The 71,753-nt window shown below is 37.8% G+C and overlaps 5 protein-coding genes across 7 annotated transcripts; 2 read left to right on the top strand and 3 right to left on the bottom strand.

Moving 5' to 3' along the window:
- Window positions 1-30,699: 30,699 nt before the first annotated feature.
- On the bottom strand, window positions 30,700-33,467 carry kctd12.1 (potassium channel tetramerisation domain containing 12.1). The gene has a single exon (XM_015363983.2). It carries the CDS (start codon window positions 33,385-33,387, stop codon window positions 32,512-32,514), a length of 876 nt encoding a protein of 291 aa, XP_015219469.2. The 5' UTR covers window positions 33,388-33,467; the 3' UTR covers window positions 30,700-32,511.
- Window positions 33,468-43,832: 10,365 nt separating this feature from the next.
- Window positions 43,833-50,168, top strand: acod1 (aconitate decarboxylase 1). Of its 2 annotated transcripts, none has more exons than XM_006639078.3 (5): window positions 43,833-44,307; window positions 45,295-45,456; window positions 46,742-46,831; window positions 47,797-47,996; window positions 48,546-50,168. In XM_006639078.3, exons 1-5 carry the CDS (start codon window positions 44,296-44,298, stop codon window positions 49,486-49,488), a joined length of 1,407 nt encoding a protein of 468 aa, XP_006639141.2. In that variant the 5' UTR covers window positions 43,833-44,295; the 3' UTR covers window positions 49,489-50,168. The 2 variants fall into 2 exon arrangements, with proteins under 2 accessions (XP_006639141.2, XP_015219149.2); XM_015363663.2 differs by lacking the exon at window positions 43,833-44,307 and adding an exon at window positions 44,866-44,954.
- A 1,738-nt stretch (window positions 50,169-51,906) lies between these two features.
- Window positions 51,907-57,244, bottom strand: LOC102688877 (glutamine amidotransferase-like class 1 domain-containing protein 3, mitochondrial). Of its 2 annotated transcripts, none has more exons than XM_015363984.2 (4): window positions 57,159-57,244; window positions 54,161-54,332; window positions 53,299-53,503; window positions 51,907-52,198 (listed from the first exon to the last, which is right to left on the bottom strand). In XM_015363984.2, exons 2-4 carry the CDS (start codon window positions 54,324-54,326, stop codon window positions 52,006-52,008), a joined length of 564 nt encoding a protein of 187 aa, XP_015219470.1. In that variant the 5' UTR covers window positions 54,327-54,332; window positions 57,159-57,244; the 3' UTR covers window positions 51,907-52,005. The 2 variants fall into 2 exon arrangements, with proteins under 2 accessions (XP_015219470.1, XP_006639092.1); XM_006639029.3 differs by lacking the exon at window positions 57,159-57,244 and adding an exon at window positions 54,867-55,038.
- Window positions 56,384-60,951, top strand: cln5 (CLN5 intracellular trafficking protein). Its single transcript, XM_006639028.3, has 4 exons — window positions 56,384-56,597; window positions 57,711-57,885; window positions 58,535-58,760; window positions 59,393-60,951. Exons 1-4 carry the CDS (start codon window positions 56,479-56,481, stop codon window positions 59,878-59,880), a joined length of 1,008 nt encoding a protein of 335 aa, XP_006639091.3. The 5' UTR covers window positions 56,384-56,478; the 3' UTR covers window positions 59,881-60,951.
- An 887-nt stretch (window positions 60,952-61,838) lies between these two features.
- fbxl3a (F-box and leucine-rich repeat protein 3a) lies at window positions 61,839-71,464 on the bottom strand. The gene is made up of 5 exons (XM_006639027.3): window positions 71,152-71,464; window positions 69,192-69,552; window positions 68,439-68,561; window positions 68,040-68,211; window positions 61,839-67,066 (listed from the first exon to the last, which is right to left on the bottom strand). Exons 2-5 carry the CDS (start codon window positions 69,549-69,551, stop codon window positions 66,423-66,425), a joined length of 1,299 nt encoding a protein of 432 aa, XP_006639090.1. The 5' UTR covers window position 69,552; window positions 71,152-71,464; the 3' UTR covers window positions 61,839-66,422.
- Between the last annotated feature and the right edge of the window lie 289 nt (window positions 71,465-71,753).

Genomic DNA, 71,753 nt, shown 5'->3' with positions numbered 1-71,753 from the left:
AGTGGATTTTGATTAATCTGACCACTAAGGAGATAATAGTATTCCTAATTAGCCTAACTGTAATATGAACTTGATATATAATTTAAAATCATTCTACAAATGGATTTTTATGAGACATATGAGACATGTTGAAAAAAGCTAAATTTCCAGCTAAATTACTTTTAACTCTGTGGCCATTTTTCGGCTCGTAATTAGCATATCTTTTGGAGTGCTAATTTCAAAGGAACTGCATTTTTTTAATTACATGCAGCTTTGATTTTCACCATTTTAATGTTCTTTCAAGGTGCATTAAAATGATTTTTATTTCAATTACAATGAGTCATAACTTTTATTTATTGAACATTTGGTGACACAACATAATAAGGATAAATAATCAAGCTCTTATAAATCCCTTATTAACTCTTCATAGGTAACAGATACATAACCTTTTAACTTTTAATAGACTAGTTGTAAGTGCACTTAGAATTTTGTCTACTATTGATTCTGCACAAGTTCACTGGATTAACTTTGTCACCACCTTTAAGGATTTTGAGTACCTGAATCAGGTCCCTGTAGTCTTCTGTGTTCAAGACAAAAAATATATTTTTTTTTTAGCCTGTCAGTATAGGACACTGCTTTTAGACAGGGAATACTCCTATTTGCTCTTCTCTGAACTAATTCTAGAGCATTTATATGTATATATAATACATATAATTATATAAGTGAGCAAAATTGTAGACAATAACTTTGTCTACCCATGAAGTCTTATTACTGCATTTCAAAATTTTAAGCTTTTTGTATTTTTACAACATCCTTCAATAAATAAACAATGTTATACTGTACATATATCACATTGGAGGACCAATAAATGTTAAACAATTTATATATCTAAATACATCCATCCATTTTGTAAGCGCTTCATCCAATTCATGGTCACGGGTGAGCTTGAGCCTATCCCAGAAAGAAACGTGCCCAGGGCAGGATACACCCTGGACAGCACACCAGTCCATCCCAGGGCACACGCAGACACAAACACAGACATGTACAGTACACCCTCACAATAGGGTCAGTTTTTCCAGAAGCCAATTTACCTACCAGTATTTGCATCAGAATGTGGGAGAAAACCCACATCTAGTGGAGAGCATACGAACTCCTCGCAGATAGACCCCAGGTCTTGAACTGAACCATAGAACCGCCACGCCACCCCATAAATTCATTTGTACATTATGATATATTAGACTTTGACTTTTGTTGATTCCCGACATTCTCTCGAAGTTGAAGTTTAACTTCCAGGTATCACCTTAAAAATGTTTTATATGTAGCTTCTTCAAGCTCAGTGTTCGCATTTTATATTTGTATTTTCTTTTTCTATCTGCATGTAACACTTTTCTACATTAAATGTCATCTGCCTGGCCTTTGTCTTAGAACAAATAACATTCAGTCTTTATCTGTGTACTATTTTCTATTTTCTATCACTGCTGTTTCTCGTTAAGATAAAAAGATAAAACAAGAGGCACCTTTTTTGAATAAATGCTGACAGTCCCCCAGAATTGTAATTCTATTTTCTTAGTTTCTCAAAAAGTACTGGGACAACAAAGTCAGTCAAAATTATTAGAACGATTACAATGTAATATCTTATTTTATTATTTGGTAACTGTACAGTATGCATACAGTAGATTATATTAAAATATACTAATGACCAGAAGTATAGGGACATTCATTCTAAGTATATTTCAGTGTAAAAGTTAGTATTTAGATGAATATACCTTTCAGGTAAGAACTGCATAACCTCTGTGACCAATGGAGCTTATGAAACTCTTGGTGAAATCATGTTCAAATCCTTTGCCAAGCGTTTGCTGCAGCCATGTAGCATCTTTGTCTTTCAGAGTTTTTATTAATAATTTTATTTTATGAATTCCCACTGAACTGTGTTGTTCTTCATAACATGTAGCATCAGTGATGCTCCCCAAGATTTCAAGTCAATCACTTGACTGGTTCTGAATTTGAAAAAAATACTATACTGTTTATGTTGTAGGCTGCCTATCTATACTATCTACTCTCTATGTTTTCTAGAATAATGCCGGACATGCAATGTACTAGCATCTGAATATGAATTCCCAAGTTTGAAGTGGCTATTCAGGTAAAAACATTGCTTGATCAGGAAACGTTTGACAAAAAAAGAAGGGAAAAGAGAAAAGAAAGAAGGTGAAGAAGAATGAAGAAAAGCCGATCACTTTTCAGTTTATTGGACCACAACTTTCCCGGTTTTCTTGATAGAGTGAGCCCAAGGGTGCCCATCCTTTCAGACAGGACACTGGTCCATCACCAGTGTTTTCCCACAGCAATGCTGGCTGGCAACTGCTGTTCTAGCTGGGTAGATTGGAACAAATGGGGTGACACACTGTACCTCACTCACTCACTCACTCAAGATACAGCAGCAGTGTCTGGTGTTGAATTTACCAGAGTAGTGGTTTGCAAATCCTAATGAACCTTACTGACTAAATGAAGTACTGAATGTTTAATCCCTTATACAACACATATCGAATTCTAAGGCTGTGATGTATTAGGCTATATGCCCTTCTCACACTGAACTATTTTTGATCACCTAATAATATTACAGTTATATATTAGAATTAGTTACATAAATTGCCTTAATTAACATATTTTTTTTCCTAATCCAGGCCTTTTTATAGTCTGGCAAGCCCTCATATCAGATCAAATAATTTTTCTCCAATGGCCCGTGTTTGAAAGTTTCAGTGTGTTAAAATTATTCTGCCAAGTTTATGATGTGGTTATATTACAATTCTGGATTCTATCCACATTTTTTTAATTTCTATGTTAAAACTGGTCTTGCTCTCTGCCTTAAATATGTGTACAATTAGATCATTTTATCCTTTCCTGTTTAACTTGTTCCAGTTACTACCTGCAAGTCTTTATCTGGCCCAAACATTTTGACAGGAAAGCATAAACCAGACAGCACCAATGTTAAAAACTGAAAAAGTACTTTCTTCCTAACACCTTATTGTAGCTCTAAAACTTTAGTATGATATGCTAAAGAAATGTTTTCTTTAATATTTTGTAATTCTGGATGTTTTATAGACAAATTGCCTGTCATCAAACAAAAAGATGGGAACAAATCTTTCTCAGCTTACATGTGATGTATTTTCTGTCTCTGTGATTGAAGTACTGTAGTATAGAAAGGTGGATACATTTTTTAAAAGATTTTGTGGAGATAATGTTGTTTCACTCCACATTCACCAGGCATCACGAGATAATGTGCCAGATTTTCAGGAAACCAACTTCCCATTTCAGTTTGTGCTTAAAGAGCAGCTTATGAAAAGAGGAAAAAAACTCCCTAGGGAAATAATAGTTTCATGCGAATGGTTCTTACATGGTAGACTGCGAATAAACAAAAATAAAGTATTTCCCAAAAGAAATCTAAATGCAAGGAGATCCCCCCCCACCCCACCCCCTTGTGATCAATGCAAGGTCCATCTGTGTTTTTAATTTCTTCTGAGTGTCTCCTTCCTGTCTGGCAACATTTACAGTAACAGAGTTGAGGGAATGTTATCAGGCAAAGATTTCATGCTAGAACAGGGATCCACATAACTGGAAAAACTGCCTTATCATACAACTATGTCTTTCTCATCTTTTTCTTAAGGATAATCTCTAAATTAGTACAATAAAGCTATTTTATCTGTAAAATCTGTTTAAAACCAAAGTGAATTCTGTTGAAATTTAAGGAGGTGCTCTTGCAGCTGCTGCTGTTGCCCCTGGAAGCATAACAATGTACTGTACGTGCTGAGGCTTGGCCTTGACATGTACTGTAGTAATCACAGTCACATGGGAAACTGCCACAGGCATGAGGTGAGATGCAGTTGTTGACCTTTGATTTAAAACAAACCAAACCCATTTTCCTGGATCCTCTGCCCTACTGTCACCAGGATGCAGGGGCAAAAAGTCTTGCATATTGTGCCCAGCTTGGCTTTGAGCTTTGAGCACCAACATTTTCCATTTCCATCACTCGGAAAATAGAAACATCCTTATGATATGACTCTGCTGCCGAGAAGCCAGATTGCAGTGTCTGAAGACCAGTGCAGCAACAGAGGGGGTCACCCCTGAATTCTGACACAATGCATAAACTGAAATACTGCAATGATGAAATACTTTTAAATTGAAAGTCAATTGCTGAAATTAATTTGAAATGAAGTGATGCTGAATGGTTCAATTAAAACAAAAGTGGGTTTGTGCTAAAGTACTGGCACACTTGTGCTTTAATCATTGCATTTTTATCCACAGCAAACCAGCCATTACAAGCTGTCATTCATAATCAAATGTAAATTGTGCAATGCTTTTATAAAAAGTTATTCTCAAGCTTGTTTCCTTATTAATTTGTCAAAGTATTATCTATATGGATTTTGACAGTCCACTGCCAAAACCCAGCCAATCATTCCAATGAAAAGAAAAACAACCTTTACATCTATCCATCAAATTTAAAGTTGGATTTGAGCAGAATTATTTGTATGCTTGATCTCAGTTTTCCTGGAATTTCTGGAAAGTTTTGTTTTACATACAGTATGCATCTTATCCACAATGTAATTTTACAGCTGGTATCAATAAACACATTTTGAATGCATGAATAAATAAGTGTAAGGGGTACATAAAAGCAGCCAAAGTTTACCACACATTTAAAACAAAATGCTATGTGAAATATGATATTAAACTTGCCATTAAGCCGCCTATGAAACAGTTACATTTATCTTCCACATGGCCTGTTTCTTGCACGTTTTTTTCATTTAAACTATAAGCTAAACTGAGCATGCTGAAGAAGATGTTGCTTTAAATTGCAGCTAGGCACTGGCGTGGAGTATCAGTACTTTTCTGTCAAATTGTGATGGAAAGCAATGCATTTATTTATAGCCGACCCTTTGTTCCTTAACAGAATATATTTCACATTGCATGGGTGGAATTAATAATTGACAGCGGAGATGTTTTAGGTGAGTATATTAATTCCACCATGTCACAATCAATTAATAAAACTGCCATAAAGCACATTTTGCATTTATATTGTTTTCATGTAGCCAAATAATTTTAATTTAAAGGCAAATGATGTATTTATTTCCCTGTAGGACCGATTTGAAGGATTCATCTGGGGGGTGTGGTGGCTTTAACACTTCAGTCTGGTTAGAGTCTGTCAAGATGAAGTGTTTCTTCACTGCTAAAAGAGTGAAATCAAGCAGATGTCAAGTTACCAGTCCAGTTTCAAGCACAATAGCACATTTCTTGTGGAATTCAACCTCTAACAGTTTAATAATTTATTAATTCATTATTCTCAAAACTGAGGTTTTCCTTTATCCAGTACAGCAGTCAGAGTTCTCTCAGAGCTTCGATGTGAGCACTTATACTGTACGTGGGGTTAAGTCCTTCTTGCCAAAAGCTTTTATTTTCAATATTAGATTCCAGCTAAAAATATATGTGACCGGTTTCTTTTCATACTTTTTCCTTTTTGAGGTTTTTTATTCAAAACTTTCACATCTAGTTTGTTCAGACTGTGACTTTGCTTAGATCCTTAGGTCAGAGATTGCTCAACTTTGATGGCCCAAAAATATCAACTAACACTCTCTAATTCATTTGGTAAAAACAATAATGAGATGGTCAGGGAAAGTCCATGCTTTAAAGAAAAAAATAACATTTCCCAAAAAGCTTTATTTTATTTAAATAGAACATTAAAGCTGCATTAAAAAAATATTCATATTTTCCCAAAACATTAATGTTCAGCTTATCTCAGGATTGTTTTATACAGAAGACGGACCACACACAGTTTGTATAATATTCCTAAGCTTTTCATGGGTCGCTTAGAAAACATGAGTTCAGATTTGTTTTCTCTTTTTTATCTTAATATATGATTTGGCTTTGAAGGCCTTGTATTTTTAAGTAGCAATTCGCAGCTTTGCTGGCATATTCTTTGATTTTGACCTAAGATTAATAAGTACCTCACAGCAGAGGTGTGGTGGTGTGGAGGTTAGAGCTGGTGCCTCAGAGATCCCCTTTCCTAGGTTAATTCTGGAAAGGGGTGTGGAGTTTGCATGGTTTGGCCATGTTAATGTGGGTTTTTTTGCTGTATGCTCAGATGTGTTCCCAAAGACATGTGGGTAGATTGGATTGGTGTCTCTAAATTATATGTGTTCATATACACAGCATATACCATACCCAGCAGAGTGGCAGTAATTCGAGATTGTCATGCCATCTTGTTCTCTTGCTGGTGGGATAGGCTGTAGATTAAGAACATATCATAAGAAAGGTCACAAACGAGAACAAGTCATTCAACACATCTAGCCCATTTGATAGTTAATGGTTAATTGATCTAAGGTTCCTATCCAGCCATTCCTTAAAAGAAACCAGGTACTGGCTTCAACCACATGACTGGGTAGCCTGTTCCATAATCCCACAACCCTTTCGGTAAAGAACTGCCTCTTATAGTTGGTTTTAAGTGTACTTCCATATAGTTTCCACATGTTTCTTCTGGTGCATCTTTCACTGTTCATTTTGAAGAAATCCACTAGTTTAACTTATAATAGTCTTCTCTGTTCAAGAAAAAAAAGGTTCAGTTCATTCAGCCAGTCAGTAAAGGACATTCTCTTAAGTACCAGGATATACCATAAATAAGTGGCTTTCAGGTTACGGATTGATGTACTGTACATGTTCATATTTGTGGCTGTGGCACATAGGTTTCGGTGTACAAGGTTATTTATGTATAAGAGAACATGAGGAGCCAAACACTCATACAAATGCCTGCAACACTATGACAGGAAACTTCTTGATTTTGGTGGTGACAGAAGGTATAGTTTTACAAAGGAAATTCAAGAATTGTAAACAATCATCTTTTTGGAATGTTTGAAGATAGTCATCACACAATGACAATTAGGTTTTGAAAAGTTTTAAAAATAATTTTGTCCTTGGCAAACTGTAGCTGAGAGTCTCCACTGACAGAGTTAGGAAAGGGTGGGGTAGGTTCAGATGTACAAAACACAAACTGGATAGCTGAGTCTGTCCTCAAGTTTAACAATGGCTGATTGCAAATACGGATATAGAAATGGAGAAATAAATTATTCTAAATGTATACAATAAAACAGAGCAATGCAAGACAAAAATAAAAGATCTCTAATGGTGCCAGGGGATTGTGCTTGTCAAATTTAGTTAGGATTATTAATTGATTGTTGTTTTTTAAATTAGAATCGGATTGGGATTTGCTGAATTTTAATACAAATATTTTAATTGAAATAAGCCTTAACATGGATACTACATTACTGCTGTACTTGAAATATTCTTTATTACTGTACATAAATACTATATTACATGTAAAACAGAATATATGGACCCCTGAGGAAAAAACTAAAAACGTTTTGAGGCCAAAATTGGTTTTGGGGGCACATTTGGAAATGTTGTTTGTTGTTGAAAAGAAGAAAACAAAACTTTTATGGAAAAATTTGGCAAGAGTTCTTACCACATAAAACGATGGGGGCACACCCTGTCATATTTAGTAGGAGATGCTGAATAAGCAAACCATGTATCAAAATAAAAGCCACAAGTAGAGAGCACAAAAGCTACAGTATAAGGAAAGACACCATCTGGATCACTTTAACAAACTGAAAGACAATATTGGAGCTTCAGATACTCTCTAGCCATTTATAAAATGACCTTAACAGCATCAGCTTTGTACAAACAGAAACATGGAGGCTAAATTCAGTATGAAACAATCAGCCATGGACTGACGATTTTTGCAGCACAAAAATAAGGGAAGCTAGTAAAAAAAGCATTCCAAAAAATTTTTATATGAAGTCTGCAGAGAATCAAGCTATCTTTGCAATGATAAACGTACTCACTTATAGACAAATAAAACAGAAAGCAGCCACAGGAAATGCTTGTAACAGGAAAGCAAGGCTCAGCTGCTTGCAAAGAGCCATTGCAAACTGTGTGCACTGATTGTATGTTATTTCTTAAATCGAAAACAAATGTGTTTGGTTGATGAAAGTGCAGTTTGGGAGATGAAAACAGAGTACAGGCTGTTGCGTATAGCATATCATGTGCAATCACATGAGTTGCATAGTTTTTTTGGGTTTGACCACTTTAAATACTTTTGCTCAAGCTCCACACAAAAATGTCCCATCCGGCACTGATACCCTCTAATAAGGTATAGAAGCACTGCATGTCAAAGAAATATGGAAAGTTGATTACAAGAAACACAGCTAAGCGAGAATGAGGTTTGCTGACCTTTCCCAGCCGAGATGAAAGTTCTTAAGGATGTGAAATTAACAGAAACCCTTAGAATGTAGAAGCAAAGCTGAAATGGATATCATCACAGTGTTTAGGTAAACCTTCATCAACAATGAATGGCTTTCTAGTCAGGACAGACTTATAGACATGTATATTATTTTCTTTCAAAGGTGATGGGTTGTGAAAGTCATCTAGAGTTTAACCGCTAAAATTTACATGAAGGAGCCAAACCTTTCTAGCATGAGTAATTTTAATTGAAAAGGAAGGCTTTGCACATTTCATTTTTTTTCCCATGTACTATTCTAATGGACAGGGATGGATTGTTAGTGCTTTCATGTGAGACTAACAAAGCAATACACACTGCAATGGTGATGTATCACATCAAATTATTCAGCAGGTTTTTTTTTTACTTCTAGTTTATATGTTAGCAAAAGAAAAAAACCTCATTTTCAGTTTTCTACTTATCTGTTTGAAAGATGAAAAAAAATTAAATCTCTCATTTGACTAAATAAAAAGGAAAATAAAAACAGAAGACATTTTCCAAATAAGAGGAGACCATTCAGTCCATCTTGCTTATTCGTTTTGAAGTAACTAATTAATCCATGTACAGTATCTCATTTAGCTGCTTCTTGAGAGAAGCCAGGGCAACAGCTAGAACAACATGGCTACGTAACTCGTTACAGACTCCAGGAATCTTTTGTGTAAAAAAGACCATTCTTTTTTTAGTTCTAATGCACAGCCCATTACTATGGGGTTATAGGTATACTGTACATACTGTATATGCCAGCAGCTATATCACCCTGCAACTCACAACTGGAAACCCACTGAAGTTCAGCAGGTGTGAGCCTGGTCAGTACCTGGATGAGAGACCTCCTGGGAAAGACTAAGGTTGCTGCTGGAAAAGGTGGTAGTGGGGCCAGTAGGGGGCGCTCACCCTGCAGTCTGGGTGGATCCTAATTCCTTGGTATAGTGATGTGAGCACTATACTGTAAAAAAAGACTTGTCTTTCAGATGAGAAGTCAAACCAAGGTCCTCACTCTCTGTGGTCATTAAAACTCCCAGGGCATTTCTCAAAAAGAGTAGGGGTGTAACCCTGGTGTCCTGGCCAAATTTCCCCCTGGCCTTTACCAATCATAGCATCCTAATAATCCCCATCTATGAATGAGCTTCATCACTCTGTTCTCCTCCTCACTGAGAGCTTGTGTGTGGTGAATGTACTGGTGCACTATGGCTGCCATCGCATAATCCTGGTTGGTGGAGGGGATTCCCCATTACCTGTAAAGTGTTTAGAGTGGAGTGTCCAGAAGACCGCTAGATAAGCATAAGGATCACAACTATAGTCTTTGTGTTTCACTGTTGATCTTGAAGTTCATTTTGATTTTATTAATGTTTTTAAGGATGTTGAATGCTTGAATCAAGTCTCCTTGAAGTCTTCTGTGTTAAAGACTAAGAAAATGCAAATCAGAAATTAAAAGTAGCTTTTTTAAGCTAAGTATTTCCCATCTAGTTTAGCTTTTTTACTGTTTTCACTTAACACTGTGCATGTGAGTACCTTAAATGTCATTAGCCAAGGATTTACCAAGCCTTGATTTTTTCTATTTTTAATTTCTGTTTCTGTTCCTACACTGTTTGCTAATCCTCCTAGTGTGGTATCATCTGAAAATCTGACTAATTTACTATGACAAAATTTATATCATATCATATGTGATGCTGATAATCATCCTTTTGGTATTCCATTAAACACATCATCCAAATTTAAGTATTCACCCTTTATATGCCTTCTCTGTTCATCCATTCACTAGTTCTCAATCTAAAGACAAGTACAGGCTGGTATGCGTACCATGAAATATGAAAAGTTTGAAAACTAAATTGAACTTTAATAAAAGGAATCTGAAAATATAACATTGCATATGCTGTATTTGAATCCATTTCAGTTGTTACTTGTTCAAAGAACTCTGAATGGTTTAATCATGCAAGATGTTTTTAAGCAAAATGGTGTCATAAAAGGCTTAATATAAAACAAAGGACATCATTATTAAAACCATGGTCACTGTCCTCTGGAATGCCAAACAGACGAGTCTCTAGTTCAGTTAAGTTCTAATCCTCTAATTTCAATAACCTTTCATATGTATCAAACTGAGTACAAGTATGTACCTAATTCTTTTTTGTTACCATTTACGGATCGGAGTGATTTTAGGAACTTTCCAGTCAATGTGAATACCAGTACTGAATGGCTTCTGGGTGTGTTTGTTTACGAACTGTTGAAATATTTTTGTTTCTGTAAGTACAATTGTTTGAATATTGGCAGGCCCTGGAGATTTGTTTATTTTTAGTATTTCTAAACCCGTAATGTTTTTGCCTCTTCTGTGTAATATTTTTAACACAGTATAGATCTTTGTATTTTCAGCCCGAGGCATGTTGCCAGTTTCTGCGTAAACAACTAAGAAGTATTTATTTAAAACATCAAATATTTCACTTTCACCAACTTAGTCCTTCTTATTATTCTTTGTGAAATTTTAGTTTATTTTCACTGTTCTTTTGCACTTGTAACACTAAAAAATATTGCTTCATCTTTTATCACCTGTCCTTGTAATTTAATTTTACTTCATTTCTTTAACCATTCTTTTTCATTTTATGGATTTTTTCCTCCTTATATTTCTCTTAGTTGATTCATTAAACCATTTGGCAACTACTTTCTTGACTTTCCTGGGATGGACCTCCTGTTTCAAGCAAACTAATCTGTGACCAAGCAAATGTGTTTAAGATGCAAAATTCTATCGTTATTCTACAAATAAGAAATGTGTTATTTTTTTATAATTACATTCTTAATAAAGGAGATGGGGTTAAAAGGTATCTCAATACCTTAAAGAAAAGGCACACCATAAAACCATTTTCTAGGATGTTATGTTTTGTTCATAGTCTTAACTCAGCCTAACATTACTGAATATTTCTACAAAATTATTGGCTATGTTATGGCCTGCTGAATCTCAATTTGGAAAGAAAAACATTTAGACAAATATTTTTTCTTCTTTTGTATTAGAACTCACCAACTCTGATCCTGTAGAGCCTGTATCAACCAGGTTTTATTGAGGTCACTGTTAAATCCCCAGTTTCTAAATACTTCTAATTGTTTTGTAATAAACTAAGCTGGTAATCTGTTAATTACTAATACCAATATGGTATTAAGACTAAAAATAAAGTATTATACATAAATGTCAAAACAAAAGTAAACAGCTCACTCAAAATGTATTCTAATTCAGTCCAATTTAATAATCTTTCAATATGTACACAGAGTTGCTTTAAATACATAACATAGCTGTCTTGGCAGAAGAAATGTTTTTACACTGGTAAGTCATTTGAAGCAAATAAAGCAAGCATTGCATGCACATTATCTTCCTACTTTGAGTTGCACAAAATGCTTCATGTAAAGAAACAGCTACTATGATATTTATTAGGAGCCGAGATGAACTGTTACAGAAAATGTCACAGTACTGTTACTTCTGCTGCTAACAAACACTGCAAGACACACATTGAACGCATAAGATATAACATACTGGGTACAGTAATTTCAATTTTTCTTTTGAGGAAAAAGAATAAGAATGCATACCCACATTTTAAATACTGTGGACAACTGTAGTAGATACTGCAAGCCTGAAAATGAAAGGTTTAGTACAATTAGCACAATTACCGTCCTCTGAATTACTTCCATAAATATATAAAAAGAGGAACCACTGTCTGTTTGTTCTTAACCAGAGGATATATGTGACAAGAGCAAAGGTAGCTTCCTGTTTTTAGAGGAGAGTGAAACCATATCTTTAAACATAATGTTGTCACCAGAGTTGCAAGTACAGCTTAATAATAACATTCAGTTTAAATGTGATAATATTTCTATGTCATACAGATCTGCTTGAACTATTCATAGCCTATTCTGTCAGTTCCTTATAAGGGGTATAGAAAGCTATACGAAACCTAATTTGGGTTCAGATGAGCAAGAATGATTGCACGGCAGCTCCTGTTAAGGAAGGGAACGAACACCAGCCTTGTGTTTCTGAAACCACAATTGTTTCATAATATCAAATGAACAGATAACATTGCAAAAAGGGGCATTGGGGTGAGTGTTAATAAGAGTTCTTATTTATCTGAAGAAAAGCATGCCGCTTCCTGTCATGTGACATTGTGTGTATCTAAGGATTGTTTTTGTAAAGTGCATGGGAAACACCGTTTTACAGATCTCTGCTTGTAAAATGACTGTTTGGTTTCTTGAAAATATTAAGTCCTTGTACTTTAGACATTGTTTATGTCTTTAGTGTTTATGTCTAACAATTCTTTGATGGCAGGCATCTCTGTTGTCCATAAGACGTATGCTATGTTGCCAGCCCAAGCCCTCCACTGTGCGTGACATACAGTATGTACTGTAACACGGCCCCAACATCTTCAGGGCGCATTCCCTGTGGGAGTGTCACTGGTCTGGAGCTTGCGCTCTAATTAAAGCTGATAAAAATGGCAGGGCTCTAGGCTGCTGGCGCATACCGTAGAAGGATAGAAGAGAATTATGTGGACTCACAGGACGAGGGAGCCCAGTCCTTGGGGCTAACTGGACCATTGAGGCCCGTACTCACCTTTTGGACTTCAAATGGACTTTGCTTACAAGCCATACAGGGAAGTTTTCAATTCAGGCAGGATTTTCAACAGAAAGCTGAGTGAGAATTTAGGAATGTAGTCTCCCCACCATGAGGAGGAGTTAGAGATAAACAGCAAGTCTGAGGCCATGTAGAAGCAAAAGAAACAAGAACCTTGAGCTTGATGTCCATCATTTTCTCCGGGAGTAGGGTGGTTTGAGAGGCTGACTGCATGTCAGGTGGGGATAGTGTATAGGACACAGACCCTTGAAGATTTACTAGGATTTTGTTTATAGTTTGCTACATTTAGTTCCTTGTTTTCTCTGTTTCTGTGTCCAGAAAAGTGCTATATAAGTGTAAGCACTTATTATTATTATCTATGATGTCCTGGGTGGAGGAAAGCCTAGCTGTTCTTAGAAGCTGCCAGCACGAGTGCCCTGGAGCAGGGGCCCAGTGGCCCCTTGGTGAGTAGAGGGTCTCACCTGCACGTAGGGAGCCTTCTGTCCCCTTTAAGGGAGATAAACAGAAATGGCAATGCCGTCTTCAGGGAATCCAATCGCTGCCAGGATGGAGTGAGAGCAGATGCTGTTTCTTTCTGATCTGTAATATCCTGTTTTGCTCGTCTCTCACCATACAAAAATAGTGGCACACTGTGTGTCGATTTCACTCAGATTCATGTCCGGAGAACCAACTGAACCTATTAGTTAAATATTGTAATGCTTGTGTGTACACAGTAGCTAAATATACCAATGTTGCTGGTTCAAATATAGATTTGTTGCCTCTCAATAAATACTAATATAGTACTAAATTAATATCTGAAAAACTGTAGTATTTTGTGTTGTGCTCAGAAATAATAAAACAAAATAAAATAAAATCTATTAATTCTGTCTGCTTTGTGACCTACAACAATCACATTTTTGTGTAACTTTGAGCCCTCAGTAATCAATATACTGTACTATACAGGGCCCTAATGCAGTAAATGTCTAATAATATTTTGTTTATTAATTTATCTTATTTACAGATTTTAATAGAAATATTCATCCTGACCCACACCTAGATAAAGGTAGCTACTCAATATTTCATAATTAAAGACGGAAGATTTTAAATTAAATTTATTAGTGGTGAATATTGCCTTTTATTGCATTCTTAGACACTGCAAAAGGCAAGATGCATCAATAGAATTCCATTTTCTTTTACAGTTACATTAAACCCTTCTCCAACATGGGCTTCTCCAATGCAGATTTGATTTAATGGAAACAAATGTCTCTTGAACACAAAATAAAATGGACAAAATCCATCATACGCAGTCCACCAAAAGTAGTGTCCATATTAATGCATACTCTAAAATCTAGGAGTAATTAATGCAGCACTGTCAACACCATACATGCTGCCTGTCACGATTATAGTTCCCCCTCCTTAAGGGTGCTCCAGCCCTTTCACTTTAGACTTTATTCTGTGAACTTGATCCCTATTCCCAGCCCACCTTAAAAGCCAGGCGCTGACGCTCATCCGGAGCCCTACATCTGGTTTCCACACCATGCGAGTCCGGGACCTGGAAGCGCCTGGTCCCGTTAAGGTTTTAACCTCTGTTCCTGTTCCTAGTCCGCCGGTTCCGACCTGGTTCATGGTTTTTAATTCCTTGTTTTGATGGATCTCCTGGCTTTGGACTTACTCTTGTGTTATTGGATACCCTCTAAGGATTACTCTCTTGGATTGTTTGCCTCGGCCACACCTCCCCCGTGCACCAGCGCACTTTGGACACGCCCCCCTGTTTTCAGCCCCGTATTCCTGCATGACGTTTTCCCAGTGTTTCCCTACTTCTTTGGATTGTGCCGTCCGCATAGGGTCCGGAAAGAACTGTTCGTTACACTGCCCTCTCCCAGTCTCGAATACCTGTTACTGTGAGAGGTTCAGTGAAGACGTGATTGGCTTGTTTTACAGTTTTTGTAGTTTTGTTTTTGTTAATTACAAAGCAGTATGGCAACATCCTGAAACTGAGAGTGTAGAAAATAAAATGTATAATGTTGATGTTGATAATGACATCAGCGAAAAAAGGAAAGACTGTGGATAAGTGGTGTGGGGATACAAGTGTCCCAGCTTCCACCACTCATGTGTAAGCATTTAATAATATTTACCATTTGTAAATGTCATACTCATGTTTTTATTGTAAATTATTTTTGTACACAGTTCATGTATATAGGTATTAATGAATGACTTTACAGGGCCATGTTCACTTATACTACTTATTAAATAAAGTGTGATATTTCTCTAACATGCTACTTTGGAGGAATGTAACCCACATATCAAGTGTCTTCTGTACTAGCACTTAAATACTTATGTATTAGCATTTATAAAGGCATTTTTGTGGCTCAAAAGGCTACATTGAAAAGGATTGATTTTTAAGATGTTCAGTGTTTCATTATTGAGACATTTGGAATATCTGGTAATGTTTTTTTTATTTTATTTAACACTGGATTTCCTCTTTAATGACTAGAAGAATGGGGTTTTGCAAAAACGAACTACAGTAGCACACTTCTCTAATACTGTAGCTTGATATCAACACCTCAAAAACGAATCAAAACCAGTTTCAAAATTGTTGATCATTGGGAAAATGTCTTTTTTTAAAAAAAGCTTGTCATATTTAAATTCTATAATTAACTTCTTTTGCCTTCTAGAAGGCAGCAAATGTTTATGGACATAATTCTGTTTGTAGTTATCAATATCACACAAGTTATATGTTCTATATGAGTGTTGTAATATGGTAAAGTGAAAAAAATTGAAACAATATCTTCCGTCCATTATAAAAAAAAACACTCATTCCTGGTAAGAGGTAACGTAACCTGAATCCTGAACCTGCTGAAACTATGATCATTAAACTCAACCTGCATGTGGGTGAGTGCCTTTACTAGGAGATTTAATGTAGACAGGCGCAGAGTGTTACATGCAGATATATATGTTGGTTCAATTTGCTAAGTTTCACTTCAGTCTGTATAGCGGTTGCCAAGAAATATTCCGTTGAATTTTCAGGACAAAAAGTAGCCAGGCAGCTATCTTGGTTTACACAGGATCAAGTATTTAATTTGCTTTTTCACTACAAAGAAACGTACAGTACTAGGTTTCTATTATTAACTCAGCAGTTAGGATATTGATGAAATGTGCAAACTTTCAACTCAGTGGGTGCAATTATTCCAAAAGAAGAAGATTTAGAATATGTGAGTGGGAGTAACACTTTGGGTGATGAAGAACCAAAATTTTATATTTCATGTCTTACAGTACCCGTCTCAGGAGACCTGACAAGTATTAAGCCTGGTCATCTCCTCAATCTTCAACCAGGAAATTTAAGAAGAAACAATAACAATTCCCCAAAACCACACCAGTTGGAAACATAAAAATTGTTACACTCAATAGGAGTATTCATGTTTGGAAGTTTAAACAGTTATAGGTTATATTATTATGCTATATAAATGTAACTGGGAAGAATAATAGATATAGTGAAAGGCTGAAGTACTATAATGAATGCTAATAAAAAACATATCTTACCCACCAATTAAAGTTTCAAATATACTGTATCCTATGTACAGTACCCTTTCATTTCAGTACCCGGTTCATTTATTCTGCAGGGCCTCTTTTGATTAACAGGCAAGATACCAACATTACTCAACATTTATTTTATTCATGAAAAACAGTCAACTTAGATGGGTTGCTTCACAGTAGCTTTCTTAAGACAGCCACTAAATTGGATGTGATAAATTACCACTGATAAATCGGGCTTTGAAATGCACTCATCAATGCTGATTCTAATCCCCGGAATATAAAAATAGCATTGCAGTTCCCCTTTAAATAACCCCCCCCTTCATATGATTGAACATTTTATGCACATCGTACACTACTGTTCTTTTCAAAAAGAAAAATTGTATGTATTGATGAAAGATGTGACAGCCACATTTCTAAATTTAAAAAACAAATTGCATATATTCAGGTTTGAAAATGTAACCAAATAATAGTCAAAAACTAAATAAGGATTTTCTTTATACAAAATTATAATTTGCTTGGTTCAGTAAGTTTTCATTAAGGTAAGCCCAGCAGACTCCTGTGAGAAGCAAAAGCTTTCACTGATAATCCTTCAATGACCTTTAAAACGTTTTGACCTGCTTTTTAAGGATAATGTTCAATTTGAACGTTTACAGGACATAAAAGTCTTTATTCCATCAATCCTCGGTTGAACATAGAAAAGCAAGAACATCCCTAGGCTCCCTAAAAGCTGTAAGATGAAACTTTCTTAACGTTTGTAGGCATGTTTTAATTGTTCCCAAGATATTAGCTAAGCAAAGCTGAGTATACAGCAAGGAAAAAGATACAGCACTGTTCCTACCCATTCCATCTACATGTGATGTATTTTCAGTCTGGATGTATGCTTGTGTAGTCCATACTTAACACTGTCAAAGTAATCTGTTACAGCTACAAAGATGCATAGTCTACAGACCATAATCACTCTTGCAGTTTTAGAGCAAGATTAACTCTAGTGCCAAAGGTCCACATTAAATTAGTTTTAAGCTTAAGGGTGCATAATAAAAATCTTTACTGTACTTTTTACATTGAGATTTAGAACAAACTACAGTTTAATGTCTGGGCTGTATCAGTATGAGTATGTATCAGTATGTATCAGTGTTTGAAAGTGAATCCTGGTTGTTAACATTTTCTTAGCTCGATGAAGCACTCAGTTTGTACAGGGTTAACTGGAATGTACCACAGTAGGTGTTTTTTAAATACATTTCGATGTGCAGTGTTTCATCTGCATTTTGACCCTTGCTTTTGCTTAACTGGAATGCAGATTGTTGTTGCGCCTTTCTGTAGAGTCCTAATGAAGGCCTTTTCCTAGAAAAGATTCTGTAATTAACATTTTCAGGGAGGTTTCTGCAGTATTTATTGTTGATGGAGGCAACAGTCATCAAGACATATTGCAGTCTTGTGCTATATAAAATGTTACTAATGTTGGAAGGACATCCAGCACTACTAACTATTATTCAAATAAGTAGACAAAACTGCCAGCACCACCTCATGCTTGTCTTGCTGCTGTATTGATATCAACGTTTATATTACAATAAATCATTTTCAAGGAGGCAGCATAGTACTAAAGATAGGTCTCTGGATTCATCATTTATGGGTTATGGGTTTAGGTCCCTGTTTGCAAACACAACTGTAGTACCTTTTAGATTGGTACTTTACCTTGATTGCTCTAGTCCAATCAAATATGTAAATGAGAACCAGCACTAGTGTCCCATCTAGAAGGGAGTCATGTGCTCTGTGATTGCTTCATGCCTAGAGTGGGCAGAGTTGAAATGGGCCATATTGTGTGGCTCAAAAGAAGTTACCCACCTTCATTTTTAAAGATGGACTATATCTAACATCAGGTGTAGGACTATAAAAGATGTTAAACTGAAATTCTACAATGTACTCGACAAGGCCTTACTCACAATACTGTATGCATATGTGGTCGTCACATTACAAAAAGATATTGCTGTTGCGGAAACCAGTTACATTCCCAGCATTAAAGGACTGAGACGACTATGAGATAACCTGAGGTCAAAGGCATTGACAAAGTTAATCTAATGGACTTTTTCAAAATCAACAGTGAAAATGAACCATTAAAACACATGAAACCTACAGGCAAGTACACATACTGTAAAATTGAGAAGAGGAGGCTTCATTTTCATACAAATGGTTGCAGAAGTGTGAAATACTGTCCAGCCATGTTCTTAAACCTGAAACCCTGGCTTCTTTCATGAAACAGCTAGATGAAATCAGAAATTAATTTTTCACTAGAAATCAACAAGCTAGACAGTCAGAATGGTCTCATTTGTAACTTGTCTTGTATTGTTACTCTGTTACGCATGATATACATTTGATGAACTTCTCCATATAAATGTTTATAGAGTGCAAACCATAAAAAAAAATATTAAAACAGAAAATGTTTTCAGTGAGAAAGTTGTTTAAAATCACATTTTCTAATTTGTCTGATTATTGCATTATGTGTTTTGCCTTTTATTTAAAAAAGTATTTCCTGTAGGTGATATACAGTTTTTTCTCCAGATAACATATGGTGCTGTGCACTTATTGAGGTAGAACATCGATCCCCCATCTTGCCTGCTTCGGAAAAAGATCAAATCTGAGCAGATGTAACAAGGCAATGCAATTGTGCTATGTGTTTGTGGATAAAGTGTACCTATGTCTGTGTGATTTGTATTGATACCCCAGTGAGGTTATTTCCTGCCATCTACGAAACTGTGAATCTTTAAGAGTGATTGCTAAAGAGAAATTAGATTGGGTTACATGCAAAGTGGACCTAATAACAAAAGCAAAGCTCTGTGTGCTGTTATTTAGAGACCTCTTTTCATTTCAAACTTTAAAAAAAACCACAACCCTCCTGTTTACAATTGACAAAAAAAAGTAATAATATTTTTCAATGAAGCCTCCTCCATTTCCCTGTTTTACAACATGGTTTTCCTTCTTGGGCAAATGAAATCACCTGTTTGTAATCCCCAATCTTACCTCAAAGTACTTTTTGGTCAGAACAGTGATCCTGGTACAAATTACTGTAAAATGTGCAAGCACAAATAAACTAATTTCATTCAGTATCAGTGACAAATGCTACCAGACTGCCCTATGTGTGCGCATTGTATTAACTAAAGAGCATACTGCTGTGCTTTTTTGCTGATCTTTTTCACTAACAAGTACCTATATTTACAGTCCTTTCTTTGCAACATTCAAATACAATACAAAAGGTGTAATTGAAATGAATAATACTAGTTTTGCATTGCATATATAGATACATACACCCACACAGATACTGATAAGTAGGAAGAGGGCTTCTTCAGAAAATGAATAGCAGGTACCGTTTCTTGACGGGTGGGGGAAACACAACTGATATCAGTGTAACAGACCTTTAGTTCATATGGTACTAAAATAAAAATAATTTCACAGCCTACTGACAACCGGGTATTGAAGTTAGCAGGATGGTATCACAAGTATAGTCAAAAGTGAAATTGTCAAAATGGATTATTATGTCCATCCATAGGGACTATATTAAAAAGTAAAAAGAACTGCTCACCAATACGAAATTTCTAAAAGGTAAATAGAAAAAATGGAATACAGTACCTTTTTCATTGAAAACAAAAAAATTAAATATTGGCTTTACATTTCTCACACTGACATTCTTAAATATTTTTAAATCTATATAGGAAGGGATATTGATTCACATATCAATGCTTTTGATTAAAGAATTATTTATATATATACTATATTTTATACATATTATTCTGTCTAAAGTATGTTCAGATAAATTTCTATGAACAATGTGCATGCACAGAATTCATTTAATGTTATTGTCTTGGCACAGAGACAGACTGATTCAGTCTAGGATTGTATCTATATGGCAGGTTTAGAATAAATACATCAATACAATTTTGATGTATTGATGTAAGTAATTGGAAATGATTTTTGAAAATACCCACTTACATATATACAGATTTATTTAAACTAGGTAGCTGCATCAGCATGCGTAGGCGGCAAAGGAATATGTAAAGGTTTATTCCATGCTGAAAAGAAACACAATGTTTCAGCTGTGGAGCCTTCTTCGGTATGTCACCAGACACCCAAAGAAGGCTCCACACACCTGAAGAAGGCTCCACAGTCAAAATGTTGTGTTTATTTTCTTCTCTTTTTAACATGGAATAATCCTTTACTTGTTCCTATACATATTTATGTGTGTGTACTTTCTATTTGTGCAACCAACAACAGCATCAGACATTAAATCCCCAATAGATTTACATCCCCTTATCTGTTCCTTTTTTGATGATGTATCAGAGGTTTTTGATATGGATATGTATGCTGAACTTCTGTCTGCATTAAAAGGTTGTTTCTGTTTTTCAGTACTGTGAATGCGCCAGCTTTAGTCAGGTGACCTATTTGTGTTTCTACATGCAAATATACAGCAACTCTCATTTGACTAATTCGTAGGTTTTGGTCTGTGCTTCTCAAGATTAGTTTTCTGGTGTTGTTATGGCTCTTTAAGCTGAATACAGTGCTTTTAAAATTTAACTCAATACCTGAAATGGTAACTAACGCTATTGTTTCCTCTGCATGTTCCTCTTTACAGTTTACTGTTGACATATTTAAATTGTTTATTAGTGATACTTTGTACTATTAAAAACATCTACTTTTAATATAATTCATACACGCATTTCCTTCATTGCAGCACAAATTGTAATATATTGTGTATTTGGAACATTTCATACACAGTATATTTATGAAAGGAATCTCTATATTTGACAAATAATGAATCACTGTAATTAACAAATACCCCCCAATTGTATCCCAAACAATCTAAATCAATATTTTCATGATAGCGTTTTTTTGAGGCAATCAATTTGCCCTCATTTGCAACAAAATAAAAACACTGGATCAAATACAGCTGCTTTATGTAAAGAGCTTCCAAGGAGAACATTTTCTTTCACATTTCAAGATTAGTTTCACAATTAACCTGTTACAGAGTTTTGGGCAAAACATAGTCAGAAAACCTAACAATACATTTTCTATTTTTCTTCAAAAACGCAAAATATTTTAGAGGCCAACATGACATAATATTAAAACATGGTTAACATATCCTTCCCTCTTCCAGCATCCTTTGCAACAGTTATACTCATACACAAATGGTAGCTAGTACAGTGGCACACATTTTCTGTGGTGCAATTCAGTGTATGCATGTGGCAAAAAATACCATCTGAAAACCATCTTTAGATCAAGTATTGATCTGAGCTGAAGTGCTGGACACCTTTCAGCTTTACCCTTTGTGATGCATTGTGACAGCAACAATATTCACATATATCTGACATTTTAAAGATATTAACATTGGAGGAGGCTTTATTTATAATGAGGATACCCATTTATAACACCAGTGGAATACACCATTTTATTTTATTGTCTTTTATTGTCTAAAAATGAGCATTTTAAGACTTCAATGATTAATTGAATCTGTGCCAGGAAAAAAAGAGTTTGTAATTGTGCGGTAAAAAAGTTTTTTTAAATGATATACATTTTCCAATGTAGTTTTTGGAATCTGCTCCAATTACACTGTTAACTTGGTCTGATGCCGTTAACTTGATGCCATCTTTTTTAATTTGATAGAATAAAGGAAATAACAAAAGTGAAGCTAACTACTCAATCTCTGATCTACAGTATATTCTGCCTAAGAAAGATAATTCAACTCTTTGTCTAAATCAGTTAAACTGCTGCAATTAATGGTGAGTTGTCCAAAAAGTGTATTTACATGATGCTATTTTTTTCTTTTTTCCTTATTTGCTTTTTTGTGTTCATGCAACAGCTTCCTAGAGAAATGTTCAGATCACACAGAACAGTATTCATTTAGATATTATGAACCATCTAGCACTTAGGCCAAAATAAAAGTGACATTTACTTTTTAATTTCACCCCTCTTATGGTTAATTTTAATGGTACAACGGGATCCAATTTGCTTATAAGCCCAAAAGAGTTTTTAAAGTGTTTCATGCAAAATTAAATTTAAGTGAACACATTTTATCTCTTAAAATAGTTATTCACAAATACATAATTTATATAAATTGTCACTCCTACAGTAACTAAGGATTCTGGGCTTCTATTGAAAGATAAGAATGGCCTGTAATCAGGAAAAACAAGCAATTTTCATGGACTAGGAATGACTTTTATGAGCCTATAAACAGTTTACAGAGCTTGAATAGTATAGAATATAGTTATATGGGTATTTGGATTATTACAGAAAACAGAAAAGAAAACATCTCTATCTGTCTCCATCATTTGGATCTGAGGTCTATAGAAGACAGACATCTGAGAGAACTGTGAAAAAAACAAGGTTTTTGTCTTTGTCGTTGTTGATGTTGTTTTAAGTGTTGATATTGAAGCACGATCTGCAAAATCAATGCCTCACTGACTGGAGAAACTATGGAAGTGCCGTTGTTCAGTTGAGATGTTAAACTGAGGTCCTGACTACATTTAAGCCCCAGTGTCCTGAAAAAATCCCACTCTGTTCTTGCACAATTTGGCCTACCTAAGGCTCCCACTAAATTCCATTAAGAGAAAAACATTTTGGAATCCTTCATAGTATATGACTTTAATCGTTTAATCTCATTCTCTTTTTTCCTCAATTCATTTTTTATCTGCCCAGATATGATTGTTTGCAACTGTACAGCAAATGGTGTATTGTTAATCCTTAAGTCACTGGCTCTATCCTGAACAGGTCAAAACTCCTGTCAGTTTATTCTGAAAGCATGAGTAAATGTGAAAATGTGCATACAGATAAGGCAAACGTAAAATACATTTTAACATAGGAGGTGCAGAATTAGAAAGTTTACAACAGCAACAAGATTAAGTTGTAGGTAATTCAGTGTTTCCAGGAACTACTCTTTAGACAGAAGCAATAAAAATAATACATAAAAGCCTGGATAGCTAGCAAATATTGTTGAATACAAGTCAGAAGGCTTAATGTGAAGCTTCATCTTTTGAACCATGTCTGGAATATAACATACAGCTAAGGTTCCTCGCAATTATAAAAGAATAGGAGCCTTAGAAGAGATAAGACTCATTCCAGGGCTTTAAGAGATAAGCTACGAGGACAGAATGCAATAACTTAATCTTGGGCTAAGCAGCTATAGAAAATGGTTGGATTTCTTTGAGGTCTTCAAAATGAAGAGACAGACATTGTGATCTTTAAAAAAAAGAGCTGTCACTGATAGAATCAAATAGTGTATGGGAAAGTTGACAATGATGTCTGTCCTCATCATAGCCTTTTCTCATATTCTCATTTAATGTTCAAGTAAAAGCCAGTATTACCTATAAACAAAATGCTGTGCACTATACAGTGCTTATAGAAAGTCTACACCCTTTCAAAGAAATAGTTTTATTAGATAAGTGTCCATCCCCCTTGTAATAAGACTTTTGAATTAACTAACTGCTTTCAAAATCTCACACCAAGTTAATTGATGTTAAAGTGTAGTGATTTCAGGATACATTCAACAGTGTACAGTAGGTTCCCTAGTAGGATAGTGCATTTCAAAGCAAAGACTCATCCATGAGCACCAAGGAGCTTTCAAAAGTACACTGGGACAAAGTTAGGTAAAGGACAGATCAGGAGTTTCAGTATCCTTGAACAGCACAGACGATTACTAAATGGAAGGTATATGGCACCACAAGAATGAAGCTATTACTAGTGAAAGTCAACCTTGAAACTCATTTGAATTATGCAAAAAAGCATTCAGGAAATTCTGTAGCCATGTGGCAAAAAGTTTTGCGGTCTGATGAAGCTGAAATGGAACCTTTTGACATAGATATAAATCATTAAGTTTGAGACATAACTAAAATAGCACATTACCCAAAGAATGCCATCACTACTGTGAAGCATGATGGTAGCATCATCATGTAATTTGGATGTTTCTCATCAGCAGGAAGAGGGGCCCTAATTAGGATAGAAGGGAAAATGTATCGAGAAGAATAGAAAAGTCCTTGAGGAAAACCTGTAGATTTCTGCAAGATAGCTGAAACTGGGATGAAAGTTCACTTTTCAGCATTACAACAAGAACTTATAAATATAGATACATATAGCTAGATATAGTTGCCAGCAGCTATATCGCTCTACAACTCACAACTGGCAACCCACTGAACCTAAGCAGGTGTGAGCCTGGCCCATACCTCCTGGGAAAGCTCAGGTTGCTGCTAGAAGAGGTGTTAGTGCTGCCAGTAAGGGGCACTCACCCTGTCGTCTGTGTGAGACCTAATGCCCCAGTATAGTGACAGGGACACTATATTGTAAAAAGCGCTTTCCTTCGGATGAGACATAAAACAGAGGTCCTCACTGTCTGTAGTCGTTAAAACTCCAAGGGTGTTTCTAGAAAAGAGTAGGGGTGTTACCCCGGCATCCTGGCCAAATTTCCCATTGGCCCTTACTATTCATGGTCTCCTAATAATCCCCATCTATGAATTGGCTTCATCACTGGCTCAGTGTTCTCCTCCCCACTGAGAGCTGGTGTGTGGTGAGTGTTCTGGTGCACTATGGCTGCCGTCACATCATTCAGGTGGGGCTGCACATTGGTGGGGCTAGAAGGGAGCCCCCTTTTCCTGTAAAGCGCTTCGAGTGGAGTGTCCAGAAAAGCACTATATAAGTGTAAGTAATTAAGGAATTAAGAAGCACACAGCCAAAGCCACATTTGAGTGGTTTAAGAATAAAAGTCATTTTTTTCCCTTGAGTGGCGCAGTCAGAATTCCAAACTAAATCCAACTGATAATTTGTGATATGACATGAAGACCGATGTTCATTAATGCTCCTCAAAGAACTTGACAGAGCTTGAAGTGTTTTGTCAAAAATAAAATATTGTCAAATCTAGCTGTGCACATTTGCTAAAGATCTATCCCAAAGGACTCTCAGCTATAACAGAAGCCAAAGATGCTTATGCCAATTATTACCTCCCTGAGATGAAGAGAGTTATCCAATTATGATATTTCAATTTTATATTTTTAAAGTGTATTTTATCCTAATAAAACCTTGTACACCACCACCCCCCTTAAAAGTGTAGAGTGTGGTATGCAGGTAAGAAAAAATATTGTCATTAACAGTACATGGATGAAACTCTTAGGCACTGACACACACAATGTTAAAATAGTTCAAGGGCAAGTAGACTTTCTACAGGCACTGTACTGTAGCATACTGATCTGTCTTTATGGCACTGGTGATGAACCTAAAATGTACCAGTGTGCTATGTCAATAACAATAAAATAGACTACACTGTTATGATTTGGAGTGACCTTACACAAGCACCATTGCATAATTCCCATTAGAATTCCAGGCCATGTTACTACAGTAAATCTCATCATGAAAAGCAACAAAAATTGTACTCTGAGACCTTTGAAAGCAGTCATGTTGGTCATACCTTTCCTTCTCTTTACTTTGTCAAACTATGATTGAAATGAAAACCACAATCAGTACTTCTGTGAAACTCCTCAGAAAGGAAATCTGAATACTTTGGTCGTTAGACAGGAAAGGGAAATGCTGTAGCTATGCTACACATGTAAGCAAATATGAAAATGGCTTGCACACTTAGACTGCTCTTGAATACACCAGAGAAAAATAGATTGCACCAAACAAGTTAAGAAGCCAGCAAATGAAGTTAACGCTTTATTGTATGAGTAACGGTGAAAGTTTTTAAGTAGTTAGCAAGCCACAGGAAGTTTTATCAGAAGGTTCTAGAGATTAGCATGTGACTCACTTCTTGCTTTCTGCAGACCCCATGTTTGGTATGGCATCATCTGCTTGGTTTTCTATATAATGAGTGCTCTAACACACAATTTTTCAGTCCTTAACATATTTTCAACATGCCCTTTGGGGTTTCGTGAAAAGGCTGTTTTACTTTATGGGATTAATATTGAACTTAATAAAGTTGGGGAGGAAGGTTAGATCTTAATCTAGTGCCACTTCTGCTCTCTTACATATATATATATATCTTGCACCTGTGTACTTCCCTTTGTGCACTTCTCTCTTACTCAACCACCCATTTACACCCCCATAGGAGCTTTTCACCTAGAAAGTGAGTGGGTTCAATCTGCCTTGTCTTTATGGTCAGACTGCCATTATGTCAGCTAGGCGAGTTATGCCAAATAACCTATAATACATTCCTCCCTCTCTCGCATTCATTAGGATATAACTGAATTAGTGAACTATACATTACTAGCAAAGATTTCATCTCCTCTCCTCTTCATATGTGCAGATGTTAAATAATTCCCAAAGCTAGACCTAGAATGGCTGTACAATGTTGACTGAATAAGGCCATGTCCCTTCAACATAACTCGATTAAAAAATATAACTGAAATAAAAAAAGATAAGATGTTAAACATTTCTGTTTGGTATGATTCAGATTTAATTTTAAGAGTAAATTCTGTTTAAAAACAATTTCTTAATTGTGCATTTTAAGTAGTTTAAATTTATATTATTGACTGTGGTGCACATCTATTTAGCAAGTTACAGACAGGAATTGAAAGAGGTGTCATTCTGAGATGGAAAGCTGTGAATTCTACCTAGTGAATTACAGTAATTAAAATAATTAGCCTGCTGCCCATTCAAGCTTCCATGGTGGATAATTAAGTTGTGAACTCTTACGACAAAAGTCCAGTGTAAAAGTAGTCACTTCTGACTTACAGAAAACAGAAACTAAAATGTGTTTCTATAATTTGCTCTCATGCTATAGAAAGATACAGTATGTGATAAAAATACAGGTCTGACAGAACTGTGAGAAAAAACAGGTGGCTGTTGCCGTCATTATCATTGTTGATGTATACTTCATATCAAATACCTACGTGATTTAAATAAAAACATGCTTTAAGTTTGATGAAGATATCATTTTAAAATGATCAAAGAATCTTTGCACTTGAAAATCAGAACTGCGGTCACCATTTAGTTTTGAGTTCTGAACCCTTGTCGTGATGTTAGTCAGAAATAGATTGCTGTTGGATTTGAACTATCCTGTAAAGAAACACAGAAACACAGAAAGCTATGAAAATAGCCTACAGAGCATGACATCAGTGCTGTGCTCTCGCTAATTGTTTTTTTACAGGGTAGCTGCTTCCAGCAAAAGAAGGATTCTGTTCCTCTTCTTTGGTCTCACATCTGCTTGCAGTGTCAGGGGATTGAGTAAACTGTTTTCCATTTTGATTTTAAATACCAGCATTACAACTCATGCACATTAAAAACAGTACATGCATTTTAATTTTGATTTTTTTTTCATTCATTGCAGCATGAATGAAACTCCAAAGTTACACTCTAGGAGTACTGCAGATATTGTCCTTCATTTGAAACTGCACTTTTTGACCAAACAGACTTGCTTACTTCCCTAAACAATGGAAGTGTACACCATTAAAAACTAATACACTGTTTGTGAGAGAACACTGTAGAAAACCTCTACTCCCATCTTTTAAATCAGAAAGATGCGGGTCTCCTCTGTTCTAAAAACAAACAGAACAGCTAAAGTATGATCACAGCTAAAGTATTTCGACAGACTCCCCTTTCACTGCAGAAATGGGCTGTCCAATACAAACTCCAGTCTGCTTTAATAGAGGCTGGTTTCCGGACAGCTGCATGTGTTCCTCATTTATAAGTATACACCCATAAAATTCCAGTCTGAACAATTCCGTTTGGGCCCAGTGATTTGTGAAGGACTCTGGCATTAATTTGCCTTGGCCATGAACAGAGGTCTCAAAGTGTTTCATCAGCAAGAAAAAATGAACTGGCAACCTTTCATTCAAAATCAAGGGATCGAGGGAAAATTAAGGGATGTATTTGTTAAAGGAAAAAAGAATAAAGAAAAAGTAAAGTAGAGAGCCTTAATAGGGTAACACTCCTGACTCATCCTGTCAAATGACATATGGATTGCTGAACCATTATCATGTTAGTCAGAAGTAGATTCACCTAAGCATACTCCAATTATTACATTTTTCCATTATGATCTGAAGTCTGAAATCTGTGTCTTACTATTTATAATGTGGAAGGTTTAGTCAATACAAGAACACATCAACGTTGTGGTAGTATCTGCACAATCTGTTTCATGATAGCACTGTAAACAATCAAAGTTGTTAATCGGTTGATAAAGGAAATCATTATATTAAATTTGGCCAAGAAGCTAAAATACTTTCTTAGGCGAACCTTTTGAATCACCTTCTCCACTTGCACAGTAAAATATACTTTACTTATTAAAAAAATAGTATCATTACTAAAACAGAAAGAAACAAATTGATAAGGCCTGTACCAGTGCTCAATGTTCGTTCATTCGTTCACCAAAATTAGTTGCAAGAAATGTAGTCAATTTATTTTTTCATGGTTATATTAGTACAACATTACAGTACAGGTACTTGCAGAAGTGCAGAGCAAGTACAATATACGCATTAAAAACTTGAAACTTATTTTCACTTTGGTGTTTCCTACTAATGTGTGCCCTACATTTATACAATAAATTCAAAAGGTAATTAAAATAAAATTGCCTGAGAACACACTTAATCCCAGCCTTATTCTGTCTCCAACAGAAGAACAACGAGACAGAATAAATTTACTTAAAATAGCAACTCCACTGCAATCCATAATATGTACTTTTCCACCCACACTGAATATCATTAATGATTATATGCTATAAGTATAAGAACTGGGAGGGTATGATAAAGTTTCTCAGGTCAACTTGATTGTCTTTCCAGTCAGCATTTCATTAAAAAAGCTCCCAGGTGCAACCTGACTGCATTTCAGTAAATTAAAACTTTCATCACTGTCTACATCTGCTAAACATTTTACATAAAGAGAAAACTAGAACCACTGTGCTCACGAGCCAGGGGTATCCCAGGGTAGCATGCTAAGAAAAGAAAAAATATTTATATAAGTAAAGACAGGGGAGATTTAGATACTAGAAATGCATTATGAAGTTAAGCATACAGTCTATCTGCAATATGTTTATTTCAAGGAAATGCAAAACAAAAATGCTGAAAAGTAATAAAACCAACATTAATGTGCATCAAAGTGCAGTACTTTAACTACATCTGCTGCTCTGCTACCAATTTACAGAAAAAGAGTAATTAGGCATTACAGCACAACAGGGGGTAGATAAGCTTTGGATTGTTTGTATTCCAATTTAATTATTTAACTACAATTTTCGTTTTGTTTATGCCAAAGTACTGAGACAGTGTGATGTGCAATGGTAAATCATTTTATCACCACGTCATTTGTGATGATGTGATGATATAACGATTTATAGGATTGGAAATTTGGTGGTCTCTGGCTCCTGCGTTCATCTGGAGCATCATTTTGTTTTTCTTAAAACATGAAGTGACAAACAAATATGGTGGAATTAACCTTTACATATCCCTTTGCCATCAAATTAAACTGACTAGATCCAAATTCAAATGTCTGGAGAAAAAAAAATAGTATCGTACTATGCCAGCAGACCAATGCAGTGATCACTTTCTATGTCTATAATAGATATCTAAGGCAGAGACCCTATGCCAGTACTTATCTTGAGGTTTACTGGTTCTCTTCCAGTATTCATAACCTTAAGGGCTAAGAAAAAGGGTTAAAATTCCTCTAAATTGGTCCACTTAATACTAAAATGGTGAACTATTACAATCTTCCTCATCTCTAAATTCTTTGGTAATAAAAACAAATCTATGGACAATAATCTGATCTACTAATCCCCCTGATATTTATTTGCATATTGTATGTATGTGCTTCTGATCAGTTATTTTCTTATTGCAGTTCCAGAAATACTGCTCTGGTGTAATTAATTGCTCAGTAAGACATACACACCATGCATTTAAAAACCTATATGTATTTAGTTTATTTTTAACATATTATTGTGCTCAGGGAATTATACTGTAGTTGTGCAAGACTGAAAAATTGGACTAATGTATGCTTGGAGTTTCCAGATAAAACATAAAATGCTCTTACACCGTGAATGCATTTACAAATTCAGAGAAAAGAACCCACGAATGTGCTGTTAATGAGCAAGGTAGAAAATCAAAAGGTTCCTAGCAGAATGTTAATCTCAAAAGATGTATCTGAGGCTGTTCCAATCACACTTCATTTTTGCTAACCAATGTTCCAGCGATAACAAGAAAAATGTGTGAATCAGAAGAGAGAAGCTAGCAGATGTATTCAAATAAACTCATAGAGAGGTTGTGAAAAATTCCTGCCCAGGCTGGTCTTCCATTATCCTGTCCACTCTTGCTTTGTAATAATACATGTAAAAAAAATGAAATCCTTCACAGAAATGGAAGAGTTTATTGAACTACTTTTACAATTTTAGAAATACAATGCTCAGAGTCATACACGTTATTGCAGAACCAGATGCTTTTAAAACATATAGGCCTATGTAATAAATTTTATAAATGTTTAATTTGGTTGAAAAGGCTTCAGAGCTGTGTAAGATTTAAAACGTTTGGTCACATTTTGAAGATCATTTAATGCAGAGGTGTCAAATCCTGGTCCTGGAAGGTCTGTGTTCTTTCTTTCCAACTTGGCTCTTAATGACTTATGTCAGCTCGTTAATGGCTTAATTGAACCAATTAAGTAACCTTTCCCAGGTATTTAACAGCTGAAAGGACCTAGGAAACCTGAAGACACATACAGCCCTGCAGGACCACAATAGGATAACCCTATTTTTAAGGATCTCCATGATTAAAAAAAATCTACAAATCAAGAAATTTAAAAATGCTGCACCATACCAAACATTTAGCCAATGCTTTATTAATATAACCTATATTAGATTGCCACTAACAAATTAATCTGTATAAAAGTCTTGACAAATCAAATATCAAGAAATGGTATATTCAATGGTAAAGTGAAACTACAGAAATGTTTATTTTACAACAGTTTACAAATTACGGAGAAAAAAATTAGCCGATAGCTAAAAATGTTACGTTCTTAAAACGATATAGATGTTTCATAAACTGGCAGTAAACTTTTTAAACATTTTCTCATAAAATACTTCTCACGTCAGCAATAGAACTTTCAAAATACAGTAAAAGTCATCACAAATGCAAGCCTGTAATATTTAGACAACAAGCTGTCACGTACAGTAATGCTTTTTCCTCTGTGTACAGCAACATTAATTGTTGTATAATGATATTGTGCATCAGTTATAACTGACATTAATCCTAAGGAATTATTACAAAATGACTACTTCCTGTGGAGGAGAAAGTTCTTCTACTCAGTATGATTAAGAGAACAAGGACTAAGAGTTAAGTGTCCTTAGTTCTTCGTTTGCAAATCACTGATACAACACAGCAATGTCGTCATTCTACGGCTGAAAATACATTTAGAAAATACGAAACTGATGGCAGCTACTGGCTTTTACAATTATTTTTACATTTTTAGGTGATACGTTTGGAGACATATCATTGGGAGAGCGTAGTAAAAGTGTTTCTAAACCAACACTCAGACCCCGACTGTTGAAATAATGTATACATTACACGTAATTGTCCAAATTACAGCTGCGCGGCAATCAACCGCCGCCAGAAAAATAGAAAATATTTTCAAAATATACATTTAAAGACAGCCTTTAACCGTTGCCCATTGATTTTACTTTTTTCATTGTATTCAGATCAGAAGGCAACCAACCACACTAACTGATCGCATCCGAAGTAAGGTGCCGAATTAACATATACTGTACAGTACCTGTACTTCAAGCTACTGGACACAACAGAAAACGCCTCAATATTGGGGAACACAGTACAAAACTACAGGAAAAACTATACTTCCTCTCTTGCATGTCAAAACAATTTGAGATAACGTAATAAAATGAGGTCTTGTTATGCAACTCAAAGTAACTACATAAACAAAACAGTAAATGTTCACCGTCACTCGTACATTGTAACAGCTATTTTCACTGTTAAGAAGCAAGACCTTAAATGATTATAAGTAAAAAAGAAGTCCGGGGTGGAGGCTATAAGTGTAAAAAATATATCAATATAAAATAGTACAGAGCGCAGAAGTAAAGAAACTTTATCGACATGTTTTGGTATCATTTAAAGTCCGAAGTTGGTCTTACTTCAGGATCTTGAGCAGGACAAAGTCAGTCTCTGCAGAAAACGTACTCTGTGTAGCTCGTCCAGATTTTGTCCTCGTTGGGGTCGTTACTTGCGTAGGCACAGGTGCCGGTGGAGCTGCAAGCCACCATGTGGAAGCCCGACTCCGTCAGCTTATCAAACGCCTGCTCCAGGAAATTAAATTTCAGGTAGTATCGGGAGGTGTACCTCTCTGGGGGTCGGTCAGGGTCCCTGCTCTCGTTCAGGGTGTCTCCAAACACCTCCTTGGCCAGAGACGTCTTGCCACACACTGTGATCCTGGCTACCCTCCTGAACTTAGCATCGGTTTGAGTATCTCTGCCAATGGTGTAGGAGCCCCGGTATCCGACAGTAATGTAGCCCGACTTTCTCGACTCCAGGGATGGGGAGCGAGGGTTTACGCTGCTCACCGAGGACACAGCTCGGGAGGCTTCCAGGCTGGACCCCCCGACCGCCGCGAACAGCGCTGCTTCCTCGGTGTCGCTCTGGCAGATCTCCTCGCTGATCGAATTCTCTTTGCTCACTTTGGGGCTCAGGCGCTTGGACAAGTCGTGCAGCTGGAAAAACTCGGCTTCCCTCTGCAGCCGGCATTTCTCCGGAAAGTAATCGGGCAGAACCAGGTTCAGATCCCTAAGGTAGTCCAAAATGTAACGGAACAGAAAGCCGTCTCTGTCCAGAAAGTAGCGCCCTTTGCTGTCTCTAGCCAGCTCCTTGGGGGTTCTCTGGCTAAACATGTTCCAGAGAAGAGAGTCCGGGACGGCGATCAAAGTTGTATGTCGAGTCACGTATACCTGCCCCCCAACATTAAGCTCAATGATTTCAGGAAAAAGAGAGCCTGAATTTCCACCATTGGATATTCCACGTGTGGTATCTGCCAAAGCCATTGCTGTGATACTGCAAAGACTGAATTCCAGCGAACTACACGAGCAAGGAAACTCTTGACTGGGGTAGGCAGATTTTGTGGTTTGTTTATGTAGGCTCTGAACAGAGCGGCGTAGGAGGGGAAGAAGGCAGCTGATTCGGCTGATACAAGTTAACTCCTTGCTTACACCACACTAATAATATCAATGGCTTTTCGGTTTGCGCACAGCATCTATGTATACATTGTTTTCTTTAGCATAGTGGACTGAGAGTTTCATTGGCAGATACTGTAGATCGCATGCAGTGGATTTCGTTTATGTGTTATTGGGTACTTCGAAAAGGGCATACACGATAACATGTACACCTCTTGTTTTTTTCTTATGTAAAAAGCATTTCGGAAAATGAAATAACACCCCAGGCTGCCTTTAAATCAAAACAAAACGAACCATCTTCTCCTACACGCATTGTCTGTTTTTACGTAGGGACAAAACCAAGTACAGTACCCTGAAATGTCACTCTATTAATTTTCAAAGAAGTCCATCTAGTGGGGTAATGTGGAATCGCCTTTTACGTGTTTGAAACACTTTGGAGATGCTGTATATACTGTAAGCAAAATAAAATGTATACAGTATTTAAAAATAATCTGACATATTAAAACTGAACTACATTAAAAATACGGATTTTCTTGTTTAAATGAATTCTGGTTATTTTGCCCTGATCAGGGTTTCACGTTAAGTACATATATTTGTTCAAACCATAACGTGACAATGTTCCCCCAATGATTATACAGTAGATCTCGTTTTTCGATAACAGATTCGAGACTGAAAATGTTTTTTTCACATGACGTATATGGATAATCAGAATTTATTCTGTGACGTTTTGTATTTAGAACATGAGGTGCTGTTACTCTGTAAAGCCTTTGTTCAGAATATTTGAATCCAGCAACTTCTGCTATTATGGTACTACTCTTCCTTCAGCTACAGCGGCTATAATGGCAACTACTGCTATTGCTACTACTGCTGTTTTGTTTCTACACAATGGTGCAACTGTAGTCACAACATTCATTACGAACAAAACAATGTAACTGCAATAAGTGTATTCTACTGAAGAATATACTATGACTTGCTAAAGTATTCAGACCTTTGCACTGTTTTCCCATTTTCTTGCTTTAAAGTTTGGCAGTTTAAAGCAATAAATAGCAATAGCTATAAATCTCGGAAATAGCAATAAAGCTTTGTTATACACGAAACCTGCCCCAGACTTTAAAAGCAAAATACAAAAAAAATGTTATTATCATAATAATAATAATAATTGCTTACATTTATATAGTGCTTTTCTGGACACTCCACTCAAAGTGCTTTACAGGTAATGGGGACTCCCCTCCACCACCACCAATGTGCAGCATCCACCTGGATGATGCGACGGCAGCCATAGTGCGCCAGAACGCTCACCACACATCAGCTATCAGTGGGGAGGAGAGCAGAGTAATGAAGCCAATTCATAGATGGGGATTATTAGGAGGCCATAATTGGTAAGGGCCAATGGGAAATTTGGCCAGGACCCCAGGGTTACACTCCTACTCTTTTCGAGAAACGCCCTGGGATTCTTAATGACCACAGAGAGTCAGGACCTGGGTTTTACGTCTCATCCGAAGGACGGCACCTGTTTACAGTATAGTGTCCCTGTAACTATACCAGGGCATTGGGACCCACACAGATCACAGGGTGAGCGCCCCCTGCTGGCCCCACTAACACCTATACAGTAGAACACATACAGTATAACACATAATATGAAGCAAAGTGGGAACTTGTGATTGAATCAAGCTCTTTTCCGTGGCAATCCTAAATATGTGAAATAATAGTGGTTTACATGATTTCAGAATAAATACATAGACATATCTCAGACCTACATGTATCTCTGTAAAGTCCCTCAGACAAGTAGTGAATTTCAAGCAAAGATTCAACTATGAAGACAAAGGAGCTTTCAAAACAAATCAGAAGAAAGCACAAATCAGGGAAAGGGTATAAAACATTTCAAAGATCCTTAATATGTCTTTGAGCATGGTGAGGTTGATAGTTAAGAAGTAGAAGGTTTTCAGACACTGCCTAGATCTGGTTATTCCTTTACACGGAGCAGCTGGGCAAGGAGGTAACTGGTTAAAAATGCCACTGTGAAGCCTAGGGCAACTTTAAAAGAGTTCCAGCGCTCATTGGCTGAAATAGGAGAAAATGTCCTTGAGTCAACAATATTCCTATCACTCCACAAAAGGAGCTTGTGAAAAACATCTCAAATCACGCATAGAGTTTGCAAGACACAATTGGAACACCATCACGGTCTTCAAGCATGGCAGTGACAGCATCATATTACAATTCTTTGCAGCAAGGACCTGGAAGATTGTCAAGACTGACGGGAGCACAGTTGGAGTGATATACTGGCCAAGTGTAGAGAAAAAAAATAGCCTTTCAGCACTGCAGTGATACAAAACTACACTGGGGTGGCCTACGAATACAAAAGTGAATGTGTTTGAGTTTCCCAGTCAAAGTCCTGACTTGAACCCTATTGAGAATCTATGGAAAGACTTGAAAGCTGTTGTCATAAGTGATTCCTGAGCATCTTGAGAAAGCTAGAGCTAATCTGCCAAGAAGAAAGGACAAAAAGTGCACCCAGCCGGTGAGCAAAGTTAGTCGACGCTTCCCCAAAAAAGACTTCTGTCACGGACGTCCAAAGGGACTAGCCGTGGGGAGCAGGAGAGCGGAAAAAGACCCATATGCGTAGCAACGAGACGGGAAAAAGGCCCAGGCTCATTAGTGCAAAGAGTTCAGGAATGCCGTATAGAAACCTGTGCCTTCAGGGAGCGGACGTGGGGCGCCCTGGTGCTAGGCAGGTCTCAGGACATCCGAACATCAATGCTGAGCCAGGACAGAGTGCAAAACCCGGAAATATATAGCCCAAGGGAAAGAGAGGGACCGGAAGGACAGCAGACTGGAAACTAGGGACAGGACAGAGAAGGAGCGCCCTCTGGCTGCAGAGGGCGTGACACTTCTGGCTGAAAAAAGGTGCTTCTACCAAATATTGAGTTCACAGATCTGAACACTTATGTAATCAGCATATTTAATTCTCTTCAGTTTCTTCTGATATTTGCCGGAACCTGTCTAAAAAGTGTCAGATTGTGCTTTCAGTTTTTCAGTGTGTTTATCATTTTGTGATTTCATAAAACCTTCATAGAAGGCGTCCAAATAGCTGTGTACAGCACTGTATAATCAGACAACATGAGACACTAGCGTTCGCCGCAGGTGGAGTCAGTAAACAATCCGGACCACATGATGACAGAGCCCATGTTCCCAAAGCAATATTTTATGGGAGGAATCCTGAAAGATGCTGATAGAGGCAACCCAGAAGTCAGAAAGGTCAACAGAGATACTAGGACACAAGTGGAAAATAAGAAGAAGTACATTCTGGACTGAAATGTTCTTATAGGAAGGGCTATGGAGTTCACCTCAGCCTTCTTGATACTACCAAGTCATGGGGTTGCTTTATTGTTTTTTTATGGCAGCTTTGGTATAAATACAAGAACAATATTATACAGTAAGTATGAAAATATATTTCCATTTGTCTATGTTAGGATTACAGTCCCAGTCAGTTAGCAGTGCAGTCAGTTAAAGAAAATCATAGCAAGCAAATTAGCACGGAGTAAAGAACTAATTTATGCTTATAAATGTGAAGATTTGTACTGTGTTGTGTGATACAGTAGTATGAATCCTACTACCATTGTGACTGGAGACTCCGTTTCTAGATCACCTGGCACTCGTGAGGTATCCACATGTAGTATACTGTACACGTACACATACGCAAACATTTCACTATCCAAACAAAAACGAAACATCTGATTTCAAACGTAAACAAACTTTATCTAGTCTGGAAATTCCGGGGATAGCTTTGCTTGCTCTGTGGGTGCACACACAGAGTAAAGTAAGGTTGTTCACGTCTGGTCAAAATTAAACATTAACTCAAACCAAACACCCGTTTTTCTTTGTTTTAAATAAGTTAAATGAACTTAATTGGTGTTTAAAACTCACGTGTTTCAAATAAATACCTTGTTTTGATTTCTCCCCGGCAAAATGGTTTCTCCCGCATCCTGTAGGACCCAAACCTTGGCATGGCAACAGGGACCAGCTTTTCGGCAGTTATTGGGAATTTATGAAGTATAAAATTAGGGAGTTAGCTATTAAAAGGAGCTAAATCCTAGTTATGTCAAAAAGAAATAAAGAAGATACTCTTATTAAAGATATAATCGAATTAACTCAGATTACTGATTACAGTCAGGAAGAAAAAGAAAAATTGAATCTTTTGCAATTGCAATTAGATCAGATTTATGAAGAAAAAGCTAAAGGTGCATTTAAACGATCAAGAAGAATGTGGATGGAAGAAGGGGAAAAATACTAAATATTTTTATCATTCAGAAAAAAGAAACTATTATACAACTTTATTTGAAAGAATAAACCTCATTATATTAGGAAACACCTTCTGAGTAAAAAACCAAGGTGGCTTGAATGTTATAGACTTTTATATGTCAAATATAACTTTTAAAATAAACTGGATTAGGAAATGTATTAATAATAAAAATAGTATTTGGAATTTTATTCCAAACATATTTTTTTAGAATGTTGGGAATCTTGACTTTTTGTTAAAATGTAACTTTGGTATAAAGAAAATCCCAGTTAAGTTATCTAATTTTCATAAGCAAGTACTATTATACTGGACTTTATTATACAAACACAACTTCTCACCACACACATATTATATTTGGAATAATAAAGACATTAAGTTTAAAAATAAAAGTTTGTTTTTACATAGTTGGTTTAACAACAAAATGTGTTTAGTGGCTCAACTGTTGAATGAAGATGGTAGATTGCTTACTTACCCTGAATTCCTGAAGAGATTTCAGTTCCCTGTTACTCCTAAGGAATATGCAATAGTTTTTGATGCCATTCCGGAAGGTGTAGTGGGCTTATTAAAAGTAAATCAAAGTGTTAATAGGACTGACCTCCTTTTGGGTCCTACAACTGATTTATTCTTGGATGGCGTGGAAATAAAGGATAAGAAATGTAATAATACTCATATTAGAAATCTTTGTAAACCCCATATTATCCTTTCTTGTTTGTCTTTTTGGAATGCAATGTTTGAAAATATAAACTGGAAGTTAGTTTGGACAACTACTGATAGATTTTGTATTACAAATAAAGTTAAAGAGATATCGTTTAAAATTATTCATAAGTTTTATCCAGTGAAATTAGTACTCTTTAAATTTAAGCATGAGCATTTATTTGTTAGGTGTAGGTTTGTGAAGTTGTTTTGGATGGATTTACAGAGTTTTGTTTGCAGGCAGTTAAAGGTGTTTTTTAAATTGAAGGATTTTGATATTTTATTGTACTGTTTAATAGAAATTTTGGAAAAAGAGCATTCATTTATAGTCAATTTATTAGTCATTCTTGGTAAATTTCACATCCATAAATCTAAATGGCCTAATAATCCTCCCCTTTTTAGTTCTTTTGAGGTGGAGCTGAAACACTATTTAAATTCTATTAAAAATTTGAAAAATAATAAAGCAAGGAAAACATATGATATATGTAAGAAATACAATTTAATCACATAATTTACTTAATACCTCTGGCGGTTAATTGTTTGTTTTTCTGATTCTGTTTGTTTTCATGTACCTATATTGATCCTCTGGTTGTACAGTGCCTTGCGAAAGTATTCGGCCCCCTTGAACTTTTCAACCTTTTGCCACATTTCAGGCTTCAAACATAAAGATATAAATTTTTTATTTTATGTGAAGAATCACCAACAAGTGGGACACAATTGTGAAGTGGAACGAAATCTATTGGATTTTTGAAACTTTTTTAACTAATAAAAAAATGAAAAGTGGGGCGTGCAAAATTATTCGGCCCCCTTGCGTTAATACTTTGTAGAGCCACCTTTTGCTGCGATTACAGCTGCAAGTCGCTTGGGGTATGTCTCTTATCAGTTTTGCACATCGAGAGACTGAAATTCTTGCCCATTCTTCCTTGCAAAACAGCTCGAGCTCAGTGAGGTTGGATGGAGAGCGTTTGTGAACAGCAGTTTTCAGCTCTTTCCACAGATTCTCGATCGGATTCAGGTCTGGACTTTGACTTGGCCATTCAAACACCTGGATACGTTTATTTGTGAACCATTCCTTTGTAGATTTTGCTGTATGTTTGGGATCATTGTCTTGTTGGAAGATAAATCTCCGTCCCAGTTTCAGGTCTTTTGCAGACTCCAACAGGTTTTCATCCAGAATGGTCCTGTATTTGGCTGCATCCATCTTCCCCTCAATTTTAACCATCTTCCCTGTCCCTGCTGAAGAAAAGCAGGCCCAAACCATGATGCTGCCACCACCATGTTTGACAGTGGGGATGGTGTGTTGAGGGTGATGAGCTGTGTTGCTTTTACGCCAAACATATCGTTTTGCATTGTGGCCAAAAAGTTCGATTTTGGTTTCATCTGACCAGAGCACCTTCTTCCACATGTTTGGGGTGTCTCCCAGGTGGCTTGTGGCAAACTTTAGACGAGACTTTTTATGGATATCTTTGAGAAATGGCTTTCTTCTTGCCACTCTTCCATAAAGGCCAGATTTGTGCAGTGTAAGACTAATTGTTGTCCTATGGACAGACTCTCCCACCTCAGCTATAGTTCTCTGCAGTTCATCCAGAGTGATCATGGGCCTCTTGGCTGCATCTCTGATCAGTCTTCTCCTTGTCTGAGCTGAAAGTTTAGAGGGACGGCCAGGTCTTGGTAGATTTGCAGTGGTCTGATACTCCTTCCATTTCAAGATGATCGCTTGCACAGTGCTCCTTGGGATGTTTGAAGCTTGGGAAATCTTTTTGTATCCAAATCCGGCTTTAAACTTCTCCACAACAGTATTACGGACCTGCCTGGTGTGTTCCTTGGTCTTCATGATGCTCTCTGCACTTTCAACAGAACCTTGAGACTATCACAGAGCAGGTGCATTTATACAGAGACTTGATTACACACAGGTGGATTCTATTTATCACCATCAGTCATTTAGGACAACATTGGATCATTCAGAGATCCTCGCTGAACTTCTGGAGTGAGTTTGCTGCACTGAAAGTAAAGGGGCCGAATAATTTTGCACGCCCCACTTTTCATTTTTTTATTAGTTAAAAAAGTTTCAAAAATCCAATAGATTTCGTTCCACTTCACAATTGTGTCCCACTTGTTGGTGATTCTTCACATAAAATAAAAAATTTATATCTTTATGTTTGAAGCCTGAAATGTGGCAAAAGGTTGAAAAGTTCAAGGGGGCCGAATACTTTCGCAAGGCACTGTATTTGTATTTGTAAATTCTTCATACATTTAATAAAAATTATTAAAAAAAACAGGGACCAGCTTAGTAGTGCCTGTTCCAGGGTTGTGCATGCGTGGATTGATTTATAAGAAGATACCATTAAGAGGGGGTAGTATTTTCTTTAAAATATTTATGTACATAACAGGACTAATGACATTTTATTTTTGTTAATAATATGTTAATTGTTTAATTGTGTACTCAGTGGAGAAAGGTGTATATTGGAATTCTGATTATTATTTTGTAGAATTCCTTTTTGCTTTGTAGTGGAATGTTCTAGGGGGAGGAGTTTGACCTACAAATGGAACTCCTCATGATAACTGAAGAGAGATAGGAGGAGGTTGGTAGCAGTGTATAGTAGGAGCTGCCTACAACTATCATTTTAAAAAATCAATTAATGTTCATATCTTTGTACTATAATTTTGTGCTTTTCCCCCTTGGTTAGTTTATGTTTTTCACTTTGTTTTTTGGATGTGGACTTTGGAAACAATAAACACCTCTGCACTTCTTTGCAATTGTGGCTGTGCCATCATTATTGCTGCATTCCATCTGCGCCTCTAAACTTTTGAAGGACAAGACTGTGACAACCATACTCTAATTATCCTTAGCAGCAAAGATATATGCTTTCATAAGTGAAAGTTCTGCCCCTGCAACACTCTTTGCTAAATTCACTACATCCTCTTTAATGTCTAGCTAGCCTCTATATTAAAGTCAAAGTCTCTAGATGCTGATAAAGGGACTGTCACGATTGTAGTCCCTCCTCCTTAAGGGCGCTGCGGCTCTTTCTTGTTTGCCTCATTCCCCGCACCTGTCCCCTGTCTCCAGTCCACCTTAAAAGCCAGGCTCTGACGTTAATCCGGGCTCTGCATCTGATCTCCGGATCGTGTGAGTCCGGGACCTGGAAGCGCCTAGTCCCGTTAAGGTTTTATTCTCCGTTCCCGTTCCCGTTCCGCCAGTTCCGACGCGGTTCTAGTTTTTATCTTGTCTGTTTTTGGATGGACCCCCCGGCGTTGGACTTTGCTCATGTTTGGATTCCCCCTTTGGGACACCAGCGCACCAAGGACACGCCTCCCGTTTTGATCCCCGTTTCCTGCATGGCTTTTTCCCCAGTGTTTCCTCACTATTCCGGATTGTGTCGTCCGCATAGGGTCTGGAAAGAACTGTTCGTTACAGGGACCTTCAAGCAGAAGACTGATGAGGAAAGCTGTACAGTGACCTGCAGCCTGAGCCCATGTCCGTGTATTGCTGATGACTTCTTGGAATCTCTGCTGGAGAGTCAGACAGGACCAGCCCATATTCCGTGACCTTGCTTTTTAAAAAGAGTTGATGAATATGGTCCCAGGGGAGAAGGTGAAGAGACAACAGCACCAGTGACTTCCTTTGATGACATCTTCACCAGTAATCTGCCTGGTGCACAGACCAATTTGAGTCAGCTGCTTGAGCCAACTAGTACTGTCAAAGCAACACTTATCTTCCCCATTCCTCCTGCAATTTAAAATCAGCAGAAAACACGTCTGCCTCAGATGATAGATGGGAAAAGAACCCTGCAGCAGGCAGTAGATCTATAGCACTTTCTCCATTGTTTTCACATTTGGAGACACCATCTTCTTTAGCTAAAGACAAATGGCACTCAACTACTTAAGATGAATTTGTCCTCTGCTATATTTGTGCTCTCTGCACATATAATCCATTGCACCCTGTAAGCCTGTGGTGAAAACTGTGGAATAAATTGACTTGTACTCCAGCTATCTAATATGTGATTTCAAAAAACTGTCTGTCAAAGCACCATGCTAAATGTTGTGTCCAACTTAATTACAAAAACTCAAACTTTTCAACTCTGTACACACAAAATAAATAGAAGGTGGCTCAGTAGACCTTTATTAGTGCATTAACATTTGTGGTATATTTTGAGCAGCAATTGTATTCACCTTTTATTCACATTAACTCAAATTGGAGGTTCAGTAAGGGTGGCACTATTAAGCACGTAATTAACACAGGTTGTTAAAATGTAAAGAAATCCATCCCAGTAATGTTTGCTGCTAATGTACTGTAATATACTCTTGGCATTTTTTTAAACAGTAATGTTAAATCTATTGCTTAAGCATATTATGAAACAATTACCCACCCATTATAAACGTGATAAAATACATGTAAAAGTAAAAAAAAATGCACTTCAGGAATGTCTATTGAAATTGAAAGAATTTTAGTTTTTTTTGCTTTATAATCGATGAGATTTATTTTCTTACCGACAGAATGGGTTTTGCAAAACCCAATTTATGAAATTCTTCAAGAGCTTTTTACTGATGTTGACATTCTGGTTTTCAACCCTGTTTCATTTCCCTGTTATTGCAGCAAACCCTGAAAATCCAATTCTTGCAAGACTCTGAGTATAACTCAGAGCAAAAGTTCCTTCATTGCATGATCTGTTCCAGAAATGACAGGGTTGGAGATTCATCATTTTTGGTTTTCTTTCCTTTCCTCAGCAAAGCTGTTAGCACAGTGACACATCCATTGAGCCTGGTTTGTGCTAATGTTTGCCCAAAATGGATAAAACCTTTTAGCTCCTATATTAGCAGAAAGGCTGTTCTGAGTATTTCTAAGGGATCATCAAGATTTGGACAATGCATGTACTGCAATAGTTTTGGGGAGTCTGGATTTTCTTCCTTGAACTCTTAAATTTTCAACAGCATCAGTTTCAGCTTTACAGCACTGAAACGTGAAGTTGGGCTGAAATCTATAAATTGGGATAGCCTTGATTAGCTGACACTTTAATTATTTACACTTGTCATGTGAGATGTCCTTCCCAGGAGTGATACTGATCATCAACAGTAAATAAGGCTCAGCCTTTACTTATTCAAGTCTTGAGGTAGTGTGGCACTTTCTGATGCATTTCATGATAACCGATGACATTGCAGTATGTTAATATATGACAGGATTATGTAATATTTCATTACATGAAAACTGTTAATTTTGCATTTCTAAATAACATCACATACCTACATTTCTATGGTCGTGTCTGATCTGAGCATTATGTGAAGCAATCTGCTCCTAGTATCACTTTCTTTACAGTTCTTTTATTTGTTTTTTGCAAAATAAGATTATGTGCAGTTTGCTTATATCAAAGAGAAGCCTTATTAAAGCATGATTCGTTTTTAAGAAAAAAAAGTGTAAACTTCTTCTTTGCTTCTTGAAAGATTTATTAGAGTTTTATTAGAAATTAATACTTCAAGTTGCTTGGAGTGCATTGAAGCCTGGTATTTGATGGACAATGTCCAAATTATTCTGTACAATTAAAAAGTAAACAATTATAAAGCTCTTCTTGAAAAATATAACAAGCATATTATGAAGATCGAAGATTTTTTAAATTGCCGGTAAGGTTATCATCCGCTTAGAAAATTTCTGATTCTTACTCAGGGAACTTTTTTCTCAAGATAGCAATTTTGGGGGGAAATACGATGTTGAAATCACAGGCATTGTCAGGCATAAATAAGGAAGGAGAATCCGTTGTCCCTTATCTCCAACAACAGAGGAAGCCAGACTCAGCACCATGCTCCGAAAGGTAGGTCTTTTGAATTTGTCAGTTAAATTTTGTCAGTCAATGCTGTCGTTCATCTATACAGTATATATATAAAAAAACTGCGTATAAAAGTGCTTTATTATTTTATCATTGTTAACTAATCTGAACGTATTGTTCGTATTGTACCTGGCTAAGCAGGGTTATATGACATCTAGCTCAAATCATTCTAAGTGTAAAACAAATCTTTTTATTTCAGGTTATTTCAGTCTGAACTATAGTATGCTATACTGAACTTATCATTTTATAGTTTTCCTGTAATTTGTGGCACAAACCAAGAGAAAATATTTTATTGTGGTAACATTTGAGTCTTTTGTTTGTCTAAATATAGTGTTATTATAGTGATAATATTGTTTTAATTTGCGTACTAATTTGAAGTACTGCGCTTAGCATATCTTGTAAATTGCTCTGGTTCCCCGTGAACTTTTGCGTAATTTATTTTAGATTCCCTTCCTCATAAATAAGGCACTGAAAGGTCTAAAACTCTATATTATTTTAAGTTCTTAGTAAATGAGTATAGTCTGGTTTGATTACAGATATAATCTGAGATCTTCTGATTCTGATCCAGAGATCAGAGTCAACACAAAGGGCGACAATTGGGTCCTTCTATTCAGCACCACATCTTCAAATCGGTTAGATTCCGCTATTACCGACATTTTAAAATCTCATAGGAGGCATGTCTGTTAATTTGTGATTCTTATTATTTTTAATGTAACTTTTTCTTTTTTTACTTCTGTGGTGTTTATTGTGTGTGCACTATGCGCTCCAGTTTCTTGAAGAGCGCTTGCGAATAAAAACGTCATTATAATTCAATGAGCCTGTATTAGCTGTGACCCTCCTCAGAAAAAGTGGATGAAAATACATGTAATAGTGAAATAAATTCCAGAATTTTAAAAACTATTTTAAGGAAGATTTTCAACGTTAAGCATATGGCAATGTAAAAATGTCTTATAAATTTTACGTTGTGTCCAGGGCGTCACCGAAAGTTTTGGGGCGGCTATCTCCAGCCTCAATGCTGCACATTTGACTGAGACAGTAGTTCGGAGAAGCAAGAGGATGATTCTGGATACACTGGGAGTGGGTCTCTTGGGCACCACCTCTGGTGTCTTCGGCAAAGTCTTACAGTACAGCAAAGTAAGAATCCCTGATCCCAAAGCCGTTGTTGTCGCATCTCTGTAAACTTTGAGACTTGATTTGCTGTGTTAATCCGGGAGTAGAGAAATTGTGATCATAGTTTTGGATTCATTAGCATACAGTAGCCTTCAGAAAGCACTTCGCTCAGACTGCTTTAGTACGGGTAGAAAGGTACATCGCTTTGTATACATAGTAATTGCAATAGCTTTTATACCTTTTAATGTGTTTAATAATTTTTTTATACATTTTCTGGGTATGCAAACATTATCATTCCAGGTCCTGTCTTCACAAAACATAGATCTATTTTTTTTATTTGTCTCATATGTGTATTCAAACTAGTAGGCACATACTGTAGGGCAAATTCTACAAGCATTTTCAGCCTATTTGCAGGGCCACAACTTGAGAAATTAATCTTTGATGAAAGGACAAAGAATTCCATTTCTTTTTTTATTTGTTTGTTTCCTGGACATTTCTGACTGGAGAGTGGACACAGAAATCTGATTGTTGACGCTTAATGCCCAAAAGGTTAGCTTTAATTAAGCCATGAACCAGGCTTCTACTGTATGAAAATCCAGAGATATTACAAATCAGGCAGAAATTGACTCTTTTTCTAGAGGTGATAAAGTGATCATTTAAGGTGGAACCATTGTCCACCTTAAATTATCCAAAGCGTTGGCATTGTCCTTTGGTTGTTCATATACAGTAAGAATATTTACAAATGAGAGGAGACCATTCCACCCATTGAGTCCTCTTAACAGTTGATAGCTAATTAAAGTAGGCCAGTAAGCCAGGCTTTAACAACTTGGCATGTTCCAGATTCCCTCAACCCCACAATTAATATACTCGTGAAGGAGGACCTGGCATCCTTTGGGTTTTTATTAAGTCAAACAAACCTGTTTTACTTCTTTCTTTGACTTGCTGACATGTATTTTTCACCAGTCTTCTAAAACAGTGATGAACAACCACAGGCCTCAAGTGCAACAGTCATTTCTGCTTTTCTTTACAGATCCGGACTATGCTATTTAACAAACTCCAGAAATTTACCAATATTTCACAATGTGAATATGTCAGTGGTTTAAAGAGACCTACAAAAACATTCAAGATTGTAGTATTCTTTCAGCAGAATTGCCCTAGATTGCTGTGCAATCAGTAAACATAGTAATGAAGACATTTATGTGGATACATCAATCGTAAGTTAATTTGAAAGCATTCCAAGGATGATTTAAGACGTGTCAGAATTTGAGATAAGTTGTGTAATTTACTTTGTGTTTCTTTATGTTTACAGATGTATAATGCATCAAACACCAGTACGGTCTGGGGAAAACCTGATATCTCTCTCCCACCTCAATATGCAGCCTTTGTCAATGGAGTTGCGGTAAATCATTATTAATGTTTCAATATTCATATCTGAAGCAAAAGTGCCAATGACTTAAAAAAATATCAGTGTTCTGTTAATTTATTAATCTAGGCCAGCCTGAGGCCAGAACTATCTGTATAGAAAAACCACATTAAAAATTATGTTTAATGTTTGTTACTATCGTTAATATATAGCAAATGAATACAACTAATGAAGTGGACTAACTAAGAAATATTCATATTTGATGTCACCATTGTTTAGCTGAAGAAATGCAATATATGTGGCATCATTAAACATTTTATATTATTGTAAAATAATAGTGTGGCACAGTGATTAGCACTGCCGCCTCGCAGGACTGGTGCCCTGGGTTTGACTCCTGGGGTCCTATCTGGGTGGAGTTTGTATGTTTTCCCCTGGCATGTGTGGCTTTCGTCCACGTGCTTGTTTTTCCTCCCACAGTCCAAAGACATACTGGTGGGTTAATTAGCTTCTGGGAAATTGTGCCTGGTCTGAGTTTGTGTCTGTTTGTGTCTGTGTGTGCCCTGTGATGGGCTGGTGTACCCTGCCATGTGTTCCTTGCTTGCCAGGATAGGCTCCAGCTACTCTGCAATCCTGTATTGGATAAAGCAGTTAGAAGACAGATAGATGTAAAATACTATACATGAACAGTATAAATATTTCACTTTAAAACCGATGATGTATATTCGTATTCTGCAAAGATACCGGAGGATTATGTTAGCAACGTATTAGGCCAGTTACCTGGATCTGTGACTTGTTACTGTGTGAAACATTTTCTCTCTCCTGTACTCGTTCCATCCATTAAGGACTTAGGATAAGAAAAAAAAACACCACATCAGAGAAATTATGCTCCTCCATCTTGCGTGAAAATACTAGTAATATCAGTACTTTTAATAAACAGGCACAGGCACATATTCCCTGCTCAATCGGAGTCTTCACAGCTGGGATTGGGCTCTGTTTTCTAGGTTCACTCCATGGATTTTGATGACACCTGGCATCCAGCCACACACCCTTCGGGCGCTGTCCTTCCCGCGCTGCTCGCCTTGGCAGAGTCCATGCACACAAGGCCCTCTGGTCTAGAGCTGCTCTTAGCTTTTAACGTGGGCATCGAAGTGCAAGGAAGATTAATGAGATTCTCCAAGGAAGCACACAACATCCCCAAAAGGTTATTTTCTCCTGATTGCTAGTGGTTTTCTAGAATATGACATTTCGTTTGCTCTCTATCATGTAGAAAATGAGTGATTCCTATTTTCCTATAGTTTTAAAACTTAAAAAAAAGGACTAGCTTTTGTGTAATGAAATAGATCTGTCGTGCGCTCTTTTGTTCACTTATTGCTACCAGGATACCGGGAAACCAGGCCGGATTTGTAAATCTCCTACTCTAAATGTTTAAATTTCCATGAGATGTCATAGAGAGGCTCTTTTTATTGATACTGTTGATGAGAGCATCATGGCTTTTGAGACAGGATTTGTAATTTGAGATTCTACTGCTAATTACATTCAGCAGTTCAGCAAAGAAGCTAAAAACAGTTGATAGTACCATGTGGTGCAAGGTGAAGATTTGTTCAGTGAAAACAACAGACCACAAGTGAATGATTGAGAATACCATAGTTCGCTGTTTTATAAGTAATCTAGATTACTTATGTGATGTACTTAAAGGATGCACCCAAAAAACCTGTGTGAGGCGCTCATAGTAAAATGTGTTTTGTTTTAGGTTTCACCCTCCTGCAGTGGTGGGCGTTATGGGAAGCGCCGCGGCAACAGCGAAGCTTCTGGGCCTGGAACGTACCCAGTGTCGAGAGGCACTAGCTATCGCCGCGTCCTACGCGGGAGCCCCCCTGGCGAATGCTGCGACCCAGACCAAGCCCCTTCACATAGGCAACGCCACACGGAGGGGTCTGGAAGCGTCGTACTTAGCCCTGCTGGGGCTGGAAGGCAACAAGCAGGTTCTGGATATCGAGTCGGGCTTTGGGGCCTTCTACACAGACTACTCTCCGGACCCGCTGCCTCCCACCAGCTCCTACAGGTGGGTCCTGGAAGACCAGGACGTGGCCTTCAAGCGTTTCCCAGCTCACCTGGGAATGCACTGGATGGCGGACGCCGCGGCAGCAGTGAGGGGCAGGCTGCTGACGCGAAACGTCGACTTCCAACAGATTGAAAAGATAGTGCTGAGAGTGCCCAATTCCAGATACATCAACTGCCCTTTCCCCGCCTCCGAGCACGAAGCCAGACACTCCTTCCAATTCAACGCCTGCTCAGCCCTGCTGGACGGAAGGGTTTCTGTGGAATCCTTCAGCCGCTGTGAAAGGGACAGGGCAGAGCTAAAAGACCTTCTTGCAAAAGTGCAGGTGGAAAGCCCAGCAGACAACCAGCCCAACTTTGATACTATGTACTGCGACATCAGTGTGGAGTTGCAGAATGGACAGTCTTTCACAGAGCGCTGCAACAGATTTTATGGTCACTGGAAGAAGCCTCTAAGCCAAGAAGACCTCCTTAAAAAGTTCAAAGCCAATGCAACAACAGTGCTGCCACTGGAATCTGTGGAGGGTATTATTGAAGCAGTAGATAACCTTGAGAACATCAGAGACTGCTCAGTGCTCAGCTCATGCCTGCAAGTGAATGAGAAAACATTATTCCTGAACACAACCTCATGTTAAACTCCAGCCTCTGACCTACTGGTATTTCCCAAGTTACAAACCACAGCCTATGACGTGTTCTGACATTCTTCATTGCAAAGTGATTTTCCATTTGTGGCAATCTTGTTCATGTGCTAAACTTTCCACCCTAGTAGGAGTTCGCAACCTTACTTTTAAGCACCTTAAATTCCTCACACTTTTCTCTTAGTCACCCAGGCAATGAGCTTTGGAAGCTGAAATACAAAATCATTGTAAATATTTCACAGTTATCCATAGCTGAAGAAGTGTATATTTAACTTTTGTATTCAGCAATTTGGTTTTCTTTTGTAATGCTTTAGTTTTTGCATAGCTTTATGTGAATGCCAGGAATTCTCTGATGGAAGTAACTTAACTTTTGGCCTGTAAAGGTAAAGAACATATTAACTTTTACAAATATATTTTTTGCTGCCAAATCTTCCCTTTTATACATCCCTCAAACTGCCAAATTTAAAAAACAGAATTATGTTGGGTTAAATTTAGTTTTTAAACAGGGAGATAATCAATTATCTATTCCATAAAACCAATGTCTGAAACGTGCATAACTTGCATCAGGTATAGACTTACCAAGTGATACTGTAAGTGATAAGAGGAAGGTCCCAACTCAGAAAAGGCCACTCACTTCCCCCTAGTCTTTTAATAAAGATTAGTTCTTCAAACACCAACGATCCATTTTATTCTTTAAGGAAATCTGGGTTTCAGCTTCAGCGTGCCTTGGCTGCTCAATCACAATCCAGAATAAGCTTGACACATAAATGCTTTCTTTAAAACATTAAAGAAAGAACATGCAGCACTGAGCATTTTATGTTCAATTTGTGCTGATCATAATCTATTTCCTCTAAAATAAGACTAATGTGCCCAAGCCTACTGTTCATTTCATTGTAATGAAAGTGCTTAAATGCTACATAAATCTAATGTTCCTTAAGTACTTTGACACCTACTTACAACCATCACAGGTACCGCTTAAATTGTTTCTGGAGTCAGTCATCATGATCAAAAAAAATCTCTCTTCACATTTGTACGCAATGGCAGCAAAAATCAATTGTTCACATTGGGTGAAATCAATAGCTTTAACTGGAATAAACAAGTGCTTAATGCATTTGAAGCAACCAGCATTTGTCATACCCATCCACAGTGCACTGCAACCGAGAGAAAACCATGCCTGAGTGGCCCAAATGTCAATTCGCCTATACTCTGGCTATGGAAGCACAGCAGGGAAACCAGGTTTGGTGATCAATGCTGCCCTGGACATGGGTTCATCGCACTGGGAGGCCAGGAAGTTCCTTGTTTTCTGCAGAGTAATAACCAGAGCACACGCATCTCTGCTTCGATAATCAATCCTAGGCCAGCAGGCAACCTCGACTGTCCATTATGCCCCTCGCAGTGCTCAGTAAGCCAATTGCTGACATGCAGTGAAACCTACAGTGAGGGCAGATACCAAGTATTGCAAAATGAAACCGATCATGTGTTTCATCATGATATAGCCTTCCCCTCCAAGTCCCGTAGAGGCAAGAAAATGGAAAATAGTTGATGGTACAAAATAGAATGCTGACTGCACACAGTTTTTTGTTAAGGGAAAAGGGCAACAGATAGAGCTGGATTTGTAAGTGGAGGCAGTTTAAAGAAAATACTAATTATCTATAGTGACCACAAGTGATTAATGATCAAGCCCCACATCTGGTTTTAAATTACACTTTGACTATGCAGTATGTAGTGTAGGTATTGGGACAAAAGACACTGGATATCAAGCTGACTATCAGATACGCCAGCAGCCATATCACCCTGCAACTCACAACTGGCAACCCCACTGAAGCTAAGCAGGTGTGGGCCTGGTCAGTACCTGGATGGGAGACCTTCTGGGAAAAACTAAGGTTGCTGCTGGAAGAGGTGTTGGGCCAGCAGGGGGTGCTCACCCTGGGGTCCATGTGGGTCCTAATGCCCCAGTATAGTGAGGGGGATACTATACTGTAAACAGGCGCCGTCCTTCAGATGAGATGTAAAAACGAGGTCCTGACTGTGGTCATTAATCCCAGGACGTGTCTCGAAAAGAGTAGGGGTGTAACTCCGGCATCCTGGCCAAATTTCCCATTGGCCCTTACTAATCATGGCCTCCTAATAATCCCCATCTATGAATTGGCTACATTACTCTGCTCTCCTCCCCACTGATCGCTGATGTGTGGTGAGCGTTCTGGCGCACTAGGGCTGCCGTTTCATCATCCAGGTGGATGGTGCACATTGATGGTGGTGGAGGGGAGTCCCCATTATCTGTAAAGTGCTTTGAGTTGAGTGTCCAGAAAAGCACTATATAAGTGTAAGCAGTTAATTATATATTCAGTGTACAATGAGGTGTCCAATGCACAGAGTGCTGCTTGAGAAGCATTTAAAAACCATAAAGACGAGAAGTTGCTTTTAGTTTTATTAGATGCTTTTCAATTCCAGTGGGCAAGACAGATCATGTCTGTGTACTTTCCAAAGGCTTCATTCCAACGGCTCCAGGAAACTTTAAGCGAGTTTCAACACTTCCTGTACCATTGCACCAACACCATCAAAGATCTCATGGAGAGGCGCCTTGCACATGAACGCGCAGGTCGTGACGATCTTATTCTTCTCGTCCACGTGAGCTTCCGTCACCTCCTTGCAGATGTGTTTGCAGCCCAGTTTCTCTATCGCACCAGCCGTCTCTGCATCGGGAAACCTGTAAGCAGAAGGAAAACCAGCAGTGAGGCAATGGAAGGGTAGACGAGAGCAGTCAAACTAGACTTACTGGATAATGACAAATAGCCAAAACCTACTGCCCAGGGGAAAAGGGTCACATTAGGTCAATAAAGTAGGGAAACAAGCATTTTTGGGGGAAGGTTATTTCACTCCACTTAAAGTATACTATTCATCTAACCATGGAAATGAAAAGTTAATTTACTTCTAACCTAAAGCCCATCCTAACATTAAATCTAACCCCAACAGCATTAAACCCTGCCTTAAAGTTAAACAACCTCAATGCTTATCCTTAGAAGCAGTTTAGTTGACTTATAATAGGTTTTAAGGCTCAAGTTAATACAGTCTTCCTCATTTCTTTTCCTGTATTGCTTAGTTGCAGCAGTTGGTTTGCACATTTTAAATGTCTGTCACAATCTGCATTTACAAAAAAAAAAGCAGCAAACAGCTTACAGAAATAATTCCCCTGGGAAAATGCAAGAGAGGCTTTCTCCTTTTCAAGTTGACTATGGTCATAAGTACAGTAAGGACTGAGCCTTAACCATCTTCTGCATAATATTACTTCTTAAATCTCACTTTTGAGTTTTTATTCAGTCTTTCACAGTTAAACACTTGCAACTACAGTACCTGTTGACCTTCACAAGTAAAAGAAAAGGCAGATTTTAAAATAAAGATGGAGTACATAGAGGAATTGCCAATTTGACAGTGGGTTATATTTGAGAGTGCATCACAGACTGTGTATGCCTCCTAGTGGTAGCATGGCAGTACTGAACAAACCATTTTCATTAAAGGCATTTCAATGTTAAGATTCAAGTATTACAATTGATCAGTAAACTTCTGTAGAAGAATAAAGGCAAGTGTTTACTTCACTAGTTAAATCTAGGTTACCAAAGTACCATTTTATTCACATGGAAGGAGAAACAGGGTAAACATATAGAGTAACTGTCCCATAAATAATAAATCAGCAATTAAAGAGGTAAACAATACTTTGAGATATTAAGCACTAAGAGTAGAATTCATTCTAAAAGCACTATAATGAAAGGAAGTAAATTAAGAAAGGAACTGGTGTCACAAAGTAGTTACCTGCCATCATCATTGTTATCACATCCCACAGTCACTTCACAGCCAGAGATGACTTTAGCAGCCAATACAGGGGAAATGCAGCACAGGCCAATAGGCTTCTTGGCACTGTGGAAAGCCTGCAAAGCAGACTCCACTTCATTATGGACACTGCAGTCCTTTCCTTTCACTGCCCAGTCACAAAGGTTTTTGGCAACACCAAACCCACCTAAAACCATAATAAAACAAGTTCACTTGTAAATGCAACAAACATCAAAGTCACAAAACATGAGGTATTAGGCCAACATGTATAGCTTGGAATTTTACTGAAGAACAGAGTAAAGCACATTGCTCAAAGGTACACAAGCAGTATACCCCGAGACTTTAATTGACAATTCGCACTTCAGAATCCAGAGTACTAATCAGTACCGGGTACTACCTACAGTACAGCACTCCTCTCACTTGACTAACATGCCTGAAACAGCCAAACAAAACAAAAAACACCTCATGTTCGCATCCGCTATAGTTTTGGCTGAGGACTAGAAAGAAAATGGCAAAATCTTGGTTAAGAGGAAATAGTTTTACTCGCCCAATATATCCAAGTCTCCCAATAAAAAAAAAAACAGATATTTAATGATTAAAAGCGTTCTAGTCATTAGGGAGAAAGAAAGGGCGTTTTAACGTTGCTTGCTTAGCATCAAGCTTAACCAATAATATTTAGATGAACAAAACCGCTGGTCAGTCAAATACACTTTTCATTCCGCACAATAGGGGGATTTCCGCAATTAAATAACGTAGTTACTTGGCTAATTAAGGTTAGATTGATAGAAAATAGGTGGCAACGAAGCTCCATCACTCTTAGACCGGAAAGTATAAAAAATGTGACCTGGAAATATAACGGCGTCGAGTTCGTCAACTTTGAGCTGCGCTAAATCCTGAATATCGCCCCTTGCCAGCCGGGCGCTTTCCACCAGCACATTCCTCTTCTCCTCCGTCGGGTCACCCTTCAGATGGTCAACTACGTGCATCTGGTCGACGTTAGGAGCAAACATTTTCACCTGCAAAACAAGACTTGTTAAATCATCGTTGTTACTTCTTTCCGACCAATTCCATAGTTTAAGGCGAAAAGGGAACTGAAAGGATTTGGACCTTTTAACGCAATCAACTTCTTTGCTAAGAATAAAGGTTTACTCACGAAATTCACATTCCCCAATTTAAGAAGAACGGCTTCTTAATTGACGTTTTTAAAGCAGGAACTTCAGCGGGGATGTGCGGAGTTATTTAGCGAACAACTGCTCAGTAATATTCTGGATGTAAGGCATTTCGTTTTCGTGGGAGTATTTATATTAACAACACGGACTCGGGCACGACCATTTCAAACAACACAGACACACAAGCTAACAATTTTTGCTGATCTAGTTCAAGCAGGTAGCTGCGTCAGCATGCATAGGCTGCAAAGGAGCAAGTAAAGGTTTATTCCATGCTGCAAAGAGAAGAAAAACACGTTACGGCTGTGGAGACTTCTGCGGGGCATTTAAAAACAAATTGCAGGTCGTTGCAATTAAAATATCTCAAAAACTAAAATCACTTACAGTTGCACCGCCTCTACTCAGGTGAACCAACACCGCAGAAGCCTCATGGATCTCACTTCCATCAAAAACTCCGCAACCAGCCAGAACTACAGCCACTCGCTTGCCCATCTTCAATTACTTCAACAATCCTCCACTACTGCAGACCACTTGAACTTGACTGTGGCTCTTATGGGAGAAGGGTGGGGGGCGTGGTGCTGAGCGAACGCTCGTTCAACCCTTCCATTATTCTACAGCGACCTCTCCTGCCCTGGATGTGTCACAGCAGCTCTGAATAAAGGCGGCTTTCCCCCTTCAAAGTGAAGCCTCTTTCATACCCGTGTGACCTGTAATTTAACGCTTATTTCTGCAAAAGAACATGAAGACGTGTAATTTTTCTTAATAAAAATATACTGGCATATGTTCAGGACGTCTTATCATCGTACTGTTAAACACTTTAACTTGTCATGATCCCCAAATAGTTTAAGTTGATTCGGTCGTTTATAAGAAAACTGCGCTCTACAGGGCAATTTTTAAATGCTCAATGACTGATCAATGTAAACCATCATTCTGTTTGATAAAATTTGCGTCTATCATACTGGAGGAGAAACGCACTCGCTCTTGCTGAAAAGGACCCGGATAACTGAGCGTTTGCTTAGTATTAAATTTATTTAAAAGCATTACATCAGAATCGGACTTTAAGTATTGTTTATGAACTGTCTCTAGCACCATCAGTTCCTATTTAGCACAACTGAATCACTTCGCCCTTGAAACAAGTAACTTATAAATCGATCAGTCACACTGGTAGGATGCTCTTATGATTGTTTTTTTTATTATTTCATTCGTTCTAACGGTTGTTTTTTTATTTATTTCAATTGTAGTACGAGAGAAACGAGGACAAGTTCAAAGTTATCATAAAGTTGTCTCAGGGTCTTCAGCACGTGAAATAAATGTAGTCAATTTGTGTGGCTCATTTCGTGAGTTTTTCAAATCAGTGCTGTGCGAACAATTATCTTTTAAAAGGAAATCATCTTTATTGCATCAATGTACGGTACAGAGTTCATACAATAAATACAATTCTAAGGTAATATTTCAACATACGTAAAAACGTTTCGAAAAGGTTTGATCGTCCATTCTCTATCATTACATTTTGCAAGTGGTTGTGCAATACGAGCAGGTTTGTCCTCCTCGTGTACAGGACACACCGTCCTTTTCAGCGCTCTTTCGCTACGCCGCCAATAATTGCCACTATAACAGACTTAATAGTAAGATAAAATGTTAAACTGTGACTTCGGACAAAGAATGAATGCGCCTATTCGTAATAGTACGCTCATGGATACGTAACCATGTGTTTATTTTCTGGAGATATTTGAGTTAACAAAATTAGGAGACCATAATCAAGCACTCTGCTTTTCATAAGCACTCGCCACGCAGATTTTGCTGTCCTTGTGTATCTTTTTAGCAGGAGTAGAAAAATGCAGTCAATTACAATAACTCTGCCCCTATTCTACAGACAAGGAAGACAGTTGTGGTCACATGAACAGTAACAATCATGTGACCATAAAAAACAGGAACTGAGGGGATGCAAAGTAACTGACAGTTTTCTTTCCTAACCAGTCTTGTGTGATAGTTAGAGATGGTAAATGTGGGGATTGTAATATTTGGGACGTTTTTTATGACTGGCTTGGGTCTGCAGGAGTTCGATTTCAGGACCGATTATGGACGAAACCGCCAGGAATGGCCCGTCCCTTACAGGTGAGGAATTCGTACTGAGCGATTTATTGCAAAGTTGACTGCGTTGACACATTTTTCTCAAAAATATGATCAAGACAAAAACAATATCTGGTTTAAGCGGCACTTAGGGTAATACCAGAAATGATGCACATTTGTTAGAATCGTTTGGAAAATGTAGCAAACCATTGCAGTCGTAGGCTGAACTGGCTGCGACGCCAACTTCCTAAATTTAGAGGGCGGGGATCACTTCAGTCACAAGATTTAAGTACAAGAAGTACAGCATACCGGTCAACATAAATCAGATCAAATCAAATCAAAGATTATTTATCAAATGCACAACAATACAGCGTGCAGCAGTAGTTGCTGGCAATGAACTGTCTTTTCCGCGAACTCACACAAAAATCACAAGAATCACAGACATCCTAAATCCAGCAGAACGACTTTTTTCTGAAGAACTGATCATCAGTAAGACTAAGGGGATGATTGTGGAATATAATATAATTGGATTGCGTAATAAAATAATGTATCTTTATTATTTGGGCTACAAAATATGATTTTTTTGGTAAAAAAAATCGACCTTACCTTTAATGCGATTGAAGAAAAGGAAAGGAGCGTTTGTTGGAAGGCTCACCAGCTGTGAAATCCAGAAACATTTTAACATGCACTTACTCAGTAAATTACTGTAAACGCCTGACACATGAAGCTTGTGCTTCTCTGCCCTCGCTGCTAAGATACCGGGGCTCCGTTTGAACAGCTTTTTACAGTATATATACGGGGTATGAAAACGAGAAAGGCATCATTTAGGTAATTCGGGGGTTTAGTGAAGTACCTAAAATCGGTTTATTTAAAATAAGGCGTTAAACACAAAGGATGCATCATTTAAAATTACCAGGCCATTTTCAAACATATTTACACATCATCGTTCATTTTATAATTTTATCCCTTACATTAAGACTTCAAATCTCTTATCTTTGAGATTATCAGTAAATAACGGTATTTCGATACTAACACCCATATCAGAATCATACTTAAGAACTAAACAACGCTCAAGTATGAGATGGTAGGAAATGTTGGCTGTACTGTATTTTCACGATAGCGACAATATCTAAACATGTTCCTTTTCTTTTGCTTCAGACGCTTTGACCACCGTCCTAAACCGGATCCGTACTGCCGGGCGCTGTATACTTTCTGTCCCACGGGACTGCCCGACGGGACAATTCCCACAATGAAAGATTCAGATACCATCCAGGTCTTCCGACTACAGGCGCCTGTATGGGAGTTTAAATACGGAGATCTACTTGGCAAATTCGTAAGTGTTCCTTATGTAAACAATTCATTAACCTCATCATAGTCATCGGCATCATCTCCAGAGTGTCACGGTGTTTTTACAAAACTGATATATTATCATTAGCACTGCATGTAATTAATTTGTTGTTTATTCAAGGCTTTATGCAAATTGACTTATAAAAATATTTTATTTGCATAACGTGGAATTGCTGTGCTGTTTCACAGGTAACTGTACAGGGTGTAATAGAGAAATCTGTTACATGCAATGTAGTCTTCTTCAAGTTATAGCACAAGTAACAGTTAAATGTTGTTGATGTGTTCCTTGTTCTGTATCTTGAAGTAGACTGTATTGTGTATGTCTGCAGTTCAATATGTATCCCACATTAGTTTTCTCTAGTGTTATAGCACCATGTACAGTAGTTACACGTGAAATTCCAGTATTTCATTACACAAACAGATCATTTATACAGAAATAGAAATCCTTCCCGCCTGCTTAGATAAATGACTGGAAACTTTGAAGAAATTTGAAGAGGTTGCTGCTAAAAATGAGATTAACAGTATTTAGTAGACTTCATTAATGAAAATTATTAAGTGAGTTGTTGATTCTTATGACAGTGCATACTGTACAATACCTATCCAGTAACAGTGCCGGTATGCTTTGCTTGTCTTAGGACATTATGCACGATGCCATTGGATTCAGGAGTACTCTTACAGGGCGGAATTACACCATGGAGTGGTATGAGCTTTTCCAGCTTGGAAACTGTACCTTTCCACACCTGAGGCCAGAGCTGAGCGCCCCCTTCTGGTGCAACCACGGGGCTGCCTGCTTTTATGAAGGAATAGATGACCTGCACTGGAAACAGTACGGCACTTTAGAAAAAGTGGCCGAAATCACAGGTAGGTGTAGTACACACTCATTTAAGTTCTAATTTCACACTTAGGTCTTCTTGCATGGTCAAAGGCAGTTTTTTTTTTAATTTAGACCAGTGCTGTTCAGTTCTATTCCCAGGAGGCTGCATTGTTTGTGTGTTTGTGTCTCACCTCTGCTGTTAAAGACCTAATTGAGCTCATTAATAGCTCATCAGGATGAAATACAACTTTTTAAAAAAGATTTTCAGCTGTTAAAGATTGAAAGTGAGCTAGAACACCTGCTGGTTCCTGGCCCTTGAGGAGTGAAGTTGAACAGTTAGGATATTTTTATCACTTGTGGATGTGGATGTGCAATTTTATCACTTGTGGATGTATATAACCACTATTTTAGAGCAATACTGTTTTGGTTGTTTTGTCTTGCAAATCTGAATGCATATAGAAATAAAAATGTGTTTTAAGGTTGTAGAAGTGATATATTTCGATCAGTACTATACTCAACCTGTTAAATGTCTCTGAGAAGTCAATAAAATAATGCAATGTCAAAGCTCCAAAGATGAATTTGTTCTGCCAAAGCTGGGAATGTGTGTATGGAGAACATGCCTAACAACTTAGGCTGTCATTAAGATCGTGTTTCTGTGCTTTTGTGTTTTACATTGTAGGCACTCAGTTCAACAAAATGGCCGAATGGGTGAAGCAGGACAATGAAACTGGTATTTATTATGAGACATGGACAGTGCAAGCAGACCCCAGCCCCAATACGACTGTGTGGTTTGAATCCTACGACTGCTCTAAGTTTGTGCACAGGACCTACAGGAAACTTGCAGATATGGGTGTGACCTTAAAAAGCACTCTCCAGACTAACTACACCAGGATATTCCTGTACAGTGGACAGCCCAGCTTTTTGGGGAATGACACAACCATCTTTGGGGATGGTGGAGTGAAGTCTTTGGCCTCTGACATTAGGAGTTTTTTCCATTCTTTCCAACCTCACCAATCCATCAAAGACTTTCTGCTCAGTCTTCTCGAAGTTTATGACAGGGTTGTGCTGGAAAAGAGCTTCTACTTGTACTATAATTTTGAGTATTGGCACTTGCCAATGAAGCCTCCCTACATCAGAGTTACTTATGAAGAAATCCCTTTGCCGTAGATAGATTCATGCCATGAGAAGATGAACTTTGACTTTGAATTTAACCTTTTGCAGTGTTTTGGTGGTATTTTGATATTGCCATTTTTGTTGAAATAATGCTTGTGTATTATGGTCATTACTCTTCCAGTAACTTAAAATGTACTGCTGTTTCTTTTATTGTAACCACAATTACCATTGGAGCAAGGATTTTTCACCCTGTAGCATCTACCATATACTATTGGTTTCATTCCGAGGGGAGATCAGGCTTTCCAGAGGCTAAATTGTTTTATATTTGTGCCAAGAAATGTATTTTCAAATCAGTGCAATTATTTTGCAAGTCAAAGTCCTAGATTTGTACTTTTTTTAGTCTATAACATAGAACTATACTTTACCTTCCATTTTTCCCAAGCTAAGGTTCTGAAATACTACTAAAAAAGAAACTGTCTTAATAGCATTGCAGCAGTCATATGATTTTGATTACGTACACAAGCTATATGTGAAACAAGCCACAAAAATGGTACTTCTAATTTGATTATTTAAATTTAATATGCTTCAGACTAGGTACATCTGTAAACATCCTTCACAGTTTCTTCTGTATTGGTAATGCACTGTTTGAAATATGACACTATTTCAGATGCAGGCTATTTCAGTATTAAAACATTAAGTGATGTTGAATGGCTGGAAGATCAGAGTGTAAGATAATATCATAGAATACTAAGCAATGCAACATTGAAAGAAAAAGTATCCATGTCTTTTTCCATGGATACTTTTGCTAAATCAGGCTCTGTGGAGAACAGCGGGACATTGATAAAAGCAAAATAACAAAGTATGACTTTGAAATGATTAATAAAACAGATGGATAGTTTCTTATAGAAATACTTTGTAATAGTTCCTTTGTACTGCAATGTTTTATTGTATTTTTTATATTCTTATTTTCTGTGTTAAAATGGGAAATGGACAGGTGAGAGCAAATTATTTCATTACACTTGCAAAGAACAGCAATAATGCTGAATAGAGAAATGTGTTAATAAATTCAGTACTGGCACTATTCATTGTACTTGTTTTGTTATTAAAGATGAAAACAACAAATTATTTAAGTTTATTTATTCAGTGTCCCCAAGGATAGTTCTATTTATGTGAAGTGATTGTTAGAATCACTCCAGAATACTGGAACAGAAACTGGGTTACACCTCTACTCTTTTTGAGAAACGCCCTGGGATTTTTAATGACCACAGAGAGTCAGGACCTCAGTTTTATGTCTCATCCGAAGGACGGCGCCTGTTTACAGTATAGTGTCCCTGTCACTATACTGGGGCATTAGGACCCACATGGACCGCAGGGTGAGCGCCCCCTGCTGGCTCCACTAACACCTCTTCCAGCAGCAACCTTAGTTTTTCCCAGGAGGTCTCCCATCCAGGTACTGACCAGGCTCACACCTGCCTAGCTTCAGTGGGGTTGCCAGTTGTAAGTTGCAGAGTGATATGGCCGGTGGCAATATATGCCATACTGACAACATGTGGTGGTCCAAAGCTCTCTCATGTGATTTTACACTGGTGTTTTCAAGTTTTTCTCCACTACCTATACTGTACATAGGGTGCATGACATTAAGGATGAAGCACAGAAGTATTTCCATTTTGAAACCCCCGCTGTGACTAAATTTGGAGAATTCCAGAGATGATAAAGTGATAGTTTTTTCCAATGACAAATCAGTTGAATCTCATGAGATCCATGTAATTGTATTTAGAAAGTGCAGATGACCTACCAGATTATGCTAAATCATGTTTTGATATAGTGGCTGCTTGCCCTTTGCATTCTGTTGGTTTGGCAGATGTCGTTTTGTGCCCAGTTGCATTTTTAGAAAACATTACTGAGGCCAATTCACCTTTAGCAAAGACCATGGTAGATGGCCTAGATTTTAATATGTACTGTATCTGGGTGTATGTTCTAAAAACGTTAATGCACTAAAAAAAAAAAGATGCTTGAAAATTCACAAAAAATTTATTCCAAAAACCTTTCCACAATAGCCCTTTAATTCAGGGCAAAACATTATTTATTAAAATACATTAAGTCTGTTATACTGATGCCCACCAGATAAAACTAGCTTGTAAAACAGCTAAGCCTGAAAAACAGACCAACTTTATACCAACTAACATTTTTATATGCTTGCACTGTGTAATTTCTAAATTATAAAAAAATAATACTTAATTGTTTAGGGAAACAGAATTATCATAACTGATCTCCAAACTTAGGATTTCATAGGAGACTACTGCTATAGTAAAACACAATCAAAATGTCACCAACTGGAGCTTCAATTATGAAATAAAAAAGATATGCTTTGCAGGTATAAGGTGCATTCCATTATTTTACAATAATATTGAGTGCAAAGGAACAAAATCCAAATAACAGCCCCCTAAAACTGGGATGTTTCCTATATAAAGCTGCAGAAGGTCTAGTTTTTTTTTAGTTTTTAAAATAGTTCCATTGTCTTTTCAGCTCTCCAAGCTGCAGAATCAGAGTGGACTGTTACAGAGATAAAGGAACAAATAGGTGAATTCCACACTAAAAAAGAAAGCCCCAAAGCTGAAGTCAAGTTTTTATATTTTATGTGAATGTGAATTTAACCACTACCTGTTCCTTTGCAGTTCACACTCTGAAGTGGCTCCCCGCTCTAAACCACTGATGATGTAACATGACAGAGACAGTGGTTTCAACGAGAAAATGAAGCAATCGAATTCATAAACTTAAACCAACATTTCTGTTATGGTGTTTTAGTGATGCTGAGTAGTTCTCCATATAAATGTCAGTTCTGCATTGATTCCTTACATCCTTACATCAAACTTTGAAACAAATATGACTGGCAGATACGAAGGGTCTTTCATCTTCTTATCTTTAGAATAGGTAACAATGTAGCACAAAGGTACTACAAGATCAAGGTAAGACTGCAATCTTTTATATTTGACTGTGTGACAAGAAGGTTCCAAAAATCATAACAGATATCGTACTAAATCAAAGTGTTTTTTAACTTTAAAAAGTGCTTTCCTTTTCAAAATCAGATTATACATACAGTTATAACACCACATTAAAACACCCTTAGCTGGGCAGAATTAAAAAAATATATTCTACTTATACACAATAATGTCACTCTGTATTACACTTGAGTCAAATGTATCAGCCATTCAATTAATCTTTACTTCACTTTTCCAATTGCCCGCAGGCAATTTGACACTATTTTAGCTATATTTCGCTATATTGTCATTTTTCGAGAGATGCACTGAACTAGTCAAACTGAAAATCAACAAACCTCTGAAACAACATCACCCCGTACATTAAAAACATCCCTGGTCTTCTTTTATGAAAACCACATGACATCAATTTTTGTAGGGAGTTTTGTCAATACTGCAATCATAGAAACAGTATTTGATTTTTTTTATCCAAAATGTTAAAATGTGTTAACCAAGAGTCCCAAAAAAAAAGAAACCATAAACACAAAATAACAAAATGAATACAAAATGCATGCAGATTAGTATCAATTAAAAAAAAAAACATTCTATTGCTTTATAGTGCCCTTAAAAGCATTAACCTCAAAACTCATCACAATTCAATAGAATTACTGGAGAAAGGCTGAAACTAAAATTGACAAACTTGTTTGTTTTTTTTCACTGACAATGACTTCTCTACAAATTGCACCTACCGTATATGCTAAATTAGAACAGAAGCACGCATTAAAAATAGCATATTAAATCAGTAAAGCTAAGTCAGTACAAGACCTTTACTAGATTTTACAAGTATTAGAGCTATGGAGTAAAGATGACCCAGAGGCCTCTCTAGCAAGACAGTGCAAAGAGCTCTCCAGCTGAATGCTTCCAACAAAATCAGCCACATCTTATTCCCTTACCAAACAGGCGTATTTATCATAACTAATCCTGAAGTGAACAAAAAAAACAGCAATTAATACAATAGCACAATTTCAATCATGTAAATAAATTACATATATAATCAAATGTGGCTAAAAGCCCCAAAACTCCAATAAACGACTGGTTTCACCATCATTATGTAAAAGTCTCCAGCCATTAATAGAGAAATTTCAGACCCTAAAACACAGTATATATTTACAAACGTATTATATTCAAACACAGCTTTTTATATACAGAAGACTGCACTTCTTTCTTAAAAGAAAACCGATGTATTTTTCATGCGATTTACTAAATCTCCTTAAATTCTGAACATATTCAGATTTAGGTGTTTTGAATAACACAGGTGCTCCAATCACATCTCAGTGGCACAGGAGAATACTTAGATAATTCCATTTAAAGGGTAAGTAAATAACATCCATAATCCACCATCAATCCTGGAAAATCCTGTGCCAACCTAACAGATAACTGTCAGAGAGCGTAATGTGGAAAATTTCATTTTGCAGGTTCAGAAATGAATTTCTCAGTGTAAGAAAATCAATAAGATTTTCTGCAATATTTTTAAGGAGACTTTATTGCTTTGACCTACTGCTGTGCAGGTACAGTACTTTCAGATCTCACCAGAGTTTATGTCTTTCAAACATTTGAATATGATGAAACCATTTCTACCATTTTAACGTAAAAGCCTCTCAACAACTTCTTTCCAAATACTCTGAGACAAATACATAATCCTGCCCACACCCTGCCAAAAATCACATTGATGATTAGTTGCACTATTAACCTTTGGTATACTGCATAAAAAATAAAAATGCTCAATATATTCACTGCTGGCATCTGTATTCTTGAAATGCAACAAAACAGAACAAAAACTGCATGCTTTCTATAATATTCATTTTTCAACATCTTCCTTTGTCTTCTGTCTACACTAGAAATTATTTGGTAGTGATATTGGAGTTCTTCAGCAGTCAATTTTTAATCATGTCTTATTCAGAGCCCAAAATCAAGTTCTGTTTCTGCAATAGACACAAACCTTCAATTTCCACATTTAAGGAACTACTGTATAAAGTAGCAGCTTATCAATACTAACAAGGAAATGTACACTCTTCTCTGGTGGTATGTATAATTAAACTTTCTAGTAAGAAAAAGTATAAAAAGGCAAGACACAAGTAAATAGACAGGATTAGGCTACTGCTCTTCAGAGTATACGCACAATTCAGTGTAGCTAAGCTCATTCACATACAAATGCAGGATACCATTAACATGAGAAAAAGCAAAAAGATACAAACTTCTGTACTAACCTGTCATACTTTTTCTGTTCCACCCCTTTCTGTGACCCACTACCCTTTGTGAAGAGTTGCCTCTGTTTTAACACACTGCTCTGACTGACATGCTAATATGAAAAGCATCACATATAGTTTTTAAGAGTAGTAGTTCAGAACGTGAACTAAAAATATAGGCACACATTTATCTCTGTGCTGTTTTACTGTAGTTTTCTTCATTATAGAGAATACAAAACCATTTCTATTTTGATCTCTGCTACTTACAGCATAACCCTTCAGGCAGATGAAGGTATGGTCTGTTATTGCAAACCTCATTGCATAAATGAGGCGTTATGTCAGAACATGCTTCATATTAAAGGACATCTTGTACATCTTTCCTCTTGCTGCATATAGCTTCATCTTATACTTATGGATTTTTCAGTAAATGCCACAACCCTGTTGACACTATAGAACTATACAGAGATAAATCATTCTTAATAATGTACAGACATTAATAATTTGTTATGGGCTTTGTTTAACTTAAAATATACAACTGCAGACTGACTTTCAGTTCATCGGCGTCAGGTAACACTTTCAAAGACCAGGATAAGCCAAAATCCATTCTGTGAAGCTTGAAGGAATAACCAAGTGAAAAAATTCAAGAATTAACTGAAATAATAATGAAAGCTCCTGATGGACAATAAATGTTAAAATTAACAGAAAAACTGGTAATGATTATCTTCATAATTTTAACCTAACCTCAGAATTGAACCTAAAGATTTTATTAATGCTATGATTTTTGCAAAATGTTATATATTGAAACTACAGAAAACACAAGTCCTCTCATTTAGCATTAAAATCACCTTCTTACTTTTTGCTGCTTTTTCTCTTTCAACGGTATTCCGAGCAAACCCTGGATACATAAACATATTGACAATTTAACTGTTAACTTCTTGCTGAATTCCTTACAATCTGTTGCCTGGTTTAACTCACAACAGCCAACCTTCTGAGCTCCACCAGCCCTAGTGCCAAAATATAACATAAAAAACACATCACCTCAAACTAAAAGGAGAACTTGCTGGAGCGCGCACACTCCTATAATTTATTTTTTCTCCAAACAAAATAACTTATTACATATTCACACTGACTTTCACAAAGAAACATAGACAGGAGAAAATACGTTACAGATAGCAGGTAACTGTACAAATCCTACATACTTTCCTTTATTTAAGCAACCAAAAATATACATGATTTTGGAAATGCATTACAAGACCTACAAGGCCATTGTTAAAAATCATCACTAGTGCTTCATCTCTTGGCCCCACCATGAATACCCTACTAGGTGGGGGTGGGAGGGCCGCGACTGTTCTCTCCACATGCAGGAGGGGCCCCTTTACCAGGTGGGCATCATGTCAGGGAACCACACCCGCCCCAGGTGTTTGGACACCTCCCAGTGGATCTGCTCCAGGCTGTACTTGTGGTCAGGGATCAGCACCTCCTCCATGATGGAGAGCTGGGAGAGCCGCCCGCCACACATCTTGACGAACTCCACGAAGGCGCTGCAGGACACCTCGCACTCGCCCAGCCCGATGGCGGACAGCTGCTTGCAGTGCTCGGCGATGCGGATGAGCTCCTCGTCCAGGGGCCGCAGGCCGTTGGCACACACCACCAGCTCCACCAGCCGCGGGCACGTCATGCCCACGCGCCCCAGGACCTCCTTGCTCACCGAGCGGCCGAAGTAGAGGTGGGTGACGGGGATCTCGTAGCGGAAGAAGGGCCCAAACTCCTCCTCGTACAGGAAGAAGTACATGACCAGGCTGAACTTGGGCGAGTGGCGCACCAGGGCGTCCCAGCTGCTCTTCTGGATGGCGTGGAAGTGCGTCGTCCCCGGGTTCTCGCTCACCACGTCGATGCGCAGGTGCTCCAGGTGCACGTGCCTCTCCGAGGACAGGGCCAGCAGCAGCTCGTCGCTCAGCAGGTAGTAGTTCAGAGCCAGCTCTCGCAGGCCGTGGCACTGGTCCGCCACGCACAGGATCCCTGCAAACGACACACACCGCTGCTCTCAGAAACTCGTGCCGGGAATTCCTCACTGGTACTCAAGAAGCAGACCCGTTTGCGTTAAGTACGTCAAAGGTTTTTTTACAAAGACGTTAAAAAAACCTTTGGACAATCTGTCCATCACCCACTAATGTACAACAGAAGAGAAAAAGAAGAAGCCATACAGTATAAGAAAACAGTCCTCCACAAGAAGCACTTAGGCTATCAAAATGGCAAATGTTCATATTCTGCATTGACTTTTTCTGCATTACGTATTTGCACAACACTAGTGATGGAGAGGTGCTTAATCTTGTTACATGAACACCCTTGATAAACCTTTTTCACTTGTCACTTCCTTTGTGCTTTTATACAAGGTACATGATTGTATAGAAGCTAACCTTTTTGGTTTTGTTTGTTTTGTTTCCTAAGTTGTTTTGTATCTTTGTTACCTGTTATGTCTTGTCCTGCTCTGATTGATTACAGGATTACAGACCCTGACCCACCCCTGGATTAAAAGGAGGCTTTCCTGTCCATTAACAGGAGGTGGAGCTCAGGGTATTCCACCTTCCACTCATGGTGTAGCCTTTAGTCTTTATCTGAAGGCAACCCCAAGAGTATCCTTGAGTGTTTTTATCTTGTCTGTTATTTTAGTACAGCCTGGTTTTGTAGGGTTTTTCTGAACCTACTAGTAGAAACTGCCTTGAAAGAACTGTAATGTACATTTTTTAAATGTTTTCTCTGTTTTGTAAATATTTTTCTGAACAACAGCAGTTTAGTTCACTGACTGTGGACAACTTTTTTATTGGGCCTGTAGTTTTTATAGTTTTTGTGGCCATCCCTTTAATTTGAGCTTTACTTATTTAATTTTTAATCACAAAGGTCATTTTTAGAATGTAAGTGCATCATCCATCCATTTTCATTCCTTACTTTACAAACAACGCCACCTCATTCCACTTCCACACACATCACACACCTGCCGGAGAAACGTGTGGGCAGCTGCTCATCTTTAACAGTTTGAGTGTGTCACTGTTATTTGCCACGAGAACCTTCAGTGAAGGATCGTCCACTGGTGTATCATCAATCTTCAGTGATGAAAGGGATTTGGAGTTGACAAACACTACCGTCAAGGCAGAAATGAAATGCGACTATGGAAAGAAACAGAAATCGTTTTTACCAGTTGCACTACAGAGAGAAAATTCACAAATACAATTTCATTATTATACAAATTTCTACTCCAACTAATTTGAGGGCCTTATGGGAGTGTCTGATTTAGGTAAAAAGTATTTTTTATGAATTACAGTACTCACATCACAAATTGTGATTAATTAGAGCACAATACTTGAGATGGATGATACTCCATTGTTCCTCCTACCTTTGGCAATTCCATGAAACTTGGCCTTGCAGTAGAAATCAATCCAAGTGTTTTAAGAGAGCAGTTGACGAGCTGTGAGAGAATATCGCACGCTGCCTCAGCTGACTCTGTACTGCTGTCCACCTGAAAACAAAGACAACATCCTGGTATATTCCAAGAGCTCATTTTGTTTGTTACTACTAGAAACACAACACTCAATAATTTGAGAGAATTACAAACTTCTAGGAACCCTTCACTCTTCTGCTCTGAGTTTTCATAAAACTAGTTCAACTTGCCCTGGAGGCACACGTCTTTGCCATTACCCATGACGTTTAAACAGTTTAGAGGGGGAAAATTACTGTGCAGTCTAGCTCTGCTGGCCAGGGTTCCTCTGTATTTCTTACACAGTTTGCAAGACTGTTTCCTGAGATAATCTTTAGACATATACTGGTTTATTAGTCATGCTAAACCCGTGGATGCCTGTGAGCAGAGTTAATATACAATTAGGTAATCTGAAAGAAAATAATGACGCAAACTGCACACTAGCGTCTTAAAGAGCAAAAAAGTCCCGTTTTATGATTAATGTAATTCAAATGGGGTGCAATCTTTTTTCCTTCAGACCACACCCTCTTAAGCACTCCAATCTATACCAGTTTCTTTCTACTACTAGGCCTTCAGGTATTTCATTGCCAGCCAGCAGGATCAGTACAGAAGCTGAAATGGCCACATGATGAGCTGCCGGGAGATAGCTGCTGAAAGGCACAGGTCCCATACCTTGAAGCTGACGTACTGCAGGTGGTTGGAATGCCGCTTGATGATCTGCTTGATGAGGTCAGGGTGGGTGGCCTTCAGGTAGGACGTGGCGGGCTGGCTCAGCTCAAACTCAAAGCACCTCCACAGCTCAGGCATGTGGAAGGCCTCGTTCCACCTGCGGCACACCTGCGAGGCCTGGGCCCGGTCCAGGAGGGGCAGGTACTGGAAGATGTGCAGGAGGATTTCCTGGGGCAGCCGCCCCCAGTTGACCGCGACCTCTTGGGATTCCTCGGGCAGGGATCTCACTTTCTTTAACCCCTCCAGTACGTCTTCGCAGGACGAGCTGCTGTCCTCATCACCCCCTTTCCGACCGCGTTTCATTCTGCCACAGCAAAGGAAAAGATCCTAACTCTCTGTGGTCATTAAAAAGCCCAGGGCGTTTCTCGAAAAGAGTAGGGGTGTAACCCCAGCGTCCTGGCCAAACAGACGAGAGTAATGAAAGTAGCAAAAAAATGGAATGACAACAATGGAGAGACTGTAGAGCATTTCTATTAAAACGTGAGCCAATAAGCAATTACTTTTTTCCCTCAAAATACCCAAACCACAGCTGTGTGTCATACACATTAACCAGGGTGGGGTCTATTTTAATACAGCTATAATTAAACACAACCTTCTGCAAGATACTGTGCAAATGAAATAATTTTGGACACTTTATAAATATATAAAAGATTTATCTAGCGATTAAGGCCAAATATCAACAAGGTCAAACTGTGTTGAACTAACCCACCCGGGCTCAAAACAAAAGGTAACAGACTAAAGCATTAAGTGTCTTTTTTCTCTTTTTACACAAAGATGGCTTGTACACCTTGTACACTGTGACAGTCTACCGACTAAGGCACCGCTGAGTGTAAGCAGCTTGAAAGGTTTAGCTTCTGTATGACGTTCCGTTCGGCTTGCAAGGACAGGCTGTGCGCAGATACTGACCAAGGCGTATCAGTGTACTAAAGTACTGTATTTACCAATAGAGAGACATGATCCTAGGGCGCTTCATCGTTTCGCCCCGTACAGAACAAGTAGGAATTTCAGAGCTGGAGACCAGTGCAATTTAACACTAGAAATTGCTGTAACCTCCCTTTGACTAAACGGCTAGAAACGCTGCAATATCACCGAAAAGAGATTTCAGTCTGATCTGAGACAAATATGTGTCGTCACTTATTTCTCCTGCATTACTGAAGCGTCCTGCTGCATCCCATCCTTTTTATTCCTTATGCTAAATCGCTTATATACGGTGCATACCGAGCTCCTGCAGACACCCCTGATCTACCTTAACAAAACATGCGTGACAGCTGTGCAACTCTCTCTCACGTGTCCTCCAGTCTTCTGACTGACCGCTTCAGGCTCCGACAAATAAGTCGTTCACCGGGAGAATGACACCGTGCTAAGCTCAGCCAGTTCTACTCAAGCACAGAAAAACCCCGCATCGCATTTCAGTCGTTCGGAAAAAGAAGACGTTCTCGGCACCGCTAGTCTGCCTTGCTGGGCAGCCTACTTAAGTCAGTGATTCATCAACGAAGCCTGACGCCCAGGCACTCAGACACTGGACCATTACATTTTTTTTGTATTTACATATCATCAGTTTACTGCAAGCCAGCATGTTTTTCATAACTACTGCTGATTTTAAAATATTGTACACGCGGGCGCGTCCATACTGAAATCGGAATTTTTACTTTAATTTGAATGCATCAGGGACCGTTTCCACGGTCAACGCAACTGATGATTCGGATGCAGCAATGAGTATGCCGTCGTGGCTTACACGCAATTCACCAAAGCAATGACTTCTGATCACAGCTTTATCACATACCCAGCACAAAACAATAAAGCGTCAATATTCAACAGCAGAAGAACTTCACACTGTTTGATTGTTAATGTATAACCAGGAGCAGTCTGCTTTTAAGGGGACCTCCACCCTCTCGTTTCTTACCTGGCTGGCTTGTTGTGTTTACACACCCAGTCTCAGCAAAAAAAAAAAACAGGGCGATCGCTGTGCTGTCACATCAACCCGGGCCTCCACTAGAAAACCGCATCCGAACAGGGCAGCTGAAAACGCTCATTAGGCTTTCAGTCGATCCGGGCTGAATCGATTGAGGGCAAGCCAGAAATCTTCGTCGTTTTCAAGCCCGCTTACGGCGCCTCCAGACGGATCTTGCAACCTGATTTCTCTAGATCTCTGGCGCGTCTTCCAGCCCACTAGTCTCCGAAAATGGCGTGGCGTGGTTGTGTCACGGGACAGAGGTGCATTGTGGGAGCTGGGCTGCGAGGCTCGGGCGATCCTGGGAGGAGAGAGGAGTCATTCGTATCTTTTTAGTAAACGGTCAAGACGGGTGTGCTGTTCGTAACTATTTGCACAGTCTTAGTTTTATTAACCTCTTTTGTCATTTTAAATACTCCCTAGCTTAGAATAACGGACAAGGAAACGCTCTATAACGTATACGCATTGAAAAAGCCCAGTTCTATTGTCCTTGATTTTTAGTTGTAGGAAAATACCATAAGGTAGGCATAAACGGAGACTTTCAATAAACTAAA

The sequence above is a fragment of the Lepisosteus oculatus genome, chromosome 15 (assembly GCF_040954835.1).
Source record: "Lepisosteus oculatus isolate fLepOcu1 chromosome 15, fLepOcu1.hap2, whole genome shotgun sequence".
Taxonomy (NCBI): domain Eukaryota; kingdom Metazoa; phylum Chordata; class Actinopteri; order Semionotiformes; family Lepisosteidae; genus Lepisosteus; species Lepisosteus oculatus.
Note: the sequence above shows the minus strand (reverse complement) of the source record. Positions and strands in the feature narration are given on the sequence as shown.

Bases quoted from the DNA above. Each gene is read 5' to 3' on its own strand.
- kctd12.1 (XM_015363983.2), bottom strand. From the start codon at position 33,387: ATGGCTTTGGCAGATACCACACGTGGAATATCCAATGGTGGAAATTCA.
- acod1 (XM_006639078.3), top strand. The intron at 45,457-46,741 runs GTAAGAATCCCT...TTATGTTTACAG, and splicing joins AAGTCTTACAGTACAGCAAA to ATGTATAATGCATCAAACAC. The intron at 46,832-47,796 runs GTAAATCATTAT...TCTGTTTTCTAG, and splicing joins CCTTTGTCAATGGAGTTGCG to GTTCACTCCATGGATTTTGA.
- LOC102688877 (XM_006639029.3), bottom strand. From the start codon at position 54,974: ATGGGCAAGCGAGTGGCTGTAGTTCTGGCTGGTTGCGGAGTTTTTGAT. The intron at 54,333-54,866 runs GTAAGTGATTTT...CTTGTTTTGCAG, and splicing joins TGAGTAGAGGCGGTGCAACT to GTGAAAATGTTTGCTCCTAA. The intron at 53,504-54,160 runs GTCACATTTTTT...TTATGGTTTTAG, and splicing joins CGACGCCGTTATATTTCCAG to GTGGGTTTGGTGTTGCCAAA.
- cln5 (XM_006639028.3), top strand. From the start codon at position 56,479: ATGGTAAATGTGGGGATTGTAATATTTGGGACGTTTTTTATGACTGGC. The intron at 56,598-57,710 runs GTGAGGAATTCG...CTTTTGCTTCAG, and splicing joins GAATGGCCCGTCCCTTACAG to ACGCTTTGACCACCGTCCTA. The intron at 57,886-58,534 runs GTAAGTGTTCCT...TGCTTGTCTTAG, and splicing joins GAGATCTACTTGGCAAATTC to GACATTATGCACGATGCCAT.
- fbxl3a (XM_006639027.3), bottom strand. From the start codon at position 69,551: ATGAAACGCGGTCGGAAAGGGGGTGATGAGGACAGCAGCTCGTCCTGC. The intron at 68,562-69,191 runs GTATGGGACCTG...CTTTGTTTTCAG, and splicing joins TGCAGTACGTCAGCTTCAAG to GTGGACAGCAGTACAGAGTC. The intron at 68,212-68,438 runs GTAGGAGGAACA...TTCTTTCCATAG, and splicing joins GTTTCATGGAATTGCCAAAG to TCGCATTTCATTTCTGCCTT.